This window comes from Antechinus flavipes, chromosome 1, assembly GCF_016432865.1.
Source record: "Antechinus flavipes isolate AdamAnt ecotype Samford, QLD, Australia chromosome 1, AdamAnt_v2, whole genome shotgun sequence".
Classification (NCBI taxonomy): domain Eukaryota; kingdom Metazoa; phylum Chordata; class Mammalia; order Dasyuromorphia; family Dasyuridae; genus Antechinus; species Antechinus flavipes.
In genome coordinates this window covers 677823381-677895469 of record NC_067398.1, presented here as the reverse complement: position 1 = coordinate 677895469, position 72089 = coordinate 677823381, and the positions used below count along the sequence as shown (strand labels likewise).

Genomic DNA, 72089 nt, shown 5'->3' with positions numbered 1-72089 from the left:
AGATCCTATCCTGCACCTGGGAGATGCTAGGCAAATCACTTTCCTGTAAATTTAGGAGGTTTGGCCAGATGGACCTCTAAATCCATTCCAGCTGACATTTCATTTCTGAAGGGTCTTTCGAGCTCTTGCTATCATGAGCTAAGAACAAAGATGCCCAAAGCTGAGAAGGTCCATACAAATGAGCAAGCCCGGTCTCTCCATTTTATTGATAAAGAAACTAAGACTTGGAAAGGCCAGGGGCCTTCATTGAGAGGATTGAGACCCAGGGCTCTGAGGCCTAGTGGGTCAGTCTCTTCAAGTTACAGATATAGGGACTGGGGAGGGAGAGTAGGAGCCTGATGGGGTACTGACTCACTTGGCAGGAAGACCTTCCCATCCCAGCACGCCACCCTTTCGGCTTTCGCAGCTGTCTATGTATCGGTGAGTGAGTCTGCATAAAGCCTCCTGTTCTTCCCCAGCCCCTCCCTAACCCCTGACCTACTCCCCTTCCCAAGGATTCCTGAATGTTCAGGACTTCTGTCCACTCCCCCTTCCCAAGGAACCCTGAATGTGGAGGGCTTCTGCCTGGCCCCCTTCCCAAGGACTCCTGAATGTTCAAGGCTTCTGCCTGGTCTCCCCTTCCCAAGGACTCCTGAATGTTCAAGGCTTCTGCCTGGTCTCCCCTTCCCAAGGACTCCTGAATGTTCAGGGCTTCTGCCTGGCCCCCTTCCCAAGGACCCCTGAATGTTCAGGGCTTCTGCCTGCTCTCCCTTTCCAAGGACCCCTGAATGTATAGGACTTCTGTCTACCCTCCATCCCATCTTCCCAGCATGTGTGCAGGTATGCATCTCTGGGAATGAGGGTCCAGGTGGACCCGAGGCTTCTGGAGGGCCAACTCTGACGGGCATCTCTCCACACAGATGTACTTTAACTCCATCATCTCAGATAGCACCAAACTGCTCAAACCCATCCTGGTCTTTGCCTTTGCCATTGCCGCGGGGGTCTGTGGCCTTACCCAGATCACCCAGCACCGAAGCCACCCCAGTGACGTCTACAGTGGCTTCCTCATCGGCGCGGGCATTGCTGCCTATCTGGTGAGTCTGGGAGCAAGGGGTGGGAAGGACAAGAAGATTCAGTTCCGCCCTCCAAAATGCGACTACCTTCAGAGACCCCTCCTTCTCTGAGAAGAGCACAGAAGATAGCCCCTCCCAAAGGGAGCCTCCTGAAAACCTGCCCTCAGGAAGCCCCGGGTCTCTGGTAGAAACATAATCCCTGCCCTCAGGGCCCCTCACCGGGGCTTTGACACTTACCCTTTTTTGCACAGGCCTGCCACGCTGTGGGTAACTTCCAGGCCCCTCTGGAGAAGCCCCCAGCCCCCCCACCGGCCAAGGATGCTCTGCGAGCCCTGACCCAGAGAGGCCATGACTCGGTGTACCACCAGAACAAATCAGTCAGCACCGATGAGCTGACCCCCCAGACGCGATTAGAGGGGGTGCCCCGCCCTGTGCCCCGGGAGAAGACGTCTCTGGGCAGCCTCAAGAGAGCCAGCGTGGACGTGGATCTCCTGGCCCCTCGGAGCCCCATGGGCAAAGAGAACATGGTAACCTTCAGCAACACCCTGCCTCGGGTCAACACCCCTTCCCTGGACGACCCTGCCCGGCGCCACATGACCATCCACGTGCCCCTGGATGCCTCCCGCTCCAAGCAGCTCATCACTGAATGGAAGCAGAAGTCGCTGGAGGGGGGCCGGGCCCTGGCTCTGGCTGAGGAGGTTGGACCGGGACATCTCCGGGGGGCTGCTGAGCCCATGGCTGAGGAAGAAGAGGAAGAGGAGGAGGAGGAAGAAGAGGAAGAGGAGGAGGAGGAAGAGGGGGGGCCCATCCCACCCTCCCTGTACCCTACCGTCCAGGCGCGGTCAGGGGCTGAGAGGGCAGGGCTGGGGCCCCGGGTGCTCCTGCCACCACGGGCAGGCGCGCCTCCCTTAGTGCACATCCCGGAGGAGACTCAGGCTACGGCCAGTAGCCCCGCAAGCGCCAGCCTCTCCCCCAAGAGCAGCTCAGCCGTGCGCGCCAAGTGGCTCATGATGGCCGAGAAAGGGGGAGCCTCTGTCACGGCGCCCCCACGGGTGGCCAACCCGCCCCGGCTCCTGCAAGTCATCGCCATGTCCAAGGCGCCGGGCATGGGCCCCGGGGGTCCGCCGGGCCCGAAGACAGCGGAAACAGCGTCGTCCTCGAGCGCCAGCTCCGACTCCTCCCAGTACCGCTCGCCCTCCGAGCGGGACAGCGGCAGCATCGTCACCATCGATGCCCACGCCCCCCACCACCCTGTGGTGCACCTCTCCTCCGGCAACGGGCCGTGGGAGTGGAAGGCAGCTGCCGGGGCCAAAGGGGCCGAGCTTGGGGCTGATCCCTATGAGCTGGGGGAGCTGGCGGGCCGCGATTACCGCGGTGGGGGCAGCTTCCGGGCCAGCAAGGCCCCTGGGGTGTCCCCCGGATCTTCCATCAGTGACGTGGACCAGGATGAGCCGCCGCGTTTCACCGGCGTCGCCACCGTCAACCTGGCCACGGGCGAGGGCATGCCTACCCCCGGGGAAGGGGTGCTGGGGCCGGCCAGCAGGGAGTCCACGCTCCGCCGCAAGCCCGGCAGCCTGACGCTGTCCGAAAGGGACGGCCACGGAGAGGCCGAGGCTGAGGGTTACTACAAGAAGATCCCGGCTGGCCGCCGCTTTAAGGACTAGGAGCCCGCCCTGGCGGCCTGAATCCCGGCTCTCCCTGGCCCAGGGAGAGGCTGTCTCGCCGTGCTTAGGGCACGGAGCCAGGCATTCGCGCTGTGGGCATTCCTGTTGCCCAGGGGACCAGAGGTGGCAAGGATGGGGCAGGGGATGGAGTGGGCTGGGGAGGGAAATTTGCTTCCAACACTGGCCTCCCTAGCTCTTGGGGCCTTTAGGCATGGGGGGAAGGGGTGATACCAAACCCCCTGATGGGGTGGGCATGGGCACAGTGGACTGTATCAAAGGGATAACTGTAAATAGGAAATGGTGGGGAGGGGAGGAAGGGGGAGGGTGGAGTAGGAACTTGGGGCCCTACTCCTGGGGTAGCATGGGTGTGGGTGGGTGAGGGAACACGGGGCTAGAAGGCAGAGTCCAGCATTGATTGTAAGATACTATACAATACAGGGTTTGTTGAAAAATAAAGATTTACAAACACCATATTCTGTGTCCTGAGAAATTTCCCTTCCCATTCTCCATTCTGGCTCTGGGACCTCAAGGATGCTAGAGGTAGAGACCCTGGGGTCTTCTATTCATTCCCAATACTGGTCAGATGGATAGCACCTTTCCTCAGTGTCATTTATTTGAAGGACACAACTTTCCTTCTCAGTGTTACAGAAAGGTGACTGATCTCCCAAACCCCTCTAATAAAAGACAAAAAATCAGCTTCACAAATACAGAATGGAGAAATGTAGCTAGGCAATAGTTCATTTAAAAAAGATCTGCAGGCTCCTTTGGTGGTAGCAAAGAATTGGAAAAGGAGTGGACACCCATCAATTGGGATAGAACTGAACAAATTGTGGTACATGAAGGTAACAGAATATTATTGTGCTATAAAAAAATAATGAACAAGCTGATTTTAGAAAGGCCTGGAAAGATTTACATGAACTGATGCTGAGCATTATACACAATACATTGTACATAATAACAATGTATACAATATATTGTACCAGGAATACATTGTAGAATGTACAATGATCAGCTATGAAAGGCTTGGTTCCTCTCAGTGGTTCAGTGAGCCAAAGATATCCCAATAGACTTTGGACAGAAAATGCCATCTGTATCCAGAAAAAAAACTAAGGAAACTGGTTGTAAATCAGCACATGCTATATTCAATTTTTTCTGTTTTTTTTTTTAATTTCTCCCATGATTTTTTCCTTTTGCTCTGATTTTACTCTCCCAACATAATTCATAAAACAATGTGTGTTAAAAATAAACTAAAAAAATTAAGAAAAACATTTTTTAACGATCTGCATGTATTAGTGTGCCACAAATTTAGTACGAGTCAATGATATTATGGCAGCCAAAAAAATTTAAAAATTAAAAAACAGTTAATACTATCCTACCATCATTCCTAGCCTTGAAAAATGGCTTTGTCACAGCAAAGGGCCCCAGCTCTGGAGGCTGATCTCAATGCAAGAGCATCAGGCTCTTTTTTTCTGATACATTATCCCCACACCAAAGTACAGCTCTGGGAAAAACCCTTAAAATTTGCCCAACTCCTTCTTGAGGTCCCTCCAAAAGGGACTAAAAGGTCTCTTCTAGAAGGGTGTTCATTGTACAAAACAGGTCTGCTATTTACTACTCCAAAATAAAAGAAATATTTAAAACAAAAGATAAAAAATCATGTTAACAAATACTTAAAAGAGTGAAACATTAACTCATCCCTGGGAGAGCTATAATCTTTAAGATTAAGTACAGTACCAAGCACAGCGAAATTGTTTAATAAATCTATTCATTGACTTAAGTTTTTACTATATATCCTGTCTTGACAATCAATGTTTAGCTTGTAAGGAAATCATGTTTTCTTTGAATATTAATATTTTTGCTTCTCTTCCTCCAGATTGTCCTTGAGTTCATTTATTTGCATTTCCATTCAGTTATTCTCTTTTAAAATTCTGTGATGAGACTTGCTAGCATGGATTCAAATTTTGTTTTGTTTTCTCTTCTGCCAATTATTTCTGCTGGGCAGGCTATAAATTTTGTTTTCATGACTCTTATTTCTTCTTTCTACCACTCAGGAATAATGTATTGTCATTCCACACTCTCTTTATTCTGCTCATCAAATATAAATTTATCTACCTTGAGATTTTTATTCACAGATGTCAGTTAATAAACATTTACATACAAGTTAAGGAATCAGCCTCATGATGTCCTTGTTTGAACAACATTTATTAAATGCCTACTATGTATCAGGCTAATTGTCTAGCACTGAAAAAAAAAAAAATTAAAGGCAAAAGCCCTCTAGGAGTTTACACTCTAACAAAGAAGAGAATATGCTAATAACTATGTATAAACAAGCTATATGTAAGGAGAGATAGAAAATAATTAACATAGGGAAGACAATGGCATTAAGGAGGAATCAGAAAAGATTTTTTGTAGAGAGTGGGATTTTGTCTGCAACTTAAAGGAAGCCAGAGAAACCAGGAAAGGAAAAAGAGGAGGGAGAACATTCCAAGCGTGCAACAGCCAGGGAAAATGCCTAGGAGCTAGGAGATGAAGCTTCTTATTCAAGGAATAGTAAAGATACTGGTGTCAGTGGATTGAAGAGCACAGGATGGTATGTAAGAAGGCTGGAAAGGTGGGAGGAAGTTTTTCCCAGATCTAAATGCCATATTCCCTTTTGTCACTAATATCCTCCCTGATGGTTTAGCTGCTTATGTTTAAGGTCCTTAATTTAGTTTTCTTTTTTCTGTGATCTTGAATAATTTCAGTCTTTTTTCTTTTTTTTTGACTCTCTTGCTTACTTTCTGACTGATTGGCCCAAGGAATGGAATATTAAGCCTGGAGTCAGGAAGACTTGAATTTAAATTCAGTTCTAATACTCTCACCAGCTGTGTGAAACTGGCAATTCAACTTCTATTTGCCTCAGTTTCCTTAACTGTAAAATGAGGATAATAATAGCACCTACATCCCAGGGTTGTTGTGACATCAAATGAGATATTTATAAAAAGGGTTAGCACAATATCTCTCCCATATAAGCTATATAAATGCTGATTCCCTTCCCTCTTTCCCCCTTCTCTTTGATGGTGATTTCCTTGGGAGTTGGATCTCAAAATCATTTCAGCCCCATCTTATAACCAACAATTTATAGGCTCCCCAGTGTGTGTGTGATTTGGATTTCCAAGGCACTGGGAGGAGGGTGAGTAGATTTGAGTGGGCTGGCACTTCTGCCCAAGTGCTATGTAGTAGGCAGTGGGGGAGGGATATTGGAGTGAGCCTGTTAGGCACTATCAAATAGCTTTCTCTGCTGTTAGTTCATTGAATTATTACCTCATTTGCATTCTTGGTGTCCTAGACCCACAGAGACAACTAAAACTGCTTAATCTCTTCCACATAATTCCTTTTGGGAGAGGTTTGAGAGGTGGGAGGATCCTTTGTTTCATTGTTCTCTTAACCCAGTTTTTTCTAGTAATCCATCACTTGGAGCTCATAGGAACCCATCAAGAGATACAGAAGACACTCATAAAAGTCCATCACTTCTATTACTCCCTCCTGGGAGACTTAAGAGACTGTATACAGATTTCACTCAACATAGAACTGTCCAAGTAATTCACCCAGGTCCATATCTTCTGTTCATGTATGGCTCATCCTCCTGGTAATAGACTTCCCTGAGAAAGGGGCAGCAACAGGAAGCGTTTAAGATTTGTCAACAGGTACCTGAATCCAGGAATTGTAGAAGGAAGGAAGAAAAGAAGGAAGGAAGGAAAGGAGAGAGGAAGAATCATTTTTCCTTTTAAATCCACTGAGTAGGTGGTTTCTCAATCTCTTTGAAATATTACTACCAGTTCCCCTGAAGATTAATCATAGCTGCCCTAAACTCAGGGCATACAGCCAAGGCACATGTGTCACCAGAAGCATCAGGGTTGCATGCTCAGACTCATAATACTCCATGAGTTGGCGTCCACAGACTTTAAGCAAGAAGTTTTCAGGGAGGGCCCCCTTAATTACTCCCATTACTATAGGCTATATTAAGAAAGACATAGTGAACCAATAATCCTAGAGGGCCAATGCAGGAATTTATTTTGTTTAACTATCCATATTTGTTACAAGAATTGTGTTTTCTTTTTTTTTTTTCCTTTTTCCAATAAGGGAGAAGGAAAGTGAAAAGAAAAGAGATTTTTGTTCATTGAAAAAATACCATGAACATATAATAATGGTCCAGGTCTGGCTAGGAATAATGGTCCATTTCTCGATATTCTGAAATTTAGATTATGTGGCCCAAAATGAAAAAGGAATTTGTTCAAGAGCAAAAACTAACCTGCTGACCTAAATTATTCCAGGTCAGCCTTCCTGCTATGGCCCATAACTCAGACATTCCCAGATGGCTGGACTTTCCCTGGTAGATCCTAATAACTCTGTGTAACTGGTCCCACCAAATCCCATTACTGACTGGTGTCCCTTCTATTTTTTTCCCTACACACAACTCAGTCAAGCCCATGAGTGGGCTTTGGCTTTTCTACCCTTCCCTCTACTTTTCCTTTCTCCCAAGCTTGGAAGTCTGGAATTCAAGTCTAACTACCATTGCTTCAAAGTTTAATTCTAGGGAAAATCAGGTACTTTTAAAGAGCAATGATGGTGAGAATTCTGGAGAAGTCGTCAGAAGACCTGGGATCTAGCTTCAAATCTGCCACTAAATGTAGATAAATTCCTCTCCCTCTAAGTTCTCATTCTACCAACTGTCAAATGAGGAGATTGAACGAATCTCAAAGGCTGATTGATGCTTTGACAATCCAAGCCTCTTCATGTATGTAAGCAAGGAGGGGAAATTAAATTAGATAGTCACTGCAAGTCCCTTACAGCTCTCAATTCTATGACAAAGTATAAAATTGGGTAAAAGTTCCTATGACAAAAATCTAGAAATCTTAGTGGACTATAAACTGATTGAATCAACAATACCATGTGACTCCATGATCCAGCAGTATGGGAAGGATTCCTTGCTTCTCATCCGGAATGATTATTGTTCCTCTGCTCCTTAGAGGACTTACCCTATATTTTATAGACAACCTTTCTTCAAGATTACCCTCCGCCCATTCTGTGCTTATTGGTTCTATTTTCTGTCACTTTTCCCCTTATTATATAAGCCACTAAAGGACAGGGATAGGTTTTGTTTTTTCAATTTTTTGCTAGCACATATGGTACATTACAAAGTAAGCTTAATAACTGTCAATTTATTGATTAGTTAAGGCCTTCTAGAAGATCTTTTAATCTTTCATGGGTATCCCTGCAGACTTCAAATTGGCTATGTTATCCCTCAGTCCATCATACCACTTTTTTCAACCATTATTTCCTGTATGTTTTTCTTTTTTTTTTTAATAGCTTTTTACTTACAAGTTATATGCGTGGGTAATTTTACAGCATTGACAATTGCCAAACCTTTTGTTCCAACTTTTCCCTTCCTTCCCCCCATCCCCTCCCCTCCCATGGCAGGTTGACCAATACATGTTAAGTATGTTAAAGTATAAATTAAATACAATATAAGCACGCATGTCCTAACAGTTATTTTGCTGTACAAAAATAATCAAAGTTTAAAATAGTGTACTATTAGCCTGTGAAGGAAATCAAAAATGCAGGCAGATAAAAATAGAGGGATTGGGAATTCTATGTAATGGTTCTTAGTCATCTCCCAGAGTTCTTTCACTGGATGTAGCTGGTTCAGTTCATTGCTACTCTATTGGAACTGATTTGATTCATCTCATTGCTGGAGATGGCTAGGTCCATCAGAATTAATCATCATATAGTATTGTTGTTGAAGTATATAATGATCTCCTGATCCTGCTCATTTCACTCAGCATCACTTCGTGTAGGTCTCTCCGGGCCTTTCTGAAATCATCCTACTGGTCATTTCTTATAGAATAATAATATTTCATAACATTCATATACCACAATTTACTCAACCATTCTCCAATTGATGGACATCCATTCAGTTTCCAGTTTCTGGCCACTACAAAGAGACCTGCCACAAACATTCGTGCACTCCTGTATATTCTTCTTCTTCTTCTTCTTTTAATTTTAATAGCCTTTTATTTACAGGTTATATGTATGGGTAACTTTTACAGCATTGACAATTCCCAAACCTCTTGTTCCAATTTTTCCCCTCCTTTCCCCCCCCCCTCCCCAAGATGGCAGGATGACCAGTAGATGTTAAATATATTAAAATATAAATTAGATATACAATAAGTCTATATATTATTCTTAACCCCACTTTTTTGAAGCCAATTTAACAAAGACATTTTCCTCACTGCCCCTTGAGTTACTGACTATTGAAACCCTTCAGAGATTGTATATAAACTTTGTTTTTGTGATTTAACTTTTTTTTTCAAGTAATGCCTTCCTACCACTGGTATGTGAGGGAAAAAGAGAAAAAGAAAAATTAAAGAAAAATCCTTAACAAAATGTACATAAGCAAAATAAAATCTCACACTGACCATATGTCCAAAGGTGTATATCTTATTCTGCAGGTTAAATCTGTCTCCTCAGGAAGCAGAAATATGCATCACTAAAAATCCTGCTTGATCATCACATTGATTAGAGTTCTTACCTCTTTCAAAGTTGTTTGTTCTTATAATGTTGCTGTTGTATAAGTTTAATATTCTGGCTCTGGTTACCTCACTCTGCTTCAGTTATAAAAATTTTCCCAGGTTTCCCTAAAACCTCTTCTTTCATCATTTCTTATGGCACAATAATATTCCATTACACTCATCTGTTATAATTTATTGAACCATCCTTCAATTGATGGAAGTCCCCCTCAGTTTCCAATTCTTTGTGCCTACAATCACTCAATCAATATTTATTAAGAGCTTACTATGTGTCCCATTCTGCAAGAAATACCAAAAAGAGATAAAAAGAAGGTCCTTGAAAGACTTACATGAATTGATGCTGAGTGAAGTGAGCAGAGAACATTGTAAATAGCAACAAACATGTGATGACCAACTATGATAGACTTGGCTCTTTCAACAATATGGTGATAAAGGCAAATCCAATAGGCTTGGAATGGAAAATACCATCTGCATCGAGAGAGAAAACTATGAAGACTAAATATGAATAGAAGCATAGTATTTTCACTTTTTTGTTGTTTGTTTACTTGAATTTTTTCCATAGTTTTTTTTTACTTTTTGATATCATTTTTCTTGTACAATGAGACAAATATGGAAATATATTTAAAAGAACTGTACATATTTAACCTATATCAGATTGCTGGCTGTCTTGGAGAGGGAAGGAAGGTGGGAGAAAAACTTGGAACACAAAGTTTTGCTAAGGTAAATGTTGAAAACTCTATTTGTATTTGGAAAAATAAAATACTATTATTGAACACAAAATAGATAATTTTTATTACATTAAGGTAAAAAGGTTTTGTACAAACAAAATTAATACAGATAAGATCAGAAGAGAAGTGATAAAGTAGGAAAACATTTTTACATTCAGCGGTTCTGATAAAGAGACTTGAGAATTGACTCAAATTTAAAAGAATTCGAGCCATTTTCCAACTGATAAATAGTCAAAGGATATGAACAGACCATTTTCAGATGAAGAAATTGAAACCATTTCTAGTCATATGAAAAGGTGCTCTAAATCACTATTGATTAGAGAAATACAAATTAAGACAACTCTGAAGTACCACTACACACCTTTCAAGTTGGCTAAGATGACACTAATACATTGTTGGCAGAGTTGTGAACTGATCTAACCATTCTGGAGAGCAATTTGGAACTATGCCCAAAGGGCTATCAAACTGTGCATACCCTTTGATCCACCAATGTTTCTATGGGCCTTTATCTCAAAAAAAGATCATAAAGGAGGGAGAGGGATCATTTCTATAAGAAACAATCAGCAGGATGATTTCAGAGATGCTTGGAGAGACTTACATGACCTGACGCTAAGTGAAATTAACAGAACCAGGAGATCATTGTACATGGCAACAACAAGATTGTATAATGATCAATTCTGATGGACATGACTCTTTTCATCAATGAGAGGTTTCAGGCCAGTTCTAATGATCGTGTGATTAAGAGAGCCATCTACACCCAGAAAGAATTGTGGGAACTGAGTATGGATCACAGCATAGCATTTTTACTCTTTTTGTTGTTTGCTTGCATTTTATTTTCTTTCTCATTTTTTTCTCTTTTTGATCTACTTTTTCTTGTGCAGCAAGATAATTGTGAAAATATCGATGCACGTATTGGTTTTAACATATTAGAGTTCTTACCTCTTTCAAAGTTGATTGTTCTTATAATGTTGCTGTTACTTGATTTTGGGGCCGGGGAGTGGAGGGAAGGAGGGATAATTGGAACACAAGGTTTTGAAAAGGTCAGTGTTATACATTATCCATGCATATGGATTTTGAAAATAAGAAGCTTTAATAAAAAAAAAGCTTTAAAAAATAAAAAAGCTTCTTTAAAAAAGAAATCTATCATCTTAAAATAAAATAAAATACTATTTAAAAATTTAAAAAAATTTTTTGCCCTTAAGAAGTGTGCAGTCTAATAAAGGAGACAAGTGAAAAAACATATACAAAGAAAGCTACATACAAGATTAAATAGGAAATAATTATAGAAGGAAGATACTTTAGTTAGGAGGGTTGGGAAAGGCTTCCTGTAAAAAATAGAGGAAAAAAGGGCCATCATTATAAACAAAAACTTTTGTACAAATACATTCATTCTCTTTAGAGTATAGCCCTAGTAATATTATTGCTAGGTCCAAGGGAATCCAGTTTAGTAATTTTTGTTGGTAGTTCCAAATTTCTTTCCAGAATGGCTAGACCAATTTACATTGCTAGCAATAGTTCCTTAATATGCTTATTTATTCTTCCAATTTTTGTCATTTTTCTTTTTTTTTGTCATCTTTGCCAATCTGATAGATGTAAAAAGAAAACTCAGTTGCCCAAATTTGTATTTCTCTAATAATTAATGATTTAGAACCTTTTTTCATATTATTGTTAATAGTTTGGATTTTTTCCTTTGAAAACTGCCTGTTCCAGTTCCAATAGACTTGTGATGGAAAATGTCATCTGCATCCAGAGAGAGAATTATAGAGACTGAATGTGGATTAAAACATTGTATTGTGTGGTTGTTTGTTTGCTTATTTGTATTTTTCTTTCTTGTTTTTCTTTCCCTTTTGATCTGATTTTTCTTGAACTAAATGTCAAATATGGGAATATGTTTAAAAGAATTATACATGTTTAAATTATAGTAACTTGCTTGCTGCTTTAAGGAGAAAAAGGGGGAGGAGAAAGGGAGAATAATTTGGAACCCAAGGTTTTGTAAAGATGAATGTTGAAAACTTTTTGCAGGGATTTGAAAATATAAAATACTATTAAAAAAAAAAAAAAAGAAAAAGAAAGTTGCCTGTTTATGAGTTGACCTTTGATAGCTTAAGGAATGGCTCTTATTCCTAGATATTTGAATCATTTCCTTAAATAGTTTAGAAATAAGACCACCGTCAAGGAAACCTGCTACAAAGAAATTTTTTTCCTAGCTAACTATTTCCCTTCTAATTTTAGCCACTTTGGTTTTGTTTGCACAAAAACCTTTTAATTTTAATTTAATTTTATATACAAGCTTCATTAGGAAAGTACTGCAAAGAAGGATCAGGAGATTAAGAGCATCATTGCTCAGAGAGCAATGGAAAGAAGAAAAAAGGAAAATGCGTCTCCAGAGAAAGCTTGGTCTGAAACTAAGCGATTATCAGTTTAATAGTATTTATAAGTGACATTAAGACAAATAAACAAAAAATATAACAAGTTTCTCAGTATTGCCTTCATGATCTAGCCTCCTAGATACACATGATAGATTACACATAGATGTGTAATGATCTGAATTCTACTTTCTTAATACTTATAGGGCTATATGAGATAGTGAAAACTGTCATCAAGAAATTGAAGTGAAAAAGGAGAAGCTAAAAGGAGAAATCTATCATCTTAAAATAAAATAAAATACTATTAAAATTAAAATATTATTTAAAAACTCAAACCAAGTACACACAGAATAAATCCAGGCTGGAGATATTACTCTATGAATTAATCTAGGAGACAGTGCAATACCTGAGTTGTCCACCAGCTGGCACTCTCCTTGAACCATCAGGCGGTTCATTTTCTGATCATCCATGGTACAGCCTCCCAAAAAGGCTGCAGTATTTCCTCTGGTCACCAGAGGTCACTCAACCTGCAAATACCTGAACACCTATTATGGCTTCAAAGTTCAAACAAAGGAATGATGTGAAATATGGGTCCATATGATTAAAAAAAATAAATGAATAACTTTCAAGTTCCCACTCTAAATTCCTTATTGGCTCTGGGACTGGGTACTTTTCCTGGGTAATTGAGACCTTCATGCTTTCTCATCTATTCCAGTCCTTACCTCTATTTTCCTTTCCCAGATACCTCTAGAGTTCTCTCTTTTCTTCTTTTGTTTCTGGTCTTTAAAGATAGTCTCAGGGCACAGCAACCTTAAGTCATCACGGCCCAACAATTCACTTTCCCAAATTAAGCTGCCACTCAACTATTCAATGAGCAAAACGTCCCAGTTGGATTGCAGTAGCTCTCTGCTTCCAATCCCGAACTTGGCAGCCAAGAAATCTCCATCTCTAAGGCAAAGGGAAAACTAGAAGAAATCGAGATCTGTGCACATCCTCTCAGGTCTTTTTACTTCTTTGTTCTCTTGAATATTGTAAGGTTGTGCTCTCTAAAGAGAGGGAGGAAAGACTTACGGACTATCAGAGATTTCTCTCTCCCTGAATCATCAATCACCATTATCACTCCAAGGTCCAGGATGGGAAATAATGATTCCAACAGATGAGAGAACAGTCCATAGGTATAGAAGAAAACCCTGAGGAAGACTGACAGTCTGAACAGTATCCAAAGGAAAGTGACCAAAATGACAGAGATTGGAGGACACACCATGCAAAGACCAGCTGAAGGAACTGTGGCTTTTTAACCTGGAGAAGAATCTGAGTAAAGGCATGAGAGCTATTTTCATTTTCTGGAGAGATGTCACTAGAACAAAGGAAGCTAAGTTTGTTGGTTTGTTTGTTAGTTTTTGTAGTTGTAGGGGCTAGATCTATCATTTCATCAATGTAGAATACTCTGAGGAAACTTTTCTATTAATGCAAGTCTGTGGTTTCTCTGCAACTTAGAGAGTAGATTAAAGTACTAAGAGCTCTATGAACTATATTCTGAAAGATGGGCAGATGTGACAGCTGAACCCTGTCAGTGATATTTGAAAAATCATAGAGATCTACTATACCCCCTTTATCTCCCACTTGCTAATGACCAAGTATCCAAGTGTGAGAAGTAACTTTATTTTGCTGAACACACCTGGGGAAGAACTAGTATCTTTTCTTCCTGAAATGTGAGAAATAAGGAAATGAGAATTGTGGAAGGAATCAGGAATTCATACATAGCATGACAAGAAGCCCTCATAATTCAGCTATGCAATCATATTAAGAACTGGGCTCAAAGGCTATGGAAGACAAGGTTCTGAAAGTCATATCTTTAAATAAACAGAAATTCTGGGAAGTTCCTTACCTTTATTATTTCCTTAAGTCTACAGGCAAAAATCAGCCAGTCTTGACAATTATGTCCTCAAAAACCCTAAATATACTAGGGGAAAAAAAGATAATGGAATCAGAAGTACCACATGATAGGAGAATGACAAATGTCCTGATTTTCAAAAAAAGGAAACAATAGACTTTGCCAACTACAAGCCACTGAGCTTGAATTTTATTCCTGGGAAACGAACTATTGTTCTCAAAAGTATCTGGTTTTGGGGGGATAGCAAGTTCAATATTGATTGGTAAAATATGATCATGGACTTCTTTAAGAGGGTCAGAACTTCCAAAACATGGAGGTGATATTGTTCCTATAGTCTAGCTTTTTTTTGATTTCATCTAGAAGGGTGTTGAATTCTGGATGCAATAGTTTTAGAAGGATATGGATAAGGACATGGAGGAAGGCCAGGTTGGTAGAGTCTTATGTCCATGCCATGAGAATCAGTTAATGGAACTGGAAAAAAAATAACTCAGAAGGAATCTCATACCTGAATTCAAGTATTCAAAGATCTTGCCTTTGGAGAAGGAACTAAATTAGTCCATTTGACCCAGAATACAAAACCAAAAGCAATAGTAAGTTTCTTTTTTTTTTTTTTTTAATTTTTAACAGCTTTTTATTTACAAGTTATATGCATAGGTAATTTTACAGCATTGACAATTGCAATAAGTTTCAAAGTGGAGAAATTTTCCCAACAATAAGAGCTGTCCCAGTGTAAAATGGTTGTCTTAGAATGTGGTAGGCTCTCTCTCCTTGGAGGTATTCAAGCAGAAATTATATGACCACTTGTTGGGTAGGTTATAATGGCCAGTCCTTTGTATGTGGGGTGTACTAGATGGTTACCAATGTTCCATCATCTCTTAAATTCTGTTAGATTGGACTTTTGAATTTGTTCTACTGAGTCATCTACACTCAGAGAGAAAACTGTGAGAACTGAGTGTGGATCACAACATAACATTTTCACTTTTTCTGTTGTTGTTTGCTTGTATTTCATTTTTTTTTCTCAGCTTTTTTTTCCTTTTATTCCAATTATTTTTTCATACAGCAAGATAATAGTATAAATATGTATACATATATTGGATTTAACATATATTTTAACATATTTAACAGGTATTGGATTACCTGCCATCTAGGAGAAGGGGGGGGGGAGATTTGGAACAGAAGACTTTGCAAGGGTCAATGTTGAAAAATTACCCATACATAGGTGTTGTAAATAAAAAGCTTTAATTAAAAAAAAAAAAGAAAAAAAGAATTTGTTCTACTGGAGGTGGGCGGGGAGAGATGGAGGGGAGAGGGTATCAAATATATGTAGGAATTACAGAGAAGCAAGTCTAAACAAAATGCAAGGAAAATGTTCATGGAATCAGAAAATTTCAGACCTCTACTAAAGATGTATTCTTGATCAGATATATAAGAATGATCATTCAGGGTCATCCAGTCTCTGTTTGAAGACCTCCAAGTACAATGACCCACTAATTCCTAAAGTAATACCTTGTAAGAAATTTCTAATGACATTGACCTTTAATGTTATTGCTTGTCCAACATTCTCGAAGATGTCTATGACATCAGGAAGGTGATGACTCAAAAATGGTTTGGATTTAAGAGATTGAGAGCTGTGTAGTCACACAATACTAAGCACTTATCGAATATGTCATGTGATCATTTGATTTGGAAAGCTTCACTTTCTGGGTCCAGTGGCAATTTATAGATCAGGATGACTTTGATATTATTCTATGTCACTCTGCTGACTTCCACAAAAAATCCACCATCTTTTCAGAACAATTGATGTCCATCCATGTCTCCACCACCTTGTATATGGTGACATTGATTTCTTGTGTCCAAGTACAAGATTTTAAATTTATTCCTATTGAATTTCATCTTCACCTAGATTTAACATTCTGTGTTCTAAGGACTCTCCCAGCTCTGACATTCTATGTTCTAAGGGTCCTCCCAGCTTTGACATCCTATGTTTTTAGAGCACTTCCAGTTCTGACATTCTGTGTTGTATATAATATATTCCAAGATCATCCCTTCTATCTCTGACAGCCAAGTGCCCCTAAACAGCCCATCATTAAGGATTCTCACCAGGGAGCTAGTTGTTGCCTTGGCAACTTGTATTCCCTTCCTTCCATTTATTCAGCAAATATTTACTGATGGCTTTATCTGAGAGATCCAGTGGGCGGAAAGCGTATGAGGAAAGGAAAGCTGGGTTCGGCGACTAAGTCTATATTTTCTAATCCATCCTCTAGACTTCTGGGTCCTGAGAGTTCTGGGGTTCAGGCTACATCCTTGTTCGATCCATCCTCTACAAATCTGCCCAAAGCACTCTTCCTAGGCACTTGTCTGATTAGTACATTCCTCTGCTTAGAAATCTTCACTGGTTTGCTCTTAGAATAAATATAAAGTTCTCAACCTATCATTAAAATTCCTCCATAAATTGGTTTTTACCTAGACTTGTTTCATAGCACTTATTTTCACATACTTTCCATTTAACAGAAATTGGCTTACTGTTAGGTGAAGCACCCCATCCCCCATCACGACATCTTTGCAAAGACTGTTTTCAATTTGCGGGGTGGGGAGAGAAAGGAGGAGAAGAGAATAAGTATTTGTTAAGTAACTACTAAACACCAGGCACTGTGCTAAGCACTTAAATATGTCATGTAATTATTTGATTTGAAAAGCAATTTTTCCTCACCTCCACCTCTTAAAATTTCCTTCTTTCCTTCCAGAATCAGATCATTTATTACCTCCCTAAGGCAGGGATTCTTGAATTTTATTTTAAATATTTTATTTTAATATAATTATTATTTAAACATTTTAATGTTGCATTTTAATATAATTATTATATAAACTTTTTATTTTAATAGTTTTAATATAATTATTATGTTAATATTTTGTTTTAATTTTAATATAATTAATTTCCTTTATAATTCTACATGTTATTTTATGCATACATAGGCCACACTATCACTGAAGGACTGAGAAGAACCAAGTCTTTCATAATTGATCATGGCACATTCTTGCCATTATTGTATACAGTCTATTCCTGGTTCTCCTTGTTTTGCTCAGAATCAGTTCATGCAAATCTTTCCAGGTAGGTAGATAGTCAATTGACTCTAGAATTTTGAAATATGAAGCCATATTATTGGAAAAACATGATTTGGTGTTAACTCAGGATCATAAAATCTCAGCCCAGCTGATTTCCTAACCATTCATCCTGGGGACTCAAAGTCAGAACATTGTTGTCTGGAACTGATTGATTACCAAATTAAAATAAAGAAAGACTTGCAGGAATCCTGATTCCTAAGGGGGATTAATTGGTTTATAGATAAGTGGTGCATGGGAAGATGAATTATAGATGTGGATAAGAGCTCTCTTATCCAATCAGGGAGCTTGTCAAAAACCTGATCCGCTCAAACCTATGAATTGATTCCCTGAATCAAGCTCTAAAGTTATTAAGTAGAAAGGATGGAAATTATATACTGACTGGAGTGGTACATGTTTTGGGAAAGATATGGGAAGAAAGAGCGATGGTGAATAGTCAAGGAAAAGAATTAGCACATACTATGCTGCTAGCTCAAGTTCTAGATAACTTACTGTTGCTGGAGTCTATAGCCATTATACATGTGAGGGGACACCAGCCAGGAGATTCTTTTGAGGGTAGAAGCAATCACCTTGTCAATAAGGAAACCAGGAAATTCAGGGAAGGAGAATCTGAGCAGGATCAACAGGTGTTAGTTTTGATTCCCACTTTATCTCAAAGTCTGTTTTCTCCTGTACTCCAAAAAAAAAAAAAAAAAAAAAAACCTGAAAGCCCAGAAAAAAGCAGGAATGATGGTTCTGACCCATTGGTCAAGAGGTTCTGATCAAAGCAGGTATGAGGCAGGTCTTGCAACACTTGCACCAAGAAATGAATATAAACTGCTTGCATTTTTATTTTTCTTCCCAGGTTATTTATACCTTCTGAATCCAATTCTCCCTGTGCAACAAGAAAACTGTTCAGTTCTGCAAACATATATTGTATCTAGGATATACTGTAACCTGTTTAACATGTATAGGACTGCTTGCCATCTGGGGGAGGGGGTGGAGGGAGGGAGGGGAAAAATCGGAACAGAAGTGAGTGCAAGGGATAATGCTGTAAAAAATTACCCTGGCATGGGTTCTGTCAATAAAAAGTTATTTAAAAAAAAAAAAAAAAAAACTTGCACCAAGGCAGCTACTGGAATGTCCAAAGCCTGTTCGATGTGGTTCTAACCCAGTTTGTGTCACCAGGTCTATATAAATTTAGCCCAGCAGGTGACAAATGATTGCCTTGTTTGTTGAAGGACATCATTGGGCCCAATGTCCTGCTCCAACAAGAGGGAAACCTCCGGGTTAGACCTTTCCAGAGGATCCAGGTAGACTTTTCTGGGCTGTCTCAAATATCTGTTGGTTGTACCGGACCATTTGAACTTGTGGGTGGAATCTTTCCCCTTGTCTCAAGCTACTGTCTCTGCAGTTAGCAAAGTCATTTTAGAGCAAATAGTCTCCAGGTATAGGATGACAGAATAGATTTGGATCAGGAAATGCATTTCACTGCTAAAATATTCCAGTCCTTAATAGAAGTCTTAGAAATTTATTGGGAGTTTCCTACTCCTTGGCATCCTCCTTCCTCTGGCAAGATTGAAAGAATGAACCAGGAGACAAAAAGACAGTTAACTTAATTAAGTTAATTAAGTTAACTCTTGAGACCCAGTTGCCTGGACCAAATGTCTGCCATTGGCACTTATCAGAATAAAGACAAAACCTCATAAAAACACTGGATAATCTCCCTATGAGCTTTTGTATGGGCATCCATATCCAAGGTTTTCTGAGAAAAACTGGCACCCTATCTTAGAAAGTAAAGCTAGATTTATAAGGAATATATAGCTGCTTTGGCTAAACATTTGCATAAAATACAGCTTAAAGATCTTCTGAGGTACTCCCACTAGGCTTTCCTGGACACAAGTTTAAAATGGGAGACTGGGTACTGATCTGGACGTGGAAGGAGAAGCTGACTGAAGTCTGGGAAAATCCCTTCCAAGTACTCCTGACCTCAGATACCATAGTAAGAACCCAACAACGAGGCTGGACTCACTACACCAGAGTGAAAGGATCAGTGGACCCTGATGTTGAATGGACTGTTGATCCAGAAGAAATGAAAGACCTGAAACTGTATCTCGGATGCACTCCCTTCACTGGGTGACCCCACCCCCTGGCCAATGAGGAATTGGAGTTGGAAGCTTAGTTCTTAGTTCTTACACTTTTTATTCTATTGACTGTATTTGTGCTTAGGCTGTTCATTTGTGTGGGTGACCCAAATTACGATGTCAGAGACATCAAAGTACTGGGAAAAATCTGAGAATTTGCTTTGTGAGATTATCAGTATAAAGATGGGTATGAAGGAGGACCACTAGGATATAGAGATAGGTTTTATTACCCATAGGTAGAAAATTATATTACTATATTTGATTTCAATCAATCCATCCTGAAATGGCATTATTGGATATATATATCCACCTCTGTGAACCAGTAGCCTGGTTCTTTTTCTGGAATAGGGAAGCATCTAGGAATGCAGTTATACGATGATCTCGAGGGTAAAAGAAGTATAGACACTTCCATTACCCAAATAGGAGATGTGAATGGGGAGGGGAAGTGTTTGGCCCCCTGAAAGAATCATAAAGACATGTACCAGCTACATGGGCAAAAGACAGGAGCTGGAGTTATAGGACACCTGTATATATATTGAACAGGTTGAAAAAGGTTAGAGGCCATTGCTAATTAGATGGCCAAAGCCTTAGACCTAGCTGGAGAAGTGGAGAAGCAGTATTTCAACATAATTTGGTGTTAGATTACCTCCTAGCTAAGGAAAGTAAGAGTTTGTAGGAAATTAAATCTGACTGTTGGATGAACATCGATGATAATGGTAAATTGGTCAAGGAAATTATTAAAGATATTAGAAAGCTTGCCCATGTTGCATTCAGATGTGGAAATTCCCCTTTGATACCTAGTGCTGGTCTTGGTTTGGTGGGAGTTGGTGGAAGCAGCTGTCTCTGGTTCTTGCTCATTGCTTTAAGCACCATTATATTATTATCCACTTATTTATCTCGCATGACGCATTTAATCACTAGAATAGATCAAGATTCCTTAGCTCAAATGGTGTCAGTAAAAGCTTCTACTCAAGAGAGGGATGAGCTTGACGATTAGTGTGAGAACTCTTCAAAGTAGGAAATGTATATATATCATCAGGGACTGAGTGGAACAAGTGAAGATTTCTCAGAGATTGTAGGGTAAATTAGAGCAGACCCTTAGATTCAGGTTCCAAAAAAGTTACATGACCATTATGAAGCTGAATCTGCATTGCTCCTGCCAACAGGATAAAGGAGGACTCGGAGTATTTCAAATATATAACCCAGCTTCTGCTTACTATACTGCCTGGTTAGCATTGGCAGTTTTTGGCCCGCTTCTTGCAAAAAAATTAAGATTTTCTGTTGTACCTAGACATGACTCCCGAGTAGTCAATTTGGGTAAGAGGGACTAGTGCTCTGAACCACACATTCATAATGTTTTAGCTTATAGGAAGCACATTATAAATATATCATTTTGATCCTCACAACCCTTGGAGGTAGATACAATTATTACCCACATTTTTACAGATAAGGAAGCTAAGGCAGAATTAAGCTGCTTAAGAGTTTACAACTAGTATGTGTCAAATTTCAACTCAAATCTTCCTGATTTTCAGTTTATCCACTTTATCACCTATCACAATCACAAACAAGATATAGACAGGATAAATTACCAAAAAATTCAGAGAGGAGAATGAGACTTTTTTTTAAAGGTAGAATTTAAACTGAAGTCTAAGGAAAATAAGATAGAGATAAGGAGGTATGGAGGACAGTCTGAAAATGCATGGAATCAAGAGATGTTAACTTGTATTCAACAGCAAACTGCCACTGAACACTGCAACCAGCAAGAACAGGTCAAACAATGCAACAGCCTCTCAGTGGAGAGGCCAGAGAACAGCAACTGCCTCTCAGTCTTGTTGTATCCATCATTCGCTCACATGAAGAGATCCATTTTACAGGTCTGAGCTAGACCTCCAGCAGCCACTGGCAGATGGCTCCCGTAGCACAACAACTGACCATTTCCTCAATTTTCAATTCTTTGCCACCAGAAAAAGAGCTGCTATAAATATTTTGTATATGTGGATCCTTTCCCCTTTTTATCATCTTTTTGATACAGACCTACTAGTGGTATTGTTGGATCATAGGTGGTAGTTTTATATCCCTTTGAGCATAGTTATACTTGGTATTTTGAGATGGGTACTTTTGCATCTTAAATGTATAAAATGTACAAATATGGAGATACCGTTTCTGAAAAATCCCGAGTTTTCCTATTTCTTTAGAGAGGCAGATCCCATCCTCTGGTCAACCTCCTCTTGATAGAAATAGGAAAGTTCAGGAACACCGGGGAATGGCTGAACAAGCTGTAGTACATAAATGTAACAGAATACTGTTGTCTTGTAAGAAATGACCAGGTAGCTTTCAGAAAATTCTGGACTTATATGATGCTGAGTGAAGTAAGCAGAAACAGAACATTCTGAATAGCAAAAGTAAGATTATACGATGATCAATTATGATAACCTCAGCTCTTCACAATACAATAATCCAAGACAATTTGTTCAGAGCTCTGAAACAAGGATTTTCACAAGGTGTTAAATCAGTAGACGATGGGTGTCTAGTTGAGCATGGTGTTTGAATAGTTCTCAAAAGATCAGTATGATTGATTTAATCTTACAACAAATAATGGTTTCCTAGAGATATAATGATTGGTTTATATTCAGTGTAGAGCATATAAGCTAGGACAAACTCAGCCAAGAGAGGCAGAGACAGATTCATTCCATGGTCCACCTTTGTGGTGGCTGGAGGCTGAAGCACAAACCCTTGGACTCAGACCATGGTGGCCTGTCTCCTGCACTTCTCCACTGAAACCAAGTCCTTCTTTAGACCACGAGAAAGCTAGCTGAATCTAGAAGTGGGGTTGGGGGGAAAGGAGAGGAAAATTTGGAACATAAGGTTTTGCAAAGATGAACCTTGAAAACTACGCATATATTTTGAAAATTAAAAAGCTTTTAAAATTAAAAAAAAGAATTAAACTGCATATTGACAAATGCTTTTAAAAAAAAAGAGAGAGAAAGCTAGCTGAGCACCAGGAGACAATGAAGACTTTTGGATTTTAACACCTGGCTATTCTTGTGGTGATTACTCTGCTGAAAAGAAGGCTGCCCCAGAGACCTCTAGAAAACCAAACAATTCACAAAGACTCAAGATGGAAAATGCTATCCCTATCTGGAGAAATAACAAATTTTAATGCAGCTTTTTCTTTCTTGTGATTTTTTCTTTTGTTCTGATTCTTTCAGAACATGACTAATATGGAAATGTATATTATGATCATATATGTAAAACCTATATCACAGTGTTTATTGTCTTAAGAGTATTACAAAGAATACAAATGTAATAATACTAACAAAGAAGAGTAAAACAAGAAATGAAAAAAAATTTTTCAAGTGTTAAAACTTTATAAAAAGTGAGTCTCTGCTCAGACTATGACACGTCTGACAGGCTCTACAAAGCTGGAATGTATTGATGGATATCCCAGAACTACTAACTCCTACCATATTCTTAGTATCTATTCCTCATGCTTCTCCCACATTGGGAGGCAGTGTTGCTCAGTGGAAGAACACTGGATTTGGGGAAGGGGAGTCAAATGCAGTGTGAAAATGAAGTTGAAAACTATCATTGTATTCACTGGGAAAAAATAAAAATACTCTTAAGTAGGGGAGAATAAAGAAAAAATATATAGTAGTTGGCAACGTGTGGCTGGAGCTACACTGTTCAATTCTTCCTGTTGCATTCTATTCTTGCCCACCATGGACCTTTCCATTGTTCTTTGGGCTACCTCCCGTTTTTTTCATTCTTTGGATGTGAAATTCATGCTTCAGTTTCCTTGAAGAGTCACAGAAAATATGCATTTTTTAAAATGTGATAATTTGTTTCTGGGACAAAGAAGCTGTTCCAGGGGTGGAGGGTGGATCCAAGATGGTGGAATAAAATCAGGAAGTTGCACAAGACCTCAAAGTTTCCCTCAAAAAACACATGAAACCAAGCCTCTGAACAGTCTTGATGGAATGAAACCTCTCCAGATAGACTCAAGATAGTAGACTGAAAATACTTCAACAAAGGCCAGTCTTACTAGAGTGAAAAGGGTGTTCAGCCCAGCTGATTCTGGGAAAGCCAATGAGGTCTTTATTGCAGCAAATCAGCAACAGAGACCCTCAGCTGTGGCTTAGTAGATGAGCAAATCAGTGGGGCAGGCTCCCGTCTCAGCTCCGAAATCAATCAGGGAAACCAGCCTGTTTCCTGAACAGAGCCAGGCAAAGCTTACAAACATAAGGGGCTCTTGTGCTCAAAGGTAAGGTTCAGCTGCACAAGCTTGAGATTATATCAGAAGTACTAAGCAGTACTAACAGTCCTGTTCATTACTAGGAATAATTTTTGGGTTGTCCATCCAATTGAATATCAGTCTATAAAAATGGACATTTTCCAGTGTGGAGTTAAGATCTTAAGAGTTCTTAAGAAATTGTGGCTCAGCCATGTTCTGGGACTTAATGTGATCAGTTCAATGTCATCCACAAAGGGATAAAGTAAAAGAAACAGACATTGTAAATCTCTCCCATTCAGACACTATACTGGACTTTCTTCCATTATTTGCAAAGGCGTGTGGCAAGTATGTTTCCCTATTTATAGAGCTTGCTTATTGTTAATGAGAGATGTGAAACAAAATTAGCTGTTAAACATGTTTCAAACAATGCTATAGGTGTCATATATGCCCTATATATGGTGGCTCGAGTCTTACAATAGGGCATTAGAGATAGGGTCCAGTGGCACATATCCCACTCATACTTCTGGAATTTTACCCCGAACAAAATAATGGCACAGAAGAGAGAAGCTGAGATAACTTGCCTCCCAGCCTACAGTGCACCAGTGTGGGAATAAAACTGTCTGGAAGGAATCAACCCAAACAGTTTAGAGACCAAGAAAGCCACAGCAGGACAAAGCTATCACCATGGAAGCAGTAAGAGATAAAGCAATGAGATCGTCAGCACCAAGACTCCAACACTGCAGGGCATGTTTGGGCAAATTCTGTTTCTGCAGGACTCGCTCAGGTCAGGCCCAAGGCTGATGGCCAATCCTTCGCTCCCCACTCTTTTTCCATCTCCTTTCATTGAAGAGTATGGTCCTAAATCTCCATTTCTCAAGTTTTGTTTACTTTTTCTTTATATATAATTGAAGTAGTTAACCATTACATTTCTACTTCCTGGGCCATATCACTGCATAACTGTGACAGGAGGAAATAAAAATTCCCTGCCAGGGACAGATTGAAAACTGTGGCATTTGCTTAGAGTTCTATTATTCTTGTTCAAGATTCCCAGCAAACAAGAGGTGGACTGTTATTTTAAACTTCAGAGGTGAAAGAGAAAAAATGGATCAAGATCTTTCTCGGCAAATGTTATCAGGTTTGGTTTTTTAAAAACAATTGTTTAACAATTTAGCTAACATTGCAAGGCCAACCACTGGACACTTCCTTTTCTAAAGTAGGTTTGAATGGAAAACAAGCTATAAATTTGGCAACAGTATAACCAAATAATATTGCTAAGATGTTCAATTTCTTGATGAAGAAATCTTGGTGCTCATGGCACATAGATACTGAATAACTTGTCTGTTTACAAATTATTCCAGAATACTAGTAAAGACGCCACAAAGAAAATTCAGGTAGCGAGTGCAAGGGATAATGTTGTAAAAAATTACCCTGGCATGGATTCTGTCAATATAAAGTTATTAAATAAAATAAAATTTAAAAAAAGAGAATTCAGGTAAATTACTTAACCTTTCCTCAATTATGCAATCGTTGATACACTTGGATACATCCATCTTCAGGACACCACCCTTAGTTGTCTTTCCACATATCTGACAATTCTTTGTTCTTTTACAGGATCCTTATCTAAGTCATCCCCTCAAACCATGTGTCCCACAGAAGTCTATTCTGCCCCATACTCCTTTTTCCTCTATACCAGGGGCTAATCATGTGATTTCAAACTTAAGTTTTTGATTGAGAATCTACCTTTCCTGCTCCCAACTCACTGACCTCCAGTGATGCCTTTCAGACATCTCAAAATGGATCTAGTAATTATCAATTCAACATGTCCAATTTTGAATTGTTATTCCCTTAAAGCTTCAGGCACTTCCTATTTCCTAAGACTGCCCTAGAATGGAACCCTAAATGTCAAGCCAAACTCTCCACCAACCACTTCCCGGCCACATTCAATCTGTTGGAATGGCCCATGGCCCATTAATTTCTCTAGCATCTCTCCAATATGCCTCCTTAGAGACTTATGCAGATTGTGAAAATAGTTCCACGAAACTTCTTCCATATTAGGAGCCAGTATCTTAAGGCTGATGCTAAGCTCCCACTACTGATTGTTATTGGGCAGGAAACAGAGAGGGCTTGCCCACAGCGGTGTGTATAGCCAAGTGCGGTCACACAGCTGAAATTACAGGATGTAGGAAGAGCAAGGATGACATCATTAAGAGACTAGGAAAAGTCTGGAGGAGGAAAACTATTCTGGGAGCAAGCTACATCCCAAGTAAAAACAGGGCCAAAGAGTCTGGAGAAAAGTTCCCTGGAACAATATTTGCTTGGTCATCCCAATTACCAAACCAAAAGGGCACATCAATGGGAACATGAATATATCTGTTCAGGGTTCAACTGTCAGTCGAAAATACATATTATAGTTAATATGAACTATTTAATTGAATACATATTTTCATACAAATAAGACACGTGTATATATGTTCCTTACAAAAAGGGACTAATCTATATCTTGCTGCTCTATTGGGTATGAAAGCCCCCTTACGATCTTCACAGGTTTAAGATCTAGCTCGGGTATTATTCTATTCTATTCCTGCTCACTGGAATTGCTATCCCATTTTCAGTAAACCATTATCTTACTATGTTTTATGGAAGAGGTTATTCCAGCTAATTCTTGTCTGGAGTGGACATAAGATGGTTTAAGTGCTTTTTCAGTTAGAATTTTATGCTAGTCCTTAATGGTACATTCCCCTAGACTATACCAATTCAACGATTTTGTTCACAAAATTTCTTTTAAAATTATGAGAGCTCTTATGTAGAAATACATTTAGAGATCAAGGGGGGAACAGAAGCCATGTAGTTAAAATACATGGATTCTCCAGACCCCTGAAGCACTATAAATTTCTCATCTGATACTCCAATATATCAAGATTTGAGGAAACATTGAAAAATCCGCCTTAGTAGGGAAAGCTTCACCAAATACTGTTGAATAAATGAATGCAATGTCAGTGCTCATCTGATGCAAGTCAGAACAATGGAGTTTTGGATGGACAAAAAAGGTGGAACAGACCAATACCTAATGTGAAAGGGGTACTCTCTAAGCAAGGATAATTACCCATTGTGGGGGAAAATTTAACTAAAACACCTCACAGAACACTAGTAGTTTTTAATATGAAGCTTCAGGATGAAATAAACATTCAAGTGTAAACTGCATTCCTTGCAAGATTTTTGTTTCAGACATAAAAAGGAATGAAGCTCTACATTCTAAAGAATATAAGAAATGCCTAAGCTAGGCTGGTCATGTGATGCCAGGCCCAGAACACTTTCTCTGTAATCGCACTGTTCACTAATGTTAGTTTATTTTTAAATACTAAAACACATAAACATTACAAAGTTAAGAAGTGTTAGATGGACAGGACAGTCAAAATCCACTTTATTATTATTTCATGAGTGAACCTAATGTGTCATGTGAGGATGGTGCAAAGTCGGTGACACTTGAGCAGTAGATGCAGGAGGAACTACAATGTGTACTGTTCCCAATAAATATAAAACTGTAAAATGTAAAAAAATAGTTCTAAAAAATCCACTAATCTAAATAAATGGGAGGTAGCTGGATTTACATTTAAGAGGAAGAACAGTAGCAAAAAAATAAAACAAAAAAACAAGGGGGGAAAAACAGGCACAATGAAAAGATAGGAAAATCAGAAGCAAAGAATACGGAAGAAATTTATTGAAGCACAAAGTACAGACTGGCCAATAACTGCTTTCTACAATCCCAACAGTAAATAACAGAGCTACAGGAAGGTACAGAGTTTTGTTATAAAATAGTTTTAATTCAATTCTTTTCGCATTACAAACATTCTCTGAAACAGGCAATGGAATTTGTTTGTGGTCACCCTCCCCCCACTTTCACAATACTGAACCTGGAATAGCTGTTATCAAAATATACAATACATCTGTTCACCATAAAAAAAAAAATTAGGTTTTGCTGCCCCCTCACGTCTTACAACAGGTATAAAAAATTATAAATATGTACACCCTTTGTTACTCACATTCTTTACATGCAAACACAGGGATCCAAAAGACAGACCCGCAGTCGCCTGGGTGCTGGGCTTGCAACAGATTTACTTAGTAAGTATCTGGAAAAAAGAAAAACAAAAAACAAAAAAAACAAAAAAAACAAAACAAAACAAAAAAAAAAAACCCAAAACCAAAAAAACCAAAAAAGTGCCTGATTGCTGGCTGAGTTATTTTAATATGAAAAAAATCTTTACCAATAAAGGCCAACTTTCTCAGTTTCATTCCAACTAATAGCCTGTGATAAAGGCAAATGAGAGTTTGTCCCTAGCTGTGCACTTGTGGGTTGGGAGGAAGAGTGAAGGGCAAGTCAACCAAAGTGTTCCATTCCATGCTAGTAAGGGAGGATACTTTATCCCAGGTAGTTATAGAAAAAGAGGAAAGGAAATAGAATTTTATGGGGGGGTGGGGGAGGAAGAGAAGGGAACTGAGAAGGGGAGAAGAGGAAGAGAAGGTGGATGGACTTAGGGAATGGTACAAGCAATAACTAAAACATGAAACTGAAATGCAGATTCCTGTAGGAATCAGTTCCCAAAAGTGACTTAAATGCTCATGGGAGAAATCTTTCAGTTAAAGCAGCTTATCAGAGTAATAAAGTTTTTTAAAGACTTATCACAAAAAACATCACTGCTGTTATGGAAAATTTAATATCCTCCTTCTTCCTATCAGAAAAATGGAAACTGAATGACTACTACCACATTTCTTACCAGCAAGTCAAGCCAAACTCTCATTCATCCACCACATCCATCCACCAGCACAGTTCACACCCACACGGGTTAAGGAACTAAAAAAAGTTAAGACTTCAAATCTTTAGTGCTGGGCCAGCCAAGAGTTTTGGGATATCATGACTACCAGCACTAAAAGGCAATTAAAAAGAAAAAAAAAAAAAAAAAAAACTTTGGTCCACAATTTGCAGAAAAAACCCTGAAAAATGTATAAAGAAATCTGTTTTGCAGATAAATAGGTTAAAGGTTAAACAAAAATGTAAGGCAACATCGGATTTTGCGAAAAATAGAAGGCAGAATGGCATGGGGAGAAGCAAGGACCATACACTAAGGCCACCTGAACATAGTACAAGTTGGCTCAGCCCACTAGACATACCCATCTGCTACAGAATTTACAGATGTTTCTTCCCTAAGTTCTGAATCTGAGGGGGTGGGTTAAAAAAAAAACTTTAGCCTGGGTCCATTCACTCAATCCAATTCCTCAGAAGCCACTGTTGTTTGCTGCTTTGAACATTTACATCTACTTAGCCCAATCTATCTTCCAATCCAATTAGTTTCCCTTTACTGATCATCCTCACAGCCATGACCGCAGCTTGATAAATCAAAACTAAATTCCTGCCCTACAATTTCACTTAATTACCAAAGAATAAAATAAAAGCACAGTATACAAGGGTAATACCACAAGAGTAATTTAGATTACACTTATACCATTTTTAATCCTCTTCTATAAAAGTTACTTAAACTATCTTTTGCATATAAATGAAAAAAAAAAAAAAAGATTAGAATATTTGGTCAACTGGAATATTGCTAGGCACAGATGACAGCAACTGCATCAAAAGTATAATACAAGGATTCAAACAAATGCTGAAGACAAGCAACAGGGACGATGGTAGGAACTACTTGGTCTCAAAAAAATCAAGCTGGAGTCATAAATATACCTCAGCTTAACATATCACTAACTTTAGGGGTTTTACCCTAACAAAAGAAATCCCAAGAATCACTAAATGCACCTACAAATTTGGAAAAATTCATGCTGATTCATCTTCAAAAGGGTTCAATCAATGATGAAAGTATAATAAGCTTGATCAAGTCATAGAAGGCAGGGGCTCAACTGCTGTCATCACTGGAATAAAAATGTATGACAAGGGAAATTGACTTGCTCAGACCTATTTGCTTGGTCAATTGAATGTTTCTAACCAACTCCACTGACTTCTGCTGGAAACAGAATAGCAATGGAGAAACACTGGAAAGATACATGATACTAATGCAGATTATGAGACAATTCACGGACAGTAGAGACAATGCCCAATATTTTCTTTATCCACTTGGCCAACTTCTCATCTGCTCTGAGCAGAATGAGTTTTTTATCCCCTTCAATGCTCCAAGCTCAAAATCTATTATTTCTGCTGATATACCATGGTCGTTCCCTGCTTCCCCACTCTCCCAAAAGAAAAAAAAAGTTTAAGGCACAGGATAGCAGAATCCAGGATTAGGAGCATGATCCTAAAACCAAGGACTGGATGGGGACCCATCCCATACTTTGCAAGATCCTGACTCAGGCGACAAGAGTGATCAATCACACAGTTGTTTTGGGGTCTTTAAAAGGCTTGACTGGGTAAAGAAAATTAAAAGGCATCAATGTGAAACCTGATAAATGTATTAGGATTCTTTTTAGGGGATGGGGAGAAAATTCCCAGAGCAGTTTCCAAAAAAGCGTAAACTTAACTTGTGATTTTTCATCATGTAGCTTTTGTACAGTCACCAAGATTGTTATCCCACCACCACAAGGTTAACAATGTGAATTAGATTTAATTTTTTTAAAAACAGGTAAACTGATTCACTTAAAAAAATAAAATCTCTGGTCTTTTAAGGTCACTTCAGCTGCTTTTAAAGTGGCTTTTTTAAATCTGGAATGATGGAAGTGATCCCAGGTGTTCAGCCTTTACAGACCAGGCTGAAACCCTGGGGTTCTCGTCAGTCAGGTTCATTCTGTCTTGTGCCTTCCCAAATTTTAAATGGTAGACTTTGAGAAGGACACACGAAGGTGGTGGTTTTCTCCAAGGTCATGGTTATGAAGGTCAATTAGGGATTGAATGGCCTCTTCCACTGAACCCATCTGGATGAGAGCCATCTTCCGGTCCTTTCTGCCAAGACAAAAAAAATTTTTGCTTTATTACATTAAAAATGATGGGAAGATAAATCAAATCTCCTCATGAACCTGTTTACTCCTACATCTAGCACAGTGCCTGAAACAGGTGGACATTTCCAATACTCATTCCGACTATTACAAACGGGGAAGGTTTTATTCTTTAGTGATTTTCAGTTCTACAGATATTCTTTGTGACCTCCATTTGGGATTTACTTGGAAAACCGTGGAGTGGTTTATCATTTCCTTCTCCTTTCCAACTCTTTCAAAGAAATTAAGAGACTTATGAGTCATTAGCTGTATGATTCTGTAGTAAGATTCTGAGACTGGATTTAAACTCAGGTATTCAAGACCCCAGACCTGGGTCTCATCTATTCTATAGGCATTTCCCTTTCAATTTCCAATATGAAAGAGTATTTATTTTACTTACTGAAAGAACTTGAATCCTTTGACCATTCCCCCATTACTAGAGAATAGCATCTTAAGGTCATCTTCAGATATTGAAGGCCTAAAAGGAAAAAGGAAATAATTTTACTATATGCTACCATTATTTCATACCCTTCCTCTACCCCACCCCTCCCCAATAGGGGAAAAATGACCAATATTGAAGCGATAACTAGAGTAACTCTTGACATATGCCCAATTTCTCACTTAACTACCCCCACCCCACAAAATAAACTACACTTTGGCTAACCCTGTCTGTTAAGCAAGCTCCTTTCCTTACTTTATTATCCTATTTCTGCACATCCACATGCTTGTCTCATGGCAACAGTTGAGATTTTGCCTGGGGCTTGGAATTATTATAGTAAACTTGCTTAGGGAACCTAAAGCCCAAATATAACACCTCAAAAAGTTGAATCCCATACTGCGAGATTAGCTAACTTATCCAAGATTTAAAAAAAAAAGGCAGGAGGCTGGATCTATCTCCTTTAGTTGCTCACTATGCAGGGCTCCATGCTGCTTTTCTATGCCTCCATGGAAGGAAAGAATGGACAGAAAACCTGGCTTTCCCTATCTGGAATAGTGGAAATAAAAAATCTCATGCTTTTGTTTGCTTGGTCAGACCCAAACCCTTCACTCTGTTCAAACTTTTTCCTGCTGGAATGTGAGAATATCACTATCATAATAGGACTTCAGTAGAAGATTTGATTAGAAATATGCTATCAAAATTTTCAAATACCAACAACCCTCCCCCCCCAAAAAAAAAACTTCCTAAGGACTATTAAATGGTTGTTTAGTAAAGTCAATTCTATTATATATAAAATCAAATATCATTACTATGCTGCTTTTCTACCTAATATCTAACCTAGTTCCCCCAAAAAAGAGTTTAGATCATTGAATAAATTTCTAAATTCCTATCTTTACACTGATACCCTCAATTTGTTTCCAAAACTGCCCTCACTTTCTAAACCTTGTACTACAGAATTCCTTCCCAGACAGAAAAGCCATTGCTAAATAAATGATAGTTCATCATTTTCACATCCAATTGTTTAAATACCCACACATATGTTTTGTGAACCATTTCTGTAATTCTAAATGTTGGTGTATACTTACGGTATATTAGAAAGGTGCAGGGTAGCAGAAGGAGGAAAGATATTTTGAAAGTTTTTGGAGCCTGGTTTCTTGAAACGATGGAGAGGCGAGTTTCCATAGTCTTTAGTCAATCCTTGGTCTTCTTGTCCTTCACGGGGAAGCTGAACTGTCTGATGCTTAGAAAGAGTGATTCTGATTGGCTTCCCATGAAGTTTCTGTCCATTTAAATGACTCATGGCTGAAAAAGGGCGAGATTAAAAGAATAGTTTGGACATCTCCCTTTGCTTTCAATATGAACATATTAGTGGATAGATTTTACAAGATAATCACTAATCTTAGTCATAGAAGTGACAGATTGTTATTGTCCAAAGAAAATTGTTAATTTAAAAACTCAATTTATGATAATTCAAATAACCAAAACTTAGTCATTACATGAAATATTACATCAGGTTCATGTTATGCATCCTTGGCTAAAATTCAACCTTCTCTTTACCCTATAAAAATGGTTATTCACTTCTGAAGTTTTCTAGATTACAGGGACAATGAATGAAACAATCTTACCAAGCTGGGCTTGGTTTCCATCTGCCATCTGAACCAAGGCATTCTCTTTCTTGTTGAATAAGATCTTCACTCTCTGTACATCGCCATAAACGCCTTTCAAAAATTCAGGAAACAAAGACAATCCTTAGGTAATTAGCAGGCTAAGAAAAACTAATTATAACTTTTATGAATAAGCCCAAAAAGGGAAAAAATGCCCCCAAAGAAAATCCCATTCACAATGAAGTGTGAATTTCAATTACTTCAATGAAATTTACTACTTATTCTGCCAGGTGAAGAAACCTATACGTAGCAGAAACATGAAATACTGGATTTTAGTAAATTAAAATGTGAACCTAATTGCTAAAGAACTGTCAATCTAGCATGCTACCAATATATTTCTTTTAAAGACATGCAAAGCAGTAAACCATGCACATCTAAGGGATCACAGTAAAAATAAATATAAAAGGCAAACTATGATAATACAAAATGAAATTATGCATTCCAAAATGGCAAACTGCAAACAACTGGACATTTGAGGCATCAAAAGTAATCTCAAATAAATGAAAACAAAGTAATAAAAAGTGTGAATAATAACATACCGAAAAGAATAAAGAGGCATTGGGGTGTAACTCTCTTTAGAGAACAGCAGAGCAAGGCAGCGGAGGGACAGGGGAGAAGGTAAGGAATCGAAGGGGAGAGCGGAGGTTGCACAAATCGTCCACCACGAGGAAGGGCAGTCCCCGCAGGAAATGGCGAAATTGGTTGATGGATGATGAAGTTTTCAAGATGGTTAATATTGAAGGGCAGGTTGGTTTCCGAAGAGCAGGGTTTTTTGGAAGGGGAATTTTTATTGTGTGTTTTGTTTTGGTTTGGTTTTTTGTTTGTTTCAAGCAACAACAGGAAGCAGAAGTACCGTGCAGTCAGTTGGCAAAGAAATTCCGGATCAAGGGAAGGAAAAAAAAATTGGGAAAGGGGAAGGGGAGAAAAGAAAAAAAGTAGCAAAAAACACAGGTCAGTAAATACATAAGGAAATATGTAGTGTTCCATCAGTAAGATATAGAATACTCTATACAATACTCTTTTACAGAAAGTTATTAGATTTCTCCTAGTGGAACACGATAAAGAAAAGTATATTTACTCGATATAACACAGAAGACAAGAAACAATATTGGTGCAGAGTGACTTCCAAAAATGCCAAATTGTTTTTCCCAATAAAAGTGACCCAAAGCCCATTTTTTTGCTATAAATCTGGCTTCATGTGCTTATTTTTCCTTCTGAAAGAATGCACCGTTTTAAAACAGCAGCACCATATTAAGATTTTGCATGCACCAATTGTACAATGCAAGCGGAAATTAATAAAGAAGCATTAGCTTGCTCTTCTTCCTTTAGTTCCCCCTAGAGTACAATGTTTTAAACAAGTCACTGGATAAGCAAAATTAGTTCCATGATCCTACTACTCAGCCAAATTTGAATTATAGAGTAGAGGGAGAGGTAGGAGAAGGGGATAACCAGCCCTCTTTCTGATTCTAATTTTTCCAGTGTAGGTTCCCACAAGTTTCACCTATATCATTAAACTCACTCCACAAAAACATTGTCTCTTACTAACTGGTTACAAAGATAAGTTTCTAAAAACATTGATTATACAAGCAATGAATGACAAGTCTGTTAGTTTATAGCTTCACTACAAGTATCAGTGTTTCTAGCTCAAAGATAAGCTGGATGGATAGTAAAGAACTCAAAAATATAAAAAGGCATGACATAGTCAATGGTTCCTTTCACTAAAAAAAGTAGTTGCTTGAAATCTATTAGCAGAATGGACCAAAATTTTTAATCCAATCTAGCACTGAACAAATTAAGAGACCAGGAACAGATTTCAATCATTTAATAAGGAATCTTGGTGATCCTTAATTGTTTCTCCTACATCTGTGGAGAATGCACAAAGCCATAATGATCATAATCCAAGTTAGAAAAGAATCATTTGGAGGTGGTAAAGGGCAAAGTCAAGGGAGGAAAAGTGTGTCCTTTAGAGAGCAATTGCCCTATCTCATGCCTTACAGAAAGAGTGTCAGACAGGTGAAAAGAATAGTCTGAAATACTGATTAAATGTTAAGCCCATCAAAAGTGTTAAAATATTGAGCATTACTCTCTCATCCAAGCTCTTTGAGGCAGTATCTTAATCTGACATAAAAATACATTTGCTTTCATATGCAGTCTATACTTTCAAATACCATCAAATCCAGGTCTCTTCTCCCCGACCCCAGCCCCACCCCCACGACTAATGGAAAATTTTAATACTTCCAATTCAAAAAGTTTTATTTGGACAGAAAGTCACCAAATAAAGTTTTGTCAGACTGCATTCTTTGGTTTTATTTAAATTTCGCTTTTTAAAGATAGCCTTCAGTAAAAAATATTTCCACTCAGTAAAATTATGGAATTTAAATGTAATTTTCAAGGTGTTAGGGGGAGAATAAGAAAACTTCAAGCAATCTTTGGAAAGGAAAATAAATGAGCAAATGGCCAGAGGGGGAAAAACATGGCAGGAGTACACAAAAGCCAAGCTGGCAAGGTTTATAGACATTTACAGAGAGTAGAAGGCAGAACAGACTCTCTTAACTCTTAATTTTATTTTAAAAAAAAACAGTATTTCAATTTTAACTGAGAGAACCCAACCATCACCAGTTGGAAAATTAAAGAGAATAAGGGTGAATAAGGGTCAGGTTCCCTTATTTGGAAATCATGAAAATAAAATGTACCAGGGTTGTACGATATACCCCATTTCTAAGGAAATTACTGCTCAGATGAGCAGGACCAACCCCTACTGGCTTTTCTAGTTTGGCCGCTTCCTTAAAGGGAATGAAATTTAAGATAAGGTGAAACATTTTCTGAAAGTTTCCAGAAAGTGAAAGTTAAAGAGTTGACTGGAATAAAGGAGGATAACAAAGCTCCACTAACCTCTGGGTTCAAGTTGCTAACCAGCAAGACAGAGTTCCCTGCCCCGGTGAGGCCAGGAATGGCAATTCGCCCAGCTGCTGCAGCAGCAGCTGCTGCTGATGGAATGGCCAGAGGAGCAAGGGCTCCGTGGACATTGGGGACAGAGAGTCCTGGAAATTAAAAGAGAAGAAACCAATATAAAACCAGAACATAATCTATTGTTCCCTGGCTGCAGCTGAGGGAAGAAATTTTAAGTCTTCCCTGTGCCATGCAAATGATATTGGTTAAGAGCCTGCATTCCTATAAAAAACTAATATTGAGGCTGTTAAGTAATATCCATTACTTTTCAAAACACTTAATGATGCTTACTATTTTAGACACAACCTTTCTAGTTTCAGAATTCTTAATTTCTACATGCGATCAAACATAGCACAAAGCTTTGGGTCCATGAGTGCAAAACAGAAGGAGAAAAAAAAAAAAAAAAGAATTACAAGCAGCGTGTCTGTAAACCATACTGACCAACTGCATGCTGAATACGCCATTCTTCCATGCATATAATCAAATACATTAACACATATTATGCAATTGGCCTTCTAGGGGCCAAATGAGTCAATTAGTCTTGGTCCACTGTCATGTAAGTAAAACAATCTTACACTCTTATGGGCAACAGCATGGATAAACCACCCAAAGGGCACCAGAATGATTTCCAAAGACGAATGGGAGAAAGCATAAGGAATTGCCACACGGAAACAGACTACTTGAATGAAAATGTTTTTAGGTGTGCCCATTGTCATCATGCTTCTTAAATCTCATGTATGCTGTTTGCTTACCAGGCCATTTATTCAATTTACTATGAATAAACTTCAACCATTCAGTTCAGGCCATCTCCCCTGGAAGCTTGAAAGGGAACCAGAACCACAGAAACTATCAAGTTATCTGGCGATGAGCAGAGGGAGCTCTCGCCAACATGAGACTGCAGACATAACATCTTTCATAGCTTTCTCCTACTGACTCACTGTCATTAAAATAATCAAGTTAACCTCCATTCCTGTAACTTCAATTAACCTGGTACTGCTACACAAGGCCTCCCAGGAAGTTGGCTTTCCCTCAGTTACCTGTGCACTCAGGACTGTTTAATCAGGAAAATTCTAAACTGGCTTTTTTAAAGAATCTGTCATGGGCATGGTTTTGTTGTTTTGTTTTGTTTTTTTTTTTTTTAGTGTTTTGGTAGTGGTGGTGGTATGTGTATGTGTGTGTGTGGGGGGGGGGGATTTTTGTTTTTTATTTTGCTTTTACAGTGAAATGGGCATGCATAATCAAACTACGGGTGAGGATCACAAAATTCATGAATACCTGCAGCTTGAGGAATTGCAAAGGTGGGAGGGAAACCAGCTCCTGCGTATGGAGAGGCAGAGATTATACCAGGTGCACCTAGAAATAAACGAAATACTAATCATCGCACCCACAAACCTCCAGGAGAAAATGTCAGAATGAATCCCAAACAACAAGAGATTGTATTGAATATACACCATGCTTTGCTTTAAAGGGAGAGGCTCAGAATTTAAAAGCACGTTTTTTATGTTCTCCATACGCTTTCCCCCGTGTAATGTGTTTAACCAGTGAGTCAAAAAAATCCTTAAGATTCTTGAGGGTACAAGCTAATTAGAAGGGGGTTTTATTGTATCCTCAAATGAGAAGGCATTTAAAATCACTAGTCATATTTATAGGATATATAAACATCTAGGATGTTTTAGTTCTGTTTTGTGTAAAAAGTTAAGCATTCTTTCCCCCACTGATTCCTAAGTTAAATGTCAAAAAAAAGTCAGGATGTCATAAAGCACAGAAGCTGTCTTTGCCTGGACTAAAGTTATCTTTAGGTGTTTCACCTTTGGATCCAAACTGAAATGTGACAGTGGAAGCGTGTTGTTTTTCTGCTTTAAGTGCTTCACAGGGCTTACTGTTCTATGTATTAAACATTCCTTTCAGCTGTGCAGCAGGGAACTTTTTAGCCAGTGACACAAATGAGCAAATTGTCTCTCACATACTTAAGCACATAAAAAACATATCAGCAGGTTGGCATTTCAGATCAGAATGTGGCCATCAGGCTAGATCAAGAAACTGGTAAAATGGGGAGGAGTCCTTACCAAAGGCTGCTGCCATAGTCTGGTCAAGAGAAGGCTGGCTATCACCAGAAGGAAGATCTGGGCGTGTATAGTCTCTGCTTTTATCATTGTTGTATTTCACATTGAGGCTGGTGAGTTTAGAGAAGTCAATGCGCAGTGTACAGCAGGCATTGTAGATATTCTGCCCATCAAGAGACTAGAGAAAGGACCCGAAGAGAAAGAGCAATAAGCAGACAAGCCCCTATCGTAAGTTCAAACCATTTCAAAGAAAGAGGCACTGCAATCTAACAGAGGATATACTCACCAACTTAGCATGCTGGGCACTCACAGGGTCAGAATATTGTAACAGAGCCTGGAACTGGTTGTTCTTGGTGAAGGTTATTATTTTCAGCACTGTGCCAAACTTAGAGAAAATCTGTAGAGAAAGTGAACAAGTTTCTCCAATAGTTCAAAAACTCAGCATTTGCTGTAATACTTATACATGACCAATTGACTTGCAATCAAACTTAATCCAAATCTAATCTTAAATTGTTTTAAAGGAAGGAAATTGGGCTAAATAGCAGAATCAATGTTCTGGATTATCAATAAATGCTCTGAGCAAAAATCTATAATCCAACTTTCTCTACACAGTTTCTTTTAAAGTCTCCAGGGGATCCCAACTTTGAAGTGAAGTGTTAACTGTAACATATTTCCTTTATAATTATATTTTAGTCATTTATAAACATTCTTAGCAGGGATACATAAGTGGCTAGAAGCTGGAAAATGAAAAGATGCCCATCAATTGGAGAATGGTTGAGTAAATTGTGGTATATGAATGTTATGGAATATTATTGTTCTGTAAGGAATGACCAGCAGGATGAATACAGAGAAGACTGGCGAGACTTACATGAACTGATGCTAAGTGAAATGAGCAGAACCAGGAGATCATTATATACCTCAATAACAATACTGTTTGAGGATGTATTCTGATGGAAGTGGATCTCTTCGATAAAGAGAGCTTTAATTGATCAAAGATGGACAGAAGCAGCTACACCCAAAGAAAAAACACTGGGAGATGAATATAAACTGCTTGCATTTTTGTTTTTCTTCCCGGGTTATTTCTACCTTCTGAATTCAATTCTCCCTGTGCAATTCAGTTCTGCACACATATATTGTATCTAAGATATACTGTAACCTATTCAACATGTAAAGGACTGCTTGCCATCTGGGGAAAGGGTTGGAGGAAGGGAGGGGAAAAAATCGGAACAGAAATGAATGCAAGGGATAATGCTGTAAAAAATTACCCTGCATGTGTTCTATCAATAAAAAGTTATTTAAAAAAAAAAAGAAGGGATACATAGGCTGCATGGTTCCATGATGCAATCACACCCCAAAAAAACACACAAGAAAAATCTTCACTTTATGAAGGATTATGAAGAGGGTTAGATCTAGTCTTTATGATAAGAGCCTTAAATAGACAAGACCCAAAGCAGTTCCCCCAAAGGCATCCCTAGACTTCCAAGTATAATATAAACAAAATCTATGATCTTTAGTTATCTCCAATTTACTACTTGCCCATAGTTCACCATCTCACCTGGTGAAGTACATCCAAAGTGACGGGGTAGAAGAGATTTTCTACGATGATTCTCAAAACTGGACTCTGGCCAGCCACTGCCATTCCTGCATCGGCTGCTGCAGCAGAGGCAGAGAGGGCCAAATTTCCTGACTGAACAGAGTTTACAGCTTGAAGTGCTGCCTGGGCACGCTGTGGAAGACATTCCCATCTGGTTAGTACTTGTACTCTGTCCAAAACTTACAGGGTATTCATACTATTTCATCATTTGTAGCCAATTCTTCATTTGCATACTGCTACTACAATCACTACAACTTATTTGACAGGCTGTCCTCAAAACCAAACTGCATTGTACAATCACTTTCTTATGCTGTAATTAGTCTATGTAGTAGCATAGTTTCATCTTTTTTTAAAGAGTCAATATGCCTTCAAAGATGAGATATATAGGACAGTAAAATTTATTCCCATAATCACTTCCATTTTCCTTGAGTTGATCCAAGGCTTTGAATATAGGACAGTCATTACTATAAAGACAACACACTGTCCCTCTTCCGTGTTTCTTTCCTGACAAAGGACAACACTACAGAATTTCCAATACAATTTTATTTGACATTCATCTTGAATATATTGAAATTCATTTAAGATTCATACAATTTAGTATGAAGTTCTAATGGACACATTAAATTCAAGAATTGAAAGCAAATATTAATTATCTTATAATTAGGGTGAGACTACTAAATCAAATATACCTTTACCCCGAGCTTTTAGAATTCTATTTCTAGCAAAAATCCCCTTTTCTTTTCTCCCCAATACCAATCTTCTTGGCTTTTTAACCAGCATGCCAGAGGCTGCATTGGAACCTGGAAAAAATGAGCATCTACCCTCTTACTTGCTAAAGATTCAATGAGATTTGCAGCATCTTTGCTGCTAGCCACCCACTTTGCTAACTGTTGCTTAGTCAGCATCTAGATCTCAAGACCAAAAAAATTCCAATTAACTAGATTTGTCCCTTCCTCTTACCTATATATCAAGAGGTTATTCCCTATATTGTAAAGCTCTTCCAACAGAACTTACAAAGCAAGTTACAAATTTCCTATATTCTTGTGCTTAGCTTTTCAATGTCTTCAATGACCTGGTTCTAATTAACTTATTGAACCTTTTATGCTAATTGCAATTTTTTCCCCTTTCAGAACAAGTCTTCCTATTTCTGCTTTTTATTGTCCTGCTCCTAGTTCTTGAGTTGATGAACTCATAAGAATACGTTTGATCACTATACTTGATAGGATTTAGATGATGAAAACAAGTATAATGATCAAACGTATTCTTATATACTTGAGAGCCTAACTCAAATTCACTTTAAGAAGCCAAATCTCAACATCTCTCAGAAACCTTATATTGTAAAATATACCATTTTTTTCATTACATATTGCCTTAATATGTGTCTATTAGTGTTTTTTGGAAGATTCTTCTCTTGGGTTGTGGTAAACAGTACCTGTAGGTGGTAGTGGTTAAGTGGGGGACAGCCGATTTAGAAATAAAAGTAAGGAGAATACTCACCGCTTGATTTGGAGAGTTGTCTGTTTTGAGCTCCTTGTGGTTTGAGAATTGAATGTAGATAGGCTGGCTTCGAAGAACAGGAGTCACTGTGGTATAGTAACTTACCATAGTGTTTGATGCCTCTTCTGTGTTCATTTCAAGGAAAGCCTAAAAAATAAGGATTCTTTGATGAGCTGATTAATGGGCCAAGGTACTACTATCAAGAAATGAAGTGATAAAATGTATGCACTATATACTAAGAATATTAATAAATTAATCAACCCAGTGTACAGGGGGAAGGAGGGGTAAATAAATGACCATTTTCTGGGACCCAGAATTAAGCCCAGTAGTCTGAACAACTAAAACTTACTTCTCCTATCTCAAAGTCAAGAAAGTTTAACACTGAAAAATAAAATCATTAAAAACATGTATGAAATTTGCTTTTACTGGCTACTATGTAATACCATCCAACTTCATGAAAGCACTCATTTCACCAGCAGACTGGCAACCTACCTTGTGGCCCAAACAAGAAAAGTCAAAAGGGTTTAAAATATAAAAACCTTTCATCACACACTAAAATGGGCCATAAGTGGTTTATCTTCCTTAACATACTCAAGATTTTCATATCAGGATGGAGCATGATAGCAGGATTTGCTAAACTTTGCTTTGGGCTTATAGTCCTAGTAGCAAAGAAAAAAAATTGCTCACTACAATTCATAATTACAAGTTACTCAGGACTGTAAAACTGGTCCTGCTAGTTGCCCTTCACAAAACCTGGAAAATATATTTGACATTACTATGCCAACTCTACTATTGCTAATGTCAAGCACTGTTCCACATTTAGAAAAGAAAACTGCTTTCTGAATATCAAAATAGGAATGAGTTAAGCTTAAAAATACTGAATTTGGAATTAGAGGACTTTAGTTAGAATTTACTACTTACTATCTGACCTTATTTTGCTATATCTTCTCATCTAGGTCTATTTTTTCATCCATAAAAATTGGGTGATAAGGTAAATGCATAACTTAACAGATTTCTCTAAAGATCTACTACATTTTGTATCCTATAAAAGAATCTTCCTTTACAATGAAACACAAACAAAAGGTCAAAATTGAAAAGATTTTAAGTTTTCAATTTTTTAAACTGAAATATTATTGATATTATCTCATTTAACCCTAAATTTTAAGTTAGTATTTCATTAACTCAAGCAAAGTAAAATGTACTATGTTCAAAGTAATAGTAACATTATGGGATTATTAGCTATGAATTACTGAATTAGCAAAACAATTATGGAAGACTACTCTGAAGGACTTGATGAAAAATGCTAACCATAAATTTTGTCTATATACAAGTTGAAGCAAACTTTTCTACTTCTTGGAGTTTTGTTTTGCATAACTCAACATAAGCATGTTAACATGCATAACAATAATGAGGGGAAAGGGAGAGAATATGGAACTTTTTTTTTTTTTAACGTTTTACATGTAACTGGAAAAATTTTAAATATTAAACAAAAGCACAAAAAATTTCTCCAAGAATAGTTGCCACAGGTCTACAAATAAATACTGGAAAGGCCTGTATTTGGTAAAGAAATACTTCCTGCCCTCATACATTCCTTTACCTGGACAAAGGTAGCATCATCTAAAGTGCTATTAGATCCAAATACTAGCTTTTCCAGAAACTTCAAATTGATTTAATCAATTTTCTAAGTCTTAAATTTGAGGCTAATTAGCATAACTAATTAATGTAACAGAATACCTGGTTTTTGCCTTTCAGCATGAGAAGATTGGTGACTTTGCCAAATGGTAATCCCAGGGAAATAACCTCAGCTTCTGTGACGTCACCTGGGAGTTTTCTCACATGGATTACTCGGGAAGGGACTCCTGTGCTTCTGTTATCACCTTTGAATTTCTTGCTGTCATTTCCATTAGCTGAAAAGAAATATTTTAATAGCCCTGTATATTAAGTGAACTGTACAATTTAAAATTACCTCTCAGTTCACATGAAGTTCCTGTTAATAGCCCATTCTAGCCAGGACTCAAAACTCGGGTTCTTTCAGCACAATGTCAATTTGAAACCTTTTAACACGGTTTTCTTTTTCGTGATGAGCCTTCAGAATATTACAAATTTTTCATGCCTATAGTACTCATAATGCCTAAAGAATCCTTTTCCATTAGTAACTAGAATGAGGCAGCTGACCCGCTCTCATAATAGTGATTCTACACTATCCCAATCAGAATCCAGGTATCCCAGAAATCAGTTTATATAAAAACTTCCATTATCCAAATTTAAAAAAAAAAAAAAAGCAACAACTAATCAAATCAAATTTCAAAGATGCTAGAATACAACATATTACCCCATTCTGCATATATAACGGAGAAAAAAAGTACAAGAATTCAGTAACATTTTAAAATACTCATTGTCTCATAAAAATCACAGCCTTTCCTTAAATTTTATGCTTCAAGATTCAGGTGAAACTTCACTAATTCAATACACAATTCCTAGATCAGCTCAAACCACATAGTACAAACTATGAATTTTGAGTAAAGAAAAAGAAAAAGTGATTTATTAAAGTTGAGATACTCAATTTCCATGTTCTTTATTATGTGACTCTATGGAGTAATTCCTTTCATTTTTCTAAGTTCCTTAGATCAACTGCAGGCTCTCAAACATTTGCATGCTCTAAATTCAGTTCCCAAAGTTTGAACTAAGAATAAATGAATGTAGCCTTATGAAGGTGGCTCTTATTTACTAGAAAAAGATTCCCAGTAAACCAATTAGAATGATGAATTTGGGAGAAGAGTTAACAGGCTAAGGCTACTGAAGTCTTTTAACATGTGGCCATTGGTTTCTGAAAACTTTGGCTAGCAATTTACCTGCAGAAGCAGAGTTGCTGCTCATGATAAAGGGTCCGTTAGTAACACAAGTAGAGAAAAGCTCGTCAGATCCCCGCTGGAAGAAAAAAGGAAAAGGGTGAGATGTATTTACTAAATACTTGTATTTCAAGTACTTTTGAGAACAGAACAATTCTGAAATCAGATGTACAAGATGAAGAAGTGATACTGGATTTATGGTGCTAGCTTAAACCTTGCCTTCAATGGAGTAAAAACCTGTGTTCAACATATATTTTAAATGTCAACTAATCATTGTTGGGGTGCAGGTTCCTTGAGAGGGAAGATTAGCCAGAAAGACTATCCCAGAAGACAAAATTGTCCCTTAAGTTCTGTAAGTTAAGATTATTTCTTTGGAGGTTTGAAGTTTAAGTAAACAGGATAATGAAGTGGACAACATTTGAGGTTCCCCTAAGATTTACAAGATAATATTAAAGATTAGCTATCAATTACTGGGAAATCAAGAGATCACCCTGGATATGACCAAAGGCAAACTGGAAAGAAAGCAGAAGCAAACTAAAAATTTACTTCAAGTACCCATGTTGTCAGTTTTTGAAGAGTAGCTTATTTGGGGTTCACACAACAGATGTTCCTAATAATCCTAACTTCTACTACTGGAATTTCTTTAATATTCTGTCCCTTATTATATAAAGAAGCTAGAATGAGCTTTATAACCAAAACGCTGTTAAAAATTCCAAGATAGATTTTAGCTGTCTTGAATTATCATATTAAAAGCTAGACTTCAATGATCCAATGGGTGACAAAGAACTCCTTGTGAATAGGAAGCTGGCTACCTTCATTTCCATAGCCTGCAATGCAGCCAACAGGAAGATGTCCTATTTTCCAGCAGCTCCAATGAAACCATACCCTCTGCTTTGTCACACTTTCAGAGATTACTTCGAAACACTATCTCTTTTATCAAGTACTATCCAGTGACAAGTGGCGTAACTGTATCACTTCAAAATACAAGTGCTATTTATTTAGTCATTCCAGTGTCTAGGATACAAACTAGGTCAAAAAAAAAAAAAAAAAAAAAAAAAAAAACCAGCAACTCATAATTGTCTGAGGAACTAGCTTTGATTTCCCTACCATCAGTAATCACAAAGTCCTTACCTCTAAATTTATAGAAAACAAAAATGCAATTTCACCACTTCAATTTTTAACCAAAACAAGCTGAGGCTGAGACAGTGACGCTGAGCAAAAAAGCATCTACTAATAGAAGATCTGTATAGAATTCAACAAAAGTAAAGAAATCCTCCACCTTCTTCCTCAATTAATCATAGAATAATGATCATTCCACAAAATCATGCTGGAAATTACAACTATCTTGAAGTCCACTCAAGCCTTTACTGGGGGGAAGAGTTGAGCTAAAGTATTAAAATTTTAGTAATAAACACATTTCCTACAAGACATTTTATATTGTTATTAATTGCACACACTTGCAAAAGTTACTTTTACATTCCGTTGGTAGACACATGCAACATTATTACTTAGCAATTAAAATGCGTGACAAGATCAAATGAAGTTTAAGTCAAGCACAAATGTGTGGTTTGCTAAATTTAAATTCAAAAATATCTACTGCCATAGTTGTTCATAATTTTATGAAACAAAGCGACTGTGGTAACAGGTTTACAAAAATAGTGCGCTGGGAATATAACACTCATCTTAAGGCTTTAGACAAACCAAAAGCAGGGCCAACAAATCTGGAAGTCAAGGATTAGCTTATTTGCTTTTCTCAGCACAAAGCAGAATGGAAACAAGCTTAAGCATGTGACCAACTGCACATTTCTCTTCAATTTCACTGTCATTTTACTTATATAACCCCAATTTGCACTAAAAACTAATTTTTAGACTCTGAAATCTGCATTATTACAGAAACAGCAAAACTTAAAGTCCTACTTTTTAGCGGTCCCAACTATAAAATTTATTAATCTTTACAAATGAATTATTTAGTTAAAGCCTTCTTTTAATATATTTATAAAATTTAAAAACTTTCCTCAAATAAAAATCACAGGAGTGACAAGATAAAAATGTCAACTAACTTTAACCCAAGATGACTGAAAATTTCTGTTAAGTGATTTGGGCAAGAAAACCTTAAACTTTTACTGTCAACTCTACACTCAAATCAACTTCATTGACTTTGGTTGGAACTGATCTTTTGCGGTGAGAGCCCCAACCATAGCTTTTCTATTATTTTATGCAAACATCCTTAGATAAGGATCAATAACTAAATTCAAACATAACAAGCCATTAAAGAGATCCTTTAAATGCTAATGGCCATGTATACCTGATCTTGAGGGGTGATCCAACAAATTTAAGACTTTCAAGATAAGAATAAAATCCTGGATTTAAAAATGAAAAGGACCAGAGAAATTTAGTCAAACTTGCTTACTTAGTTGAGGAAAGACAAAAGTATCTTTACCAAATTCACACTGATACTAACTTTTAAAAAGGGGTTAGAATTTGAACACATATCTGATCAAATCCACTTTTTTCCACTGTACCCAAACAACTCCTTAGTGTTTTTGATATCAAATCAAATTTCAGAAGAAATATATTCAATCCTTTACATGATCAGATTTCCACGTTATCTACTACAATCCCTTTATTTTACATGTAAGAAAAATGAGACAAGGAATGGTTTCTTTTCAAGGTCTCACCAAGAAGTAATCAATAATTTCAGTCTATGTCTCCAAACCTAATACTTTCCATATACTTTCCATTATCACCACTGTTAAAGCAATGCACAACTAGCACTAGCAGAAGGAGATGAATAATTAAGATCAGATCTTACGCCTTTTTATCATGGTAAAATTAAGATCAAATCCACCTGTGTCTCCTCTGTAGAAAATTCCCTTCCTCTCGTGCCTACCTTCAATCAGAAAAGGGTTAAGAAGGTCTGCAATAAATTACCCTGGCATGAGTTCTATCAATAAAGTTATTTTAAAAAAAAAAAAAAAAAAAAAAAGGTCTACAGAGACTATTCTAGATACTGCTTCAATAAAATTCCTGAAACACCAAATGCAATCAATCCCCCCCCCAAAAAAAGAGGGGGGAGAGGAACTACTAAAAATACAGTTTAATTAAGTTTTAGCTGCCCCTATGGTGCTCATTCTAATAACGGATATTAAAAAAAGCACAGGAGACATTAGCTTCTATTTATGGTAAAACAAATCCCAGCAAGCATTTCTATTACAGGTGATAAATCCTACTACTTACCAGCAAAATTAATTCTGACAGATTACTCAGTTGAGAAAATAGATTGGGAATAGAATATTCAGTCCAGAGAATAGAAGAACTATTGAACTAGAATTTAAGGGCACTTATTAGTATTGCTTCCCCAGGATTTATCAAGTTCAAATTTATCAAATTTATCTTTCAATGCACTGTTTTTATTTACTATCAACTAAAAAATAATCTATATATCCTAGTATTTTGAGCCCAATGAAGGCAGAACTCCACTACTCTCACGTAAGAATTTAAACAACTAGTTTTTGAACGAAATGAAATATTATCAACATTCTGACCTAAAATTAATGAGGGCAGCCAGTGAGCTAATTTCAATCTCAACATCTTAATCCTTCCTATTTAATTTCCCATTTCATTGCCTCAATCCAAAATAAATTAGGTTAAGTGCTCATGTACAATGGACTAAAGATCTGGGTTTGAATCTAACTTCTAAAGATTCTTCTGTATAGCTTTGGCTTTGAAATCACTTCATCTCTCTGGATCCATTTCCTTATTTAGTGGAAAACAAGGGAATTTAGCAGTATGTCATCGCAGCTTTTTCCAAAGCTAAGCTTCAGAATTCTACAACTGATGATAATGTACCATTAGAAACAAACTATTGAATTTGTTTTTTACAAGCCAAAAACTACCACCATAAAACCAAAGAATGAAGTCTTAGATTGAGGCCTCATATAGCATTTTCTAAGTATAAAATATACTAGTATGTGGCCTATCCCTGAGAAACAAAAATAAATATTGACACATAAATATTGGTAGTTCCCCCTGCCCTAATAAGAGGTAGTGCCTATAAACCCCCAAATTACACATATATTTGTTACCAGTGGCCATCTTAAGTATCAGAACTCTGATTCAAATCCTGGTCTACTAATCAAATCCAGCAGAATTCCATATGCCATGCCAGAGTTAGAAGCTTCCTAGAAGAATTCTCATTATAAAGGCAAAGATTAGCTCTGTGCCCCCAGCACAGTTATATGAAGAAACAAACGTTACTCTATTTTATTTGGTCAATGATATATATATATGTAGATATACATATAAAATGCATATATAATGATGGTCTGTTATGACTAAGTAAGCCATGTATTTAAAGCTTTACAAACATATCAGAAAATACCAAACACATTTAGAGAAACATGGAAATGAATTTTTTTTGCACAATATAAAAATATGAAAATGTTCAAAAGAATTGCAACTATTTTTATTTATATCACATTGCTTGCTGTTTTGGGGAGAGGGTTTGTAATGGAGGGAGAAAAATTTAGAATAAAGTTTTACAAATAAATATGAATATTGAAAATTATGTTTACATTCATTTGGAAAAATAATGCAAGGCTGGTTCAATATCAGTATAATTGGCCATATTAATAATCAAATCAACAAAAACCATATGATCATCTCAATAGATGTAGAAAAAGCATTTGATAAAACCCAACATCCATTCCTATTAAAAAGTCTTGAGAGCATAGGAATAAATGGACTTTCCCTTAAAATAATCAGTAGCATCTATTTAAAAGCAGCAGTAAGCATCATATGTAATGGGGACAAACTGCAACCATTCCCAATAAGATCAGGAGTGAAACAAGGTTGCCCACTGTCACCGTTACTATTTAATATTGCATTAGAAATGCTAGCTTTGGCAACGAGTTGAGAAAGTGATTAAAGGAATAAAAATAGGCAATGAGGAAAAATAAAATACCATTTTAAAAATTATCCCACTTGATCCTTAGAACAAAGCTGGGAGATAATGCTATTGTCCTCAATGGACAGATGAGAAAATTAAGTCACAAAAATTATGCGAGTTGCCCATGATCAAACAGCTACTATCTGTTTGAGGACACATTGGAACTCAGGTCTTCCTAATGCCTGGATCAAAGATATCCAATGGGCCACCTGGCTGATTTACAAGCCTTTTGTGCTTATAAACCAAACCATGAAAGGTCAACTTGCTTTGTAAGAATTGCCAGATATAAATTTCCTACTGGTCAAAGTGAGTATGATCAACTTTAAAAGACTTAAGCTCTTCTCAGCAATGCAATGATAAAAAAAAAAAAAAAAACAATTCCCAAAGATCCATGATGGAAAATGCACACATCCAGAGAATTAGAATGGAATTGGAATTAGAATGCAGACTGAGGCACACTAATTTGGGGGGGGGGGGGAGGGAAGGCTGTTATTCCCTGGATAGCAGGCCATATAGCCCCCCTCCCCTTTTTGCAATTAGATTTGGAAAGGTAATTTTAAACCTTGAGACTTTGACTCCCCTTCACATAGCATTGAGACAATGAAGATAGAAAAGAAAAATAGTACCCAGGTGTTGCCTTTACGACTTCATCCCTACCCAAAAACTACCCTGGGAATAGAATTGTCAAGGACAATCCAGCAGTTATGCCCTCCTTATAGCCCCTATCTATCAAAGAAAGGTCCTCGTCCCCTGTCTGATAGATAGGGCCTGAGCCACAATCTCCAAGCTGTAAACACCAAGTTAACTCCTCTCTCTCTCTGCCTTCCCTTTGAAGTGAAGATAACAGCTAAAACACTAATTGCACTCTCAATTCTGTATTTGCTTGCTTTAAAAAAAAAAAAAAACACCTTATAAAGGGTGTGCTTAAGTTGTTCTGGACTGAATGCTTTGCAAGTATATTCCCATTTTGGTCAGCTAGCTTAAATTCTCCACATTAAAGATTAAAAACAAGGGAGCTAAATGCTAGATAGAGCACCAAGTCATGAGGAGTTCAAATCTGGCCTCAGACACGTCCTGAATGTGTGACCTTGCACAAGTCACTTAACCACAACTGCCTCAGTCCAAAAAAAAAAAAAAAAAAAAAAAAAAAGATTAAAAACAATCTTGTCTCATTTCAGTTTCTCTGGTGGGGAGGTGTTTCTCAGGGCTTTTCCCTTTTGATTCTTTCGCAACATGACTAATGTGGAAACATTTAAATTAATATTTACATATATAAAATTTTTTATACAAAGAATCAGGAGGAAAAGAATAATCAAATACACATTAATATAGCACAAAATGGTGATCAAATACTCACAGCACAGGAAATTGCAAGGAGACTTGTCACTAGTGGAGTGACTTAGAAACTTGAGGCAAAGAATATTTTAATTTCACGATAGAATGAGATCTTGAAGCTAGTTTTCTCTTTCCAATTAAAGATTATGATTCTACAGAACCCAGTGCTCATGTTACAGTTAAATTGAAAAAACTGGCTTCTTTTATTGCTTGAAATTTCTGTCAATCCATGAATCAAAAACTGATTAAATCTACTAAAGCTAAAAGGGGACTGAGTGCAATATAAAGACTCTTCAATTTAAAATGTTTTGTTGTTTCGCTAATTTGTTCTAACTCTCCAATATTAGAATTAAAAGCCTTGGCAGTCATGGAAACACCTTACGAAACAAACCAGCTACAAGAATGAATGAATATAAGGTGTGGTGTTCTTCAACTGCCAAAAAAATTCTAGCACTTAGAAGTGAAGCAAAGTTGTTCTTCCTGCTTAGTACACTAAACTAATACACCCAAAAGCATTGAGAATCAAGTGCCATTTTAACCTCTTCAAGAGCAATGATTTTTACCTGGCATGCAAAATCTTCCTTCACTCTTTTTAAGGCACAATGATACCAAAAAATCCTTTGAATTTAAAGCTCTTTTAAAAAGCAGGCACTTCTCTCTATCCGACTCCAGGAAGACCCAGATAATATACAATACAGGAAAACAAGACAAACATTGGTAAACAATATTAGCTGAGCTATAACATTCTTTCCAATTCAAAAACTAGTATAAAATTTCAAAAGCCAGCTGTGGCAAAGATGATTTGCCAAAGTAAAACTGACCAAGGTGAACCTTGAAGGAGAAAATGTTATGTACTAGGAAACCCAGGATCACTGTGTTTGGGCCAGTAATTTCCTTTGTCTGGGCCCTAAATTTCTTCAACATCTCCCTTTTCTCCCCCAAAACAGGTTACTGCATGTAAATTAAGCAATTAGCAATTATCTGGAGAAAGGAGAGAACTATATAAAACATGTGGTATACATGTGTGATCATGCCAGCAAAAGCAAGCTTTAAAAAAGTTTCAGTCTTTGAACTACATCAATAAAGGGGGATGGGGAGAGAAGAATTGGAATTTCCTCACAGCATTCTTGGCTAAGTGCCTTAAACCATAATTGCTGTTCCCATAGCAAAAATCCTGGCTCAAGCACAAAAAACATTTCTATGCAACTAAGGGACATCACACTCTGATGAAGTGGCTTGGTTCTTTTGTGTTTTTGAAGAGCCACTTTATGATATTCTAAACGAATTTAGTGTATAAGTACAGTAATATCACACACTTCCAATGCCATTTAATGACTACCATGTAAGAGTCCCTTAAGTTTGACAACTTTCATATCAATGTAACAAATTTCAACTATAATCTAAGCTTCTTTCTTTCAACTATTATAAAAATATTTATTACATTAATACATTGAAATGTCAGCAATAAGATTTACTACCATGAACCAATTTTACGGTACATTTAAATAAAGGGGAAAACAAGACTGTACATGCAATGTAATTGCACTTCTATACCAAGCCATGAGACAGTGTTTCTCTGATCAAGTTAATCTGTCGGACTGTCGGACTGGTTTGCATAGAAGTCTTCTCAAAAACCTTAATCTCCCTAAAGTCTTCCCCAGGCCAAAAGTTGCATTCAATGCTTTGTTGTCCCATCCCTCAATACTACTCGAGCAGCCTGGCAGCACCCTTTAGCTTGGGGGGTTGTGGGGGGAGGGGAGGAGGGGAAGAGGAGTTGGAGTGGGAAGGAGTACCCTCTTGGTGCCAGAAAAAAGCAATCAGTTTCTGCAACACTGAAACCAAGAAACTCCTAAGCTCTACCTCCTTCAAAGAAGTCCTTACAAGGACAAGAACAAAGTAAGGGCAATCCAATCAGGTAGCAAGGTCAAGTGATTTAGTTAGAACCTCTCCTACTACACTAGGAACCTTCCAAGAGAACATAATCAGTTATCTTTGTAGCTTCCAGTGTCCTCTGCATAGGAATCAATTGATCAATTGAAAAGCTTTGAATTTCCTAACCTGCTAATTGTAATGCACACAGGTAATTCTTAATGTTATGACTCAGAATGCATAGGAAACTCAGAAGTTATATTGGGCAGCATAGTGGCAAATTTAACTTCCAATTTTGAAAATATACTCATAGCCAATAGCTTGCTTCCTTGCAACTACAATTCAATACTCTAGAGGGCGGGTATCAAGCAAAAATAAAAGTACAGTAATACTTTTTCGGCATGACAGTCCTTCAACTTAAATTCTCTTCCCCAAGCCAAACATTTCCAACTCCTTCAACCTTAATGTCTCATCTCATATCACTCTCTAAACTAAGAATGGTTTTTGCACAAAAACATAACTAAAATGAGCCAACACTTGAGCAATATTATAATAAACCTTGATGTATTAAAGCAGCATAAAACTCAAGTGAGTTTTTTTGGCCTGACCTGTCACATTGCTGACTCAATAATCTTGCAACTTGATTGATTTTTTTGTTGAAGGAAATTTTAAGGAAAAAAAGACCAGATTCCTTGGTTTGTATTTAATATAATTATTTAAAACCAAATGAAATTTATATTGATTTCATTGAAATTTCATTGCATGAAATGTCAGCTTAACATTCTACTCTGTTCTTTCTGGATGTAGTCACCATCCACTGCCCAGATGAGCAAATGCTGAACAAAACCAAGATGGCCCATGAGGCCTTCTCCCAGAAGTCCTTCCAGATCGAAAATGATCCATTCTCCAAGTATTCAAAGCAGGCTACAACTCACATTTTGCCACAAGAATAATCATCTAGTAACCATAGGAAAAAGGTAAAAACTAGGTTGTTCTAACAATTCTTTTTTGTCATGTTCACTGGTTCTCTTCCTATGGATTAGAAGAAAAAATACATTATTAGCCTATAGCCTTCTTGGAAGGAGTCGAACAATGACGTTATTTTGGGACCCTCTCCTATTCTTCAATTTTTCGTTTAGCAGCTGACCATAATGTAACCTTAGGGGTTACTAATAGTTTCACCAAGGTCCAGTGAGTGATTTAATTGAGGAAATCACCTAAATTTGGTCTTCACATTAATTATAAATATAGAAGTCAAAAAATACTTCTTATAAGCAGAGGTGGATATATATATCTCATGATACTACAATAGCAGTATCAACACCACATTCAAAGGTATCACAGAAAATTACTCCCCTACAGTATCGATTGTATTCTCAATTCACTAAAATAGAATCTAGGTGCTCTAGTGTCCAAACATTCATTTTTTTTAACTCTACCAAATGTCTACAATTTATGCCTTAGGCCTTTCAGGCCACCCATAAATATTCAAATTAATTGCTAAATCCCTTTCTAAATAATGTCCCAGGCCTGTCCATCTAAATGGAAATTTCTCCATCTCAGACCAAGTGCAGCCTTCCAGAGAATTTTACCGTGGCTGTACCTTTTTTGTGATCCAAAGTATCTGTTACTGTGGTCAGCATTTATATCTGGCCAAATTCCAGGAAAATACAGTGTAACTCACTTAATTTCTTTTCATATTAGAAAGTTTTTCACTCCCTCAAACCAGTAAGACACTGCTTCTCCCCAAAGTATTACATTTAACAAATGAGCTCAATTTATGACTTGCCAACTGTTGTTCTGCTAGTTAGAAGAATTGAGACTTGTTCCTTTACAAAAACACTAGAGGCCAGGTCACTATAAGCATCTAGAGTTTAATTAAGGACAAAACAGTAGCTTAATCCCAGTCCAAACAGCAGCCTTTTAAAGGCTATTACAACACCCCACTTGAAGGTGTTTCAGTGAATATAATTTACTTCTCCCACACTCCAAGGGAATTTTGCATTTTCAAATAAGCAGGAAGTATAAATTCCATTTTTTCAAAACAAAAAGTTGACTATTGACTGCATCAATATATATACACACAGGAACACCACAAACATGGGGTTGGACATCTGTAGAATGCTTTATCTAAATTAACCTCTGAAGAATTCAGACATCCTTTCAACTAAAAGCCTAAAATAAACTGCTTCAGCAATAGTGAAATTAGATAAATGACAAACGGACCAAACAGTTCAGCAACTGATAAATTCCCCTATGAAATGCCCTATTAAACTCTCCATCAAATAGAAATGGAAAACTAATGACCAATCCCTTCTCTGAGGCTCTACTTTAGAGAGCAGATTAAAGTTCTAGGAAAGGCCATATTTATAGTCTATTATGATTATAAGACTAGATGAATTTCTGAAGACATTTCTAAACTTTAGACTTATGACATTAAGCTTTTCTTTCATCTGTGATTTTTAAAGAACACCTTTAAGTATATGCTATATCCTTAAAAATATAAGGTTGAGAAGCAGAAATCCCAGAAATGCAACAAGCAGAAAATTGCACCTTAATTCTGTTTGGGGGTGGGCTCTAATTACATTTGGCACTGGACAAATATGAATAGCTGATTATCTTTCATTCCAGTGAAATCATCAGAACAGCCACAATTATAGAGCCCCCTTGCTTTTAGCTTCTTTTACTCAATTACATGGAAGAGTTGGAAGGGGCAGGAGACTTCTTTTACTAGCTCAAATAGGATTACTTGAACAGGTTGCCAACCTGTAAAATACCCCTTCCTTAACATTCATTCCTCTGGAAGAAGGAACTATGGAGTAAGAAACTGGTAAATAATTCCCCTTGTTACTTAAGTGAAAAATTATTATTTATTTAATTCAGAACTAGCACAATTTACAAAATCCCTCTCTATTGAGGATCTTATTAAAATGTTGGAGTCAGATTTATGAAAACATGACAAAGTTTCTCCCCTACATTAAAATTTTCTTCTAGACCCCAACTTGAAGATTCTCTACACACAACACAACTTACAGGGCTATCTAGTATACCAAGCTATTCTTAACTAACCCAACCAGGAGAAAATAAAAGCCCAGAAGTTATGACCCACTAAGTGACAAAAACAGAAGGACTGTTTATTAATCCGTAAACCTTTTCAGTATTGCCTCTACTACTAATGGCAATATTTTTCAGGCAAAAATCAAGTAAGATTGAAATGTAATAGGCTAAAAAGTTGTTCATTTTTAAAGAAATTGCAAGGTAGAATGTTCATCCTTTATGGTTAAGAAAAATGTTAAGCATTTATATAGTGCTTACAGATGAAGGAGTTTCCTGTCAGCACTTGGGATTTGAGGAAATCTTCTCCAGAGACTGGAGAAGGATAAAAGTTGCAGCATTTACACTTAAAAGAAAAAAGTTAAGAATTTCAAAGGAGTAAAGATAATACAACATACAGTCGGTCATTACATTGTATGACATCTAATTTGGCCCAACAAAAAATAACATTCCAATATGTAGTGCTTATTCAGTACTCAGGTGACAATCCTTTTTTGAAATTAAAAAATTCTGGCTTAAATTCCTAATTTTCCAGATTCAAATTGCTGAACAGCAGCACTACTTTAGGGCTAAAAAATAAAACGAGATCTACCTAAACAATGGAGAAGTAGATAAGAGTTCTCAATCTTTTCAATTGAAGGCTAATACTAAACTAGATCAGATGCTCAGCAAGTGTAACAGAGAGAAAAGTGAGAAAAGTGCCTACCTTTGTACCAACTGTTATATCTGGGACAATGCTGTAGGAAAAAAAGAAAGAAAAGGATAAAAAGGTTAGATAGGTTTGCCACAATCATCAGCATAGTCACAGCAGTAAGGAAAAAAAGCTAGTCAAAGTAAACAGTTGTCTCCACAAGGAGCAAAGAAGAACTTACACAAGAGCATAAAACGTACCACAGATTGTTAGGTAAGGGGGGAAGGGGAAACCCAAGAATCAAATACTAAAGGCAATCTGAACACCCCACCTAATGCAGAATTTGCACCTTTCTTGTTTGTAAAGGACAAAGTGAGATAAGTACCCAAGCACAGTAGAGAAATACAACCACCAGAACTTGGTTGAAAGAAAGGGCAGGTAAAGGTCATAGTTATGATAGTTCAACCAACCACCATTTGATCTAAAAGTAGTTAAGTATACAGGGGTTTTTATCCCAATTAAAATAGCCTTAATTCACCCAGAATGCTATCTAACATCACCAAGACTTCTCTTCAAAAACTTTGTAAAGGCTATATTACAGATGATCTTATAAGATTTCAATCAAAAAAATTTTTTTAATGGAAGAGGCATAAGGGTTAAATAATTTGCCAAAAAGTCACAAAGGTGGTTGGGACTAAGATTTCAACCAGATGCTCCAGATGCTCTTAGCACTACCTAGTTAGCATACTGAGGATCCAGATAGTACATGTTGGCCATTTGATCGCATCCCTTCAACAGAAATTATATAGAGAATGTGAGAAGGGAGATAGCAACATGCATTTATTATTTCTGTTAGGAAGTGACGGGCACATACATGAAATGAGAATAAAATGACTGATATCAGGTACCCCCAACCTGTTGTTGGCAAAGCTGGAACTAGAAATTTATCTCCGAACATTTTCCTTATAAATAAGTAAGGGCCATACCTCAAGATAGTCTGGCCTTGCTGGACATCCTACCCCTGTAACTTCCTCCTTTAAATGATTTTATTATTGCTTTTTCTCCAACATAAAAAGTTTAGTAAGATGTCTTCATATTAAACCTTATTGGATCCATTCATCTGAAAAAATTACTAACAGGTCTCTGAAAACTCGGGACCACCCTGATACAAAATAATACAAAAAATTTTGTATTACTGTTTTTCAAACATTAAACTAGGGACACTTTCTCCTCTAATAAAAAGGTTAAGGAAGGTCCTACCATAAAGAGCTCATTTTGTTTTCAAAATGACTATTAGCGGGGAAATAGCCCTAGAAAAACCAAAGTATGAGAAGCATCAAGTTTCCTGAGCACTGGAAGTTATCAGTGCCATTTCTTTCAGTTTCCTGTTCCTCAGGAGGGCCTCAGACACAGGAAATGTTTTATATAAAGTAGCTTTTATAGAAAATATTCCAATTGTTTCAACAGGAAGGGATTTCAAACTCACCCCCCACACCAACTGCTGTCTTTGGATTCCTCTGTTAACAAACCATAGAATACAGTATATATTAAGCCAAAACACAAAAATAAAGTTGATGATGCTTCCATATATTATCACAATTTCAGTAAGTCACATTAATTTTCCTGTAACATTTAGGTATAAAAAAATTGAGGACCCTCCAAAATGTCCACTTTTCCATTTTCACCAAGTTTTGTGTTTTTTTTAAAAAGTCCATTTATTCCAGAAAAACTTGTGCTAAAAATTTATGGGATTTTAACCCTAACCCCACAGAATAGTCTCAAAAGAAAGCTCACTTAACACTTTATTTCCCAAAATAAAGCACTTTTATGCATACCCAGAGTAACAGTAGCATTAAAATGATGTTCAAAACTAAATGAGGGAAAGAAAAAGTTTTAAATAGATCAAAAATAAAGTTTCCAAAGTTAGATATCCAATATGGTTCTATAAGAGTGAGAGAGTTATGTGACTTTCCCCATGGAGTCACAATCCTAGCAAGTGTACAAAATACAAGACCAAAAAAAGCCAATTATATATCTTTTTCTTCCAAATGATATATAAAGGATTCTTTTTAAGTCAAATCTCAGAGTAGCAGTTAATTTATGTTACTTGCCAGACTATTAGTCTGGCTAAAGTGTAGCAAAAACTTCTTAAGCAACTCAAACTGGCTGAGCTCCAGACCCACACAAGCTATCCTGTACAATAGCAGAAGGGCCAAAAACACTTTCAGATTGCAAAGGTGTACAGATAAGCTTTTCAAAACTATCTTCCATCCAAAATTTATTTTCTATGATCAGTGTTATCTCTTTAACAATGCATTCTAAAGTTTAACTTTTTTTTTAACTTTTAAAAAGAATGCTACGTTTTTAGTTTCTCCATCAGATTTATGGTGTAACAATTTTAACCTTGGGGACAATACTAAATCCGATTCATTTTAAGAAATGCATTTAAAATATCACGGTCTCCCACAGATTGCTTTATTATCCCTTCTTTATATTAGATTTATTCAAGTCTCTGGAACTACTACACCGGCTACATAAAAACCAGGATTTTTTTACCTAGTACAGTTCCAGCGCAAAAGTAAAATATTTTCCTTCCAAAGAGATATGACATGAAAATCAACCTCTTAAAGACCTTTTAAAGTTGAGTTCATAGTTACTTCTATGAAGCGGGAGCTGGTTTCCTTTCCCTCGCCCCCCCCCCAATTTAGAAAGGGCAGAAGATTAAATATATTAAATATATATTTTAAAGTGTATAGAAAGAGCTCTTTTATGTCTTAAGGAAGCAGTCTAATTTTGCCTCTAGATAGCCACGACCTGAGTGACCTTAGGGAAGTCACTCAACTCTCCCGGCTTCGGATTTCCTCCTTCAGGAAAAGCAGCATAGAACCAGTTCATGAAATTCAATCCAATGCCTAGCCAAGGGCTTTCTCAGCGATACCAGATTACTTGCTTTTACTCTGAGCAAGTCGCAGAGAGAGTGAGGAAGTTTTCTGGACTAAGGAACTTCGGACATTCTAGCCCAAGCCTTCGATTTACAGCTGTGGAAACAGCTTGCGAGCCCAACATTTCCCAAGTGGCAGAATTGTCTCGAATTTCTGCAAATCTGTAAAAACTTTTCTTACCCCAAAAGTATTTAGATAAATGTGAATAAGCTCCTATTTTGGTTGTAAAACGTGGCTTATAAAAGATTAAGCTGCAAAGCTGCACGAATGGAGACATTCCAACTCAAGTCACCCCTCGCATTCAGATGGAATTTTGCTAAGTTTCAAAAATGTGATTATCCGGGTGGAAGGGAACGAGCTGGGTACGCAGGGCCTAGGCCTTCCCGGGAGGGAGGCTCCAGAGAAGGAGGGCTGAGAAGGTACCCAAACACAAAGGTCGCGGGGGTCTCTCCTCGGCCTCCCCCGGGTCACACAAAGTGGAGGAACTCCCTCCTTCCTGCCTCAGTTTCCTCCTTGGGGAAAATGGGGAGAGTAAAGGGGGACGTCGATAGCCCAACCCCGGGACTCCAGGAACGGGTGGTCCAAGTGAAGGCCTCGAGGCCCAGTTTAAGCTAGCGACTCTCTCGCCCCGCCCCCGGTGCGGTCCGGTCCCGACTCCTTCCAGGCGGGGCAGGTCGTGCCCCCAGCCCCACCCGGTCGGGCCCGGGGAGCCGAGGCCTCCACCCCGGAAAGGCGCACGCTGGGCGGGTGGGGGCGGGGAAGGCCTGAGTCCAGGGGCGGGAAGGCGGGAGGGGCCCCAGAGCGCGGGAGGAGGGCGGGAAAGGCCACGGTGAGACACGAGGAGGCAGCCACCGCGTGGGGCCGCGAAAAGGGGCGCCAAGAGCCCGCAGCCGGAAGAGAGGGAGGGGAAGAGATGCGCGCGCAAGGAAGGGTGTCAAGAATTTCTTTTTAAAAAGTCTATGAAAATGAGACTCTAGGAGAGGGGAAGCAAGACGCCCGCAGTAAAGCCCGGGCTCGCGCCGGCCGCCACACCACGCACGCGCGCTCGTGCTCCCGAGGGGGGAGGGGAACCGTTTGTCCCCCAACCCCGAAAGGCACGAGGCGTCCCGCGCCCCTCTCATACACATCCCCACCTCCCCAGGGTCACAGCACCGGTCCCAAACTCTGGCGGCACCCGGCCCGCCTCAGGAGCGTGACTAGGAGCGGCCATGAGGAGTTAGCAGAGGAGGCCCCCGGGGCGCTGCCTGCGGGTCGGGCGGCTGAGGGAACGGAGCGCCCGACGAAAGCCAAGACCGCGGCAGCAGTGGACAGGAGTATTCTGGGGGCAAAAAACAGGGCTTACCCGTCCATGGCACACGAGGAGACCCGAAGGGAACGGAGTGGAGGCGCCGGAATAGCAGGAACCGACTCAACGGCTCCGTGTTATAGACTCACAAAATGGCGGAGACGCCCCGACCACGTCCCCCGCGCGCCCTGCCCATTGGCTCTCACTGAGGGGAGGGGGCGGGGCGAGGCTTGCAGTCCCCCGCCAGGGTTACCAATTCGTTCATATGTCTCCTGGAGGGTGGGACCAAAAGGAAACCGAGAGAATTATTAGACCAGATGCCTGCCTGTCAATTCCCAAAGTGGAAACAGCCTGTAGGAATGAAAAAAAGAACCACCCACGTGATTGCCCATGAGCCACTGAACGGCCATCTTGAGTGTGGTTTTGTGGGTTAACGGTAGCCATCTTGAGAGTGGGTACGTGGCGGCTCAGAGAGCGGGAAGCGTGGAGCCCGTTAGGGCGGCCATCTTGTCTAGGGGCAGGAAGCTCAAAGTTCCCCATCTTGGGTGCTAAGAAAGCAATCCTCGTGTCTAATCCGTGCAGGGGCCATGTTATGTGTGGGCAAGGGATCCCTAGGTGGCCATCATTGTTGTGGGAAAACAATCCCAAAAGAATTTTGGACTCGTTATCAATCCACTGTTTACAATGTTAGAAAAATTGCTTCCCTGGGCCCACAGTCTGTAAGACACGGGGGAAAAGCTGGCCTGAGGAAAAAGGATGAGGCAAGTTGAGACACGTGCGAGCCGCGTTACTGAGGCAGAGGCCTGGGGCAGGAGCGCCCTTAGAACAGGGGATGTCAAGGCGGGGAGGGCCCTTCTTAGATCCCTGGGTGTCAGGGCTGGGCGGGGCCTTCATAATAACTGATATCTACATAATGCTTTAAAGCACTTTACATTGAAAACAATCCATGTGTTCCCCTCAGTCATCCCTGATAGCCAAGCCTGCAAACTCCGTTTTACTCCCCTTTCTCTCCTCCGATAGGGTCACCTTCTAGTGAACCGGTTTCCCTTCTTGCACTATGGCAATAGTCTGGAGGTGGGTCTGCCCGCCTCAAATCCAACCTCCGGTCTACAGCTAAAATGATCTTTGTAACCATGACCATGTCACCCAACGCCCAACTCAAAAAACTCCCAAGGGTGGCTCATGTCCTCCAGAGTCAAACCCAGAATGCTCTGGTCAGCATCAAAATCCTTCCTGACCTAGTCACCACCTCCTTTTCTAACCTTATTCTTCCCCTGTACTGTTCAGTCCAGGGATCTGTTCTCCCGGATGTCCCCACAAGACACCGCGCCTCTAAGCGGGGCATTTTTTTGGCCTGGCTTCCTAAAACTCCCAGCAAAAAATCCCTCTTTCTATAGCAGTGCCCTCTTAAACTCTGCTGAGACATGGGAGCCACTAATCCCTCCCTGAGGGACAGAGGTGGATGATCTTTAAAATGTATTGTGTGTGTTTTGCAATTTTACTTATTTGGTTAAATATTTCCCAATTACATTTAAATTTGGTTCATGTCTCAGAAGTATTACAGGCTATTTGAGGCCTGCGGACGTGACGATTCTAGCACAAACACACACTCTGAGAGTATCTTTTTGCTTTTCTTTGTATTGCTAGTGTTTACACAATGCCCTGGCTCATAGCAGGCCTTTAATAAATGAAATACTATATCCATTCTACAGATAAAGAAACTGAGGCTCCAAGGGGTTCCATAATTTGTCCATGTTTGTGTGTGTACCCGTTACAACGCCTAAGGAAGGATTAAAACCCAGAACTTGAGGGCAAGTTTAATGTTCTTCCCACTAGTCCAGCCAGACTTCCTCTCTAAGGGAACATGGAAAGTCAGAGGTGGAATAACTCTAAAGAGACTTTCTCATCCATCATTTCATAGAGGAAATTGAGACCCAGCAGAGGAGAACCTTCCTCCAGGATGGTGCTGGTCTTGGCAGATCCTCCCCTATTTCTCAAACAGAAGCTTAACTCCATCATTGTTGGTGGCTCTGGTCCTGGAGAAAAGTTGAGGCAGCTTTAGTTGGGGCAGGAGCAGACAAAGAAGTCCAGGTTTTTTGTTCTGCCGTTGATGTTCAACAAAGTGTGTCTGAGTATCAGTATATTCACCTATAAAATGAGGGCCTTTAAGTAAATGAGTTTATTACTATATATTAAATATAAACAAATGTGGCTTCCATTCTACTGCTTACAGATATTAGGCTTCCCCAGACAGGGGGTTTGAAGCACGTTACCTGAGTCTCTTGCTCTTTAGAGTGGAGATAAAAGTGTCCAATTCCCTTTTATAAACTATTTATGCTCGATGATATCTCTGATGCCCCAGGGGTCTTTCAGTCCATATGTTAACTGTGTATTAGAAAAAAAAAAAAAAATAAGCAGGCCCGACTTGAAGAACGGTCCATCTCCAGTTTCTTCCCCTACCTGTTTTGGGTCATTCCCTTTAGGTATTGTTTCCCTTGAAATTCTACAGGTCCTTCCCTTCCTGCCCTCTCCCTCCAGAGTGGCCAAGGTATATGGGTATGTCGTTGACATCTCTGCTCACATTTCTGTATTGGTATCAAAATATCTTCCTTTTAATAAATGTTGCAAAATGATTCAGACATTTTGAGGAGGGAAATCAATGCCGCCTGAGGAGCTGGTGAGGAAGGAAAGAGCAAAGTTCCAGCAATCAGAGACCGGGTTCGAATCTGCGCTGGCTTATTCTCTCCGGATATCAGTTTCTTCATCTGTAAAATAGGAGAGGGAGGAAGAGATGGTCTCTAAATGCTTTCCTGGCCCTAAATCTAGGAATATCTGACCCCAGAGACAAAAGTGACTAGCCTAGCCACAGACCTCAGGAGGAAGAGGGGAGAAGGGATGCTCCTAGGGTCAGTATTCATCTGTATTTCTGCCAAGGACTCTTAGCTTTCCTGCAAAGAGCCCCCTTCTGAAGGTTGGTCTGCCACTTCTGTCTCCTTGAGGATCTTTCTCCCGGGTCCAGCATCCTTTACTGACCCAATATCTCAAGTGTCAAAGTAAACATTGTCACAGTATTATTGTGATACTTTTAACTCTTCAGATGCAGAAGACAAGAGAACTTCATGAAGAATAGGGGTCCTCCTACAATATTAAGAGTGCTTGACTTGCCATCCTGTCACTCTGGAAGCCCTTGACCCCAGACCTGAAAACAGTGGGAAAATGGGGGAAGGAGAGAGTATGTCTCCATGGGAGGTGACTTCGACCTTGAATCTTGACTTGATAACTCCCCTTGACCCTGAAGGGGGATCTCTTAGCGACAGGATCAGAAACCATTTTTTTCCTTCCTCTGATTTAGGGCAGTGTGTTTTTCTTGTTCATTTGCCCTATTTTGGATTTTAATTATTTGTGCCTGTGTTTTGAGGAACCCAGATCATACCAAACTGAAAAACTTTCAAGACAGTGAAAGGAAACAAATCTAGTTAGGGACTCTTGTCAGGAGACATTGCAGGGTATTGGAGGGAACAAAGGAGACAGAGGCCCGATTTCCAGTCCGTTCTCAGATAATGGTCTACCTTTGTGATTGTTAAACTCCATGATCTCTCTGCTTCTCAGTGTCCTTATTTTTTGCTGAGGCAATTAGGGTTAAGTTAATTAAGAAACTTGTCCAGGGTCACACAGCTAGGAAGTGTTAAGAGTCTGAGGCCAGATTTGAGCACAGGTCCTCCTGACTTCAGGGCTGGTGTTCTAACCACTGCACCACCTAGCTGCCCCCCCCCCCTTTTTTATAAAATAATACAAATCTCCCAGGATTGTTTTGGTGATCAAATGAGATGTAAAGAGACATAAATACACAGTACATGTATGTATATGAATGCATTTGTGTGCATATGTTGTATGTGCAAGCATGTTAAATGTGTAGGTGTTTTACTATGTGTGTATATAATTTTTAAAATCAAATTGTGATTTCATCAGCACAATAACTGCAGCAAGAAAATCCTCCTTAACCAATGAGAATGCTGCACCTTCTCTTAGAAGTCTTAGAAAGTTGCCTGGAGGAGAAGTGTTAAGCTCAAATAGAAAGGGGGCCACCTAACCACAAGGAGCTCTGATGGCTATATGTTAACTTCATAATCTACATACCATTATAGATTTTTTATTATATCAACACATAAAAATGAGATAGGGATTACATTTTCCTCTAGTTCAGACAGCACTCAGGAGGGTGAGAGGAGCTGTGTGTGAAACCTGCAGTGCAGAAGTTAAGTGGTTTGTCCAGGATCACCCACAAACATGTCTCAGATCCCCAGCTCTATGACATGCAATGTAACTGAGTTATTGTCCAAGGACCAGCCCAAGTCAAAAGAGACTTCTCTAATAAATTAATCACCAGGTGATTTTTTTTTTTTTTTAAACTATACAGGCTCATGAAACTGTCTGTTAAAGCAAGGAGAGGCTGAAAAGGAAGTACCTTTAGTCAATGAAATAGCAAAAATATAATTACTAATGCATAGAAGCTTTAAAAGATAGCTTTCTATCTATACAATAGATCTCATTAAAAATGACTGAGAAAATGCTTAAGAAGAGTCAACTCACTTCTAAAAGATTAAGATGATGGACACACATTACCTTGAGGGAGAAAGGGAAATAAATACCCAGAACTTATCCTTTTTGAGGATGGTTCAATGCATTCATGAAGTCCTACTAGGTGCGAGGCAGAGTGCTAATAGTGCAAAAAGGAAATAGACCTTGTTCTCAAGGAGCCCATTTTCACTTGAAAGGTATCTTCTTTAAGGCAGAAACCGTTTCTTTTTTTTTTTTTTTTTTTTGTCTTCCAATCCTTGGTATACAGTAGGGCTATCTAAATATTTATCAATTGACTGACTGAAGGACTTACATAAATCCACAAGGAAATAAAATGTAAATTTCAAAAGGAAGTTGGGGTTTGGGAAGATGTTTAAAGAAAGGTAGAAAGGTCTATTGGGAGAGAGAGGTAGCTCCAGAGGCAAAACTTTGAAAAAACCTTGAGAATCAAATGAGGCAGAGGAGAGAAAAGAGGGAAAACTGGCAGGAGATAAAATGTAGCACCCAGGGAACAGTTTGACTCAAATGAAGACAGGGGAAAAAATGAAATGAGATTACAAAGGTAGGTGGGAGCCACATTGTAAGAGCTCCAGATGCCTACCTGAAGAATTGGTAAGAAGGTAACAGCACTCAAAGGATAGAGCTCCCTCTCAGGAAACAAAAGACCCAGAAAATCCATGTTCTCATCACTTTCTATTTGTGTGACACTGGGCAAGTCATTCATTTACTATATCTAGGTATCAGTTTCCTTATCTGTAAAATGGGGAAAAGATGAAGAAGTCCAGTCTATGACTGGACTAGAATCACAGTCTTGGAGAGAAAAAACAGGAATAGAGCTGAATTCATTTTTAAACCTTTATTAGAAGGAATTTTGTGGACAGGGACTCAATCAGACTTTGCAACTTGATTAGGTATTGGAGAAGATTATAGAGCAATTCTGAAATTACAAACCTTAATGACTGGGAGGACAATGGAACCAATGGGCAACTGTAGAAGAGAGAAAGCTTAAATAGAATTAAAGTTCCTTTGACAACTGGGAAGAATTGTTAATCATCCCAATATCAACCTTCTGGGATTACCTCAACTCTACATTTCTATCTTCTCCTTTTTGAGTGTAAACTCCTTGAAAAGAGTTTTTTTTTTTTTTTTTAAAGATTTTTATTAAGCATCTGCTATAGAGAAAGAGGAAAAGCAATCTCTGCTCTCCAGAAGCTCACAGTCTATTGTTTGTGCATCATCCAGATGTTCTCTATTCTCCCCAAGCCTTCCATTATTACAAATAATTTTTTAAAAAGAGGAAGAATAGAAAAAAAAAAATCAGCAAAACTTAACACAGTAAAAAAAAAAAAAACTCATACTGTGATTCCCACAGATCTGGACTTCTGCAAATGATAAGTTTTTGGGTGGGGTGAGGATGGGGACCACTGGGAGCAGGGAAGTCTATTTCTTCCTGAACTCAAGTTTGTACTTTTAAATTTATTTGCTATTTGTATCCTCAGCACTCATCGGAGGACCTGACAAATAGTAATTGGTCAATAAATGCTTTTTCATTCATTTACATTGTTTGGGTTTCCAGTGCAACTTTGCTCCACAGAGCAAATCAGAAGTCCTGTCCTTTCTATTTCTGAGAAATCTCCAGCATAAAGTCTGCTTCTCTCTTTGGATATCATCACCCCTTTGGTATAGGACTTCCAAGTCCATCCACTATTCAGCTGCCACACTGATTTTCTTAAAGCACAGGTCTTCCTGTGGTCTCCAGTAACTCCCCATCACCTCCAGATTCAAATATAAAAGCCCCGCTTCCCTTTCCAGTCTCCTTATACCTTACTCCACTCCACACACAGTTGGATTCTAAAATCCAACTACACCAGCCTCCTAGCTGCTCCTGGCACACCACACACCTTCCCTGCCAACCCTGGGATGCTCTTCCTCCTCATCTGCGCTTCCAGGCTTTCCCAGCTTCCTTCAGGACTCGGTTCCTACCCTACCTTCAGCAGGAAGCCTTTCTCAATTAGAACCTTTCCTTGGAGATTACCTAGTTACACTAAATATGACATATGTACATAACAATAAGTTCCAAGAAGGTGAAAGGAACCAAGTTTTTCCTTATTTTAAAATCCTCATCCTTAAGCAGTGAGTCAAATTAAGTTCTTAAGAACCATGGAGCAAATTACTATTCTTTTATTTCTTCAGTTCTTCCCTCCTTCTCTGGTTTGGTCTATCCTCAGAACTTAGGATCTTAGGACCTGCTTAGGACCTCCATTGCCAACCCTAAAGGCATTCACGAATACACCCATAGAGTCAAGAGTCTCACAGATCCCCATCTCTTCCATCCCTAAGAAAAAAAAAAAAAAACTGAGTTGCTGAGTCTCACTGGCAAAACTGAACTCTGCCTTTTGCAGCACAGGAAATGAGTCAGCAGGGAGAAGCAGTGGAGGCAGACCCGTGCTGAAGTCCTGGGCGGAGATAATGCTCCGGAGCCATCCATCGGGCCATGGCAGGATTCAGCCAGCCTTTCCTGGGCCTCTTCTGAAATCTGGTCCACCTTGGGAGACCCCCTTTGGAATGCATGTGTCAGTGGACTGGACAAATGCTGTGCAAGAAGTACGCTTTTATAATAAGGAGCTGTTCCAGGGAAAATAATTTAACCCAGACGCCAGGCCGTCCAGTGAGCTGTGTATGAAGTCTCAGGGGCTTTTTGCCACTTTCCAGGCCCTATTCAACTCCCACCTTCCCCAGGAAGCCTGGGAGGCCCAGCCTAGTGAAATGAAAACAGTTTCCCCCCAGTTCCCCTCCCCCACCTAGCCCCAGGGATCCTGGGTCCTCAAAAAAATCTTTCTGGTAGAGCAGCTTCAATTTCTCTCTCTGTACGTGAAAAGCTGGGTCCTCCCAGCTCTGAAATCCTAAAATTCTCTGACACACAGGAAGCATTCCCACTAAACTATTTTTGGGCTTAATATTTTCACCATGAGCCAACACACAGTGGACAATTGTCTTATTTCTTAGTTATTTTTACTTGTAAGTCTGGCTTGTTGACTTACAAATGTCCAACGGCAGAGGGTAGGAGGGTTTTACCGCTTCCTTGCCACCCCCCAACATTGCCTAGCATGGTTAGACAGAGTCTGCCATTGAATTACAGGATATCGGAGGGAGCAGGGAACTGAGATGATCTGGTCCAACTCCCTCATTTTACAGATGAATCAGAGAAGGGATTCGTGATGTTCAAGGTCACACACAGAAAATTAGTCCTAGAGCTAAGATTAGCCTTCCTGCCTGCCCATTCTATGTTGCCTTTTTTCTCCCTTCTATCACTATTGTTGATCATTTTTCCCCTGCCTTTTATCTCACCAGTACTGAAAGCTTCTATTCTCTAATGTTAAAAAAATATAAAACACCATTCGGAAAAATAATTTGGAATTAGACTCAAAAAAATCATTAGCTGTCCACATCCTTTGCATCAGAGATAGCAAGGCTGAAGCATAAATAGCCCAAGAGTTCAAGATCAAAGAGGGAAAAAAAACCTTTAATTTATGACATCAGTTTTGTGTGGTAGCAAAAAAAAATATACCAACGACAACAACAATAGGAAACCAAGTGGATGCCCATCAGTTGAGGAATGGGGAAATAACAGTGTAGCAAATGGAATATAATTTTACTGTAAGAAACAAAACATAACCTATTTCCTTTCCTTTTTTCTAGAATGAATGAAATACTATTCTCATGTCCCAAGTACTGTGGATACAAATACAGAGTGAAACTCCTTCTCCTGTCCTCAAGGAATGTATATTCACATAGAAACTAGGGATGGACTTGGGCAGAGTTTTCCAGTTCACATTATTCCTGACAATGGTTTAAATGTTCAGGATATTAAAGATCCTTCTACTTTAATGAATTGCTTTTTTCTATTTCCCTTCCAATCTTTCTTTTTTCCTTTGTCACAGCATAACAGTGGTCAAGCCTTCCTGATGAAATTTTTCATGTTTTGGAATTTTAAATGTTGTAGAACTCAACACATCACTGATTAGAGGAATTAGGGGAAAACAATGGACTACCCAAGGTTTACTGAGTCATCCCAAAGTAGTGAAGCCTTTAGCAAAGAGCACATTTCATTATAGGTGACCCAAACCTACTTCCATTTCTATGTCCCAGGGTATTGCCTTGGTTATTCAAGGGATGTATGTCTGGGGAAGGGAGGTGGAGGAAAAGATGGTGATGATGTAACAATAAAAAGTATTGATAATTTAAAAATAATAATAAATTTAATTCTTATCTACCCCTTTCCCTCCCAGAGAGCCATCCCTTATTAGCTAGTAGATTGTTATTCTTCTTTTTTTTTAAATTCCTCATTTTTGAAGACCAGAATGACATCATTATGAGTTAAGTTAAAATATGGCCAATTGTAGCTGATCAGATCAATATGAGCTGGACAAATAGTCCATGTGAACATTTAAGGTAGATTCTCCAGATCTGTTCATCTTGAGTTTCTTTTGGGCTACTTCAATTCTGCTTTGCTTATAGAACACAGCATCTTCTCTGAGGATGATAAGCCCAGGAGGGCTTGTATTAGTGTGTTCTGTGTTAAGCAATCAATTCCAAAGCTCTTCTGAGACTCCTTGAGAGTGTCCTAATATTGTTTCTTCTGACCTCCTAGAGAGCACTAGCCACTTCTTATACAGAAAAAAAAAAAAAAAAAAAAGGTGGGGGGGATGGAAATTTCAGCACAATTAAAAATAGTCCCCTCCCAAAATCTTACATATGTAACATTGCATATTCATAGTCCCCAACTGGCAGAGAAGTGGAAGGAGATACCTTTTCATATTTCTTCTTTGGCGCTAAGCTTGGTCATTTTAATTTCCAGGCTTTCAGTTTCCACTGTTAATAATTTCCATACTTTCCTATTTACATTGGTATAATCCTTATGTATATTGTCTTAAATTTAAAAACAATCTAACATTTATACAAGTATTTAAGTTATGCTTTATAGATGTTAATTCAATTGTTCCCAAGGATATGAGATATTATTATTAGCTCCTTGTTACATTTTGGGTTAAGTCAAATGAAGCTGAGAATAATGACTTGTTCAGTACCATACAGCTTAAGTATCAAAGGCACAATTTGAATCCAGATCTTCCAGACCAACTTTTCCATCTCCTGCACCAACTTGTCAACTTTTAGTCTCTATGAAAAATGGGCACAGCAGCATTTCTACATAATAATGGTCTCACCAAGTACACATCCAAATGCTGCCAAAAGAGTCCTCTAAAATATCACTGGCTAACTCTTTCTGTTGTTGTTTGCTTGCATTTTTGTTTTCCTTCTCAGGTTTTTTTTACTTTCTTTCTAGATCGGATTTTTCTTGTGCAACAAGATAACTGTATAAATATATATGCATATATTGAATTTAATATATACTTTTAACATATTTAACATGTATTGGACTATCTGCCATCTAAGGGAGAGGGTGGGAGGAAGGAGGGGAAAAGTTGGAACAGAAGGATTTGCAAGGGTCAATGTTGAAAAATATGCATTTTGTAACTAAAAAGTTATAATAAAATAAATAAACAAATGGAATATCACTGACTAGAGCCTAGCTCCCTGCAAAAAACAGGTATGTATCCCACTGCTGTTCTGCTGGCTTCCCAGACTCCTTGAGGACCATCTCCTGACCTTTGAAAACTCACAAGATTGGAGTCTCCAGATTAATCTCCTGTACCTACAGAGAAAAAAACAAAAGCTGAGCTAGACAGATAACCAGGGCTTATACTCACATGGTGATGGGCCTGTCCTCTGGAGAGAGAGGGCCAACTTTCAGAGGCCTACTGAAACCAGCTTAAATTCTTAGGGTGAGTATTTAAATCTCAGAAATCAGCAAACATTATAAATCAGGGCTTGGTTTATGTTTTTTGTTTTGGTTTGTTTTCTTTAATTGTACGTTAATAATGCAGATAAAACTTTCAAATGTATCCTGAATAAAACTTTTTTTCAGAGACTCTGTTAAACATTTACTGACACGCCCTTACCCCAAGACTTCCCTTTGAAGCAGTTTTCTCATACTGCTTACTTTAAAAAAGTTTGTAAGTTATTTCATGTTTCTCTAAGTTCTTTATATTCACTTTTCTTATAACACAATAATATTCCACTACATTCATGTACCACAACTTGTTTAATCGCTCCCCAGTGGATGAGGAATCTTTGAAATTTCTTTGAATTCTTTGAAAACATGAAAAGTCCTATTATAAGTATTTTGGTGTGTATATGGTCACACTTATGATTATAGATCTTCTTGGGCAGCTACATAGGTACAGTAAAAAGAGTGCTCGACCTGGAGACAAAAAAACCTGTTTCAAATCTGGCCTCAGACAGTGCTCAGAACCTGGGCAAATCACTTAATCCTATTTGCCTCAATTTCCTCATCTGTGAAATGAGCTGGAGAAGGAAATGGCAAATAACTCCAGTATCTCTACCAAGAAAACCCTAAATGAAGAGTCAGACATAACTGACAAAAATAACTGCAGCCTGACAGTAGAATCTTTGGGTCATACGATAGGAACACTTTAGTCACTTTTACGGAATCCTTAGTTGCTTTTCCAAATCTTTGTACCAATGCATAGCCATCTAGTCTTCCACCAAGGTCAGGTCAACACAGATCTGCTACTGCTCACTGCTTGGATTAGCATCCTCTACAGCACTCAAGAAATTTAGACCTCCATATCTGATCGGGAACTTCCTGAATCCAGGCTAGAAATCCCAGGGAAAATATTCCATTCAATCTGGGACTCCTGCCCTCGGCCCTACCCAGTTGAACATGTTGACAGCCCATGGGTGAAGTACTCCCCATTGTTCTTACTACTGACTGATCCTAGACATCAGACAATGCTCCAGCTACTGGATCATCCAGCCAGACTATTTCACTATCTGTTGGCTATTATCTTTTTAATGTTCTAGGCACAAAGGTTCCTACCATAGCCAATATTCTTTTTTTAATATTATTATTATTAAAGCCTTTTATTTTCAAAACATATGTATGAATAATTTTTCAGCATTAACCCTTGTAAAATATTATGTTCCAATTTTTCTTCCCCTTCCCCTATCCCCTCCCCTAAAGTAGTCCATATGTGTTAAACATAGTAGAAATAGACAAATCCAATATGCTAAGGACCTTTCAGCTCTAATAATCTATCTCCTAGGGTCTCTTACTCTGAGCTTTAGCTCCAAATTGCCAACTGACTAATGGATTTTTCCAATTGTCTATCTTTTAGGCAAACACACACACACACACACCTTTGATATGTACAAAACAGGATTCATTATCAGAAATCCACCCTCCTCCAAAATTCTCTAGGTACAAGACATCTTTTTAGTCCCAAGTTCACAGTTATGGAATCATTCTCAACTCCTTTCATTCTTCATATCTAAACTACTGTTACATCTTGATCTACTTTAAAACATCTCCTATTTGTCCCCTTCTCTCTACTCACACAGTCACTACCTTAGCTTAGGTCCATTCCCTGGACTATGACAGTAACAGCTTTGTTGTTCTTCACGTCCAGCCTTTTTCGGATTTTCTTGGCAAAGATAGTGGACTGGTTTGCCATTTCCTTCTAGGCTCATTTCACAGATGAGGAAACTGAGGCAAACAGGGTAAATTGATTTGCCCAGAGTCACACAGCTAATACGTG

At 38.5% G+C, this 72089-nt stretch overlaps 2 protein-coding genes across 4 annotated transcripts in view; one reads left to right on the top strand and one right to left on the bottom strand.

Annotated features, from left to right (window-relative positions):
• Positions 1–4885, top strand: part of PLPPR3 (phospholipid phosphatase related 3) — a 10277-nt gene extending 5392 nt beyond the window's left edge. The window contains exons 6-8 of the mRNA XM_051972447.1: positions 363–420; positions 900–1073; positions 1304–4885. Coding sequence (XP_051828407.1) covers positions 363–420; positions 900–1073; positions 1304–2716 — 1645 coding nt within the window. The 3' untranslated portion in view covers positions 2717–4885. The remainder of the gene's footprint in view (positions 1–362; positions 421–899; positions 1074–1303) is intronic.
• A 22551-nt stretch (positions 4886–27436) lies between these two features.
• PTBP1 (polypyrimidine tract binding protein 1) lies at positions 27437–60239 on the bottom strand. 3 transcript variants are annotated; one of them, XM_051972444.1, is made up of 15 exons: positions 59890–60239; positions 55681–55711; positions 43772–43847; positions 42654–42826; positions 40920–41066; positions 39384–39554; positions 38115–38225; positions 37832–38006; positions 37041–37118; positions 35709–35857; positions 33356–33389; positions 32778–32870; positions 32238–32454; positions 31114–31191; positions 27437–30681 (listed from the first exon to the last, which is right to left on the bottom strand). In XM_051972444.1, exons 1-15 carry the CDS (start codon positions 59895–59897, stop codon positions 30549–30551), a joined length of 1674 nt encoding a protein of 557 aa, XP_051828404.1. In that variant the 5' UTR covers positions 59898–60239; the 3' UTR covers positions 27437–30548. The 3 variants fall into 3 exon arrangements, with proteins under 3 accessions (XP_051828404.1, XP_051828405.1, XP_051828406.1); XM_051972445.1 differs by lacking the exon at positions 37041–37118; XM_051972446.1 differs by lacking the exon at positions 55681–55711.
• Between the last annotated feature and the right edge of the window lie 11850 nt (positions 60240–72089).

Excerpts from the sequence above, each read along its gene's own strand:
- PTBP1 (XM_051972444.1), bottom strand. Across the intron at positions 39,555-40,919 it reads ACAACTCTCCAAATCAAGCG|CGTGCCCAGGCAGCACTTCA; the intron begins GTGAGTATTCTC and ends TGTCTTCCACAG. Across the intron at positions 32,871-33,355 it reads ATGCCTCTTTATTCTTTTCG|GCGTTTATGGCGATGTACAG; the intron begins GTATGTTATTAT and ends AATTTTTGAAAG.